Genomic DNA, 56,348 nt, shown 5'->3' with positions numbered 1-56,348 from the left:
AGGGATATATTGATTTGGCCACATCTATTTGATTTGTGGAGGGCAAATACCTGTTTATTTTAGATACAGCCATTGCTGGGGCATTCTAAAAGTTTTCTACTAAGATAAAGATGATTGCTTATGCCTGTAATCTTAGCTACTCAGGAGGCTGAGGCAGGAGGACCACTCGAGGCCAGGAGTTTGAGACCAGCCTGGGCAACAGTGAGACACTGTCTCTCAGAAAAAAAAAAGATGGTTTGTCACCTGCACACGACATTCACAAACTAAAGCCAAAATGTATTTTTAAAATTGCCTTTCTCCCTTTCTTTTTTTTTGATTTTTTGGGTTTTTTTTTGTTTTTGAGACAGAGTCTCGCCCTGTCATACAGGCTGGAGTGCAATGGTGCCTTCCTTCCTTTCTTTCTTTCTTTTTTTTTTTTTTTTGGAGACAGAGTCTCGCTCTGTCGCCCAGGCTGGAGCACAGTTGCATGATCTCGGCTCACTGCAACGTCTGCCTCCTGGGGTTAAGAAATTCTCCTACCTCAGCCTCCTGAGTAGCTGGGATTAGAGACACATACCACCATGCCTGGCTAATTTTTGTATTTTTAGTACAGACAGGGTTTCACCATTGCTGACCAGGCTAGTCTCAAACTCCTGACCTTGTGATCTGCCCTCCTTGACCTCCCAAAGTGTTGGGATTACAGGTGTGAGCCACTGTGCCCAGCCTTCCTTTCTTTTTGATAAGTGTATCTCAAAGCCATTGCCTTCTCTAGATATCTGTTTCTCTGTTCTGGAAGAGCCTATAAACTTTGCCTTCAGTTGTTTTTCTTTTCAAAAGGGAACACCAGTGGTAGATGATTAACTCTTATTTATTTTTAAAATTTAATTTGCATCTGTAGTGTTTCTGAGATTTATGGGATGAACTTTGTTTACAAGGAACAGTGTAGTTAAAAAGTTAGGGTGCCCATGTTCTCATGTAATCATCAACATGTTTGTTGTATAATCATCAACATTTTTCTGAATACAATAATGAACATTTCAAACAGTAAATGAAAATGAAACTAAGTATCAGAAGTAGCAAAACAGCCGGTGCAGTGGCTCACGCTGGTAATCCCAGCACTTTGGGAGGCTGAGGCGGGCGGATCACCTGAGGTTAGGAGCGCAAGACCAGCCTGGCCAACATGGTAAAATATCATCTTTACTAAAAATACAAAATACGGGCATGGTGGCACGTGTCTGTAATCCCAGCTACTCAGGAGGCTGAGGCAGGAGAATCGCTTGAACACAGGAGGCAGAGGTTGCAGTGAGCTGAAATTGCGCCACTGCATTCCAGCCTGGGCAACAGCTAGACTCCATCTCAAAAAAAAAAAAAAGAAGAAGTAACAAAACAGAAAAACGAACAAAACAATTTAAATGTTAAATGTTCTATTCACCAGGCTGGTAATTGTGCTAGCACTGAGAATACAGAAATTAAAGACTGGTGGGCAGCTTACATTCTAAAGAAAGCAAGGAATAGATTTCCAGACTCCATGCTAAGTGCAGTAATGACAGTAGGCACAACATGCTGTAGGAGCTCCACTTCAGGGGGCACACTGAGGGCAAGAGGGTAGAGGGTTTTAAGAATGCCAGACAAAACAATGAGTAAAGTAGGAAGGCAAATAACTACAAAATATCACAAGCACTGTGTGTAGCTGGAACCAAAAATGTGAGGCGGAGCTGGGTGAAGAGGTAGACAGGGTCAGAGCTTGGATGGCCTTGATACTATGCTGGAACCACACTTTATCTTGTTGTTAATGGGATCCTCTGAAGCATTGCAAGCAAGGAAGTGACAACGTCAGTTTTAGTTTCAGGAGGATCAGATCGTAGTTCAATATGGAAGAAATATGTGTGGCAGAAAGATATGGCCCTGAACTAGGGAAGGTATAGTAAACCTTTTATTATAAGTCTATATGTGTATAGGTAGGTAGGTAGGTAGGTAGGTAGATAGATAGATAGATAGATAGATAGATAGATAGATAGATAGATAGATAGATAGATAGAGGTATATGTGTATGTGTATGTATTCCAAATGACAACAGTATCATGACTTATTATAAAGTTAAAAGCTCATTTTTTAATATGGAAAAATACAAAGCAAAACAGTTATTTGAAATCTCACTACCAAGGAATTATACCAATGTACACTTTTTTTTTTTTAGTCTCACTCTGTCTCCCAGGCTGGAGTGCAGTGGTGTGATCCGGGACCTCCTCACTGCAACCTCCTCCTACTGGGTTCAAGCAATTTTCCTGCCTCAGCCTCCCAAGTAGCTAGGACTACAGACGCGTGCCACTATTTTTTAGTACAAACATACTAAAAATTTGGGCTGGGTGTGGTGGCTTACGCCTGTAATCTCAGCACTTTGGGAGGCTGAAGTGGGTGGATCATGAGGTCAGGAGTTCGAGACCAGCCTGGCCAAGATGGTGAAACCCCATCTCTACCAAAAATACAAATATCAGCCAGGTGTGGTGCAGGGCGCCTGTAATCCCAGCTACTCAGGAGGCTAAGGCAGGAGAATCGCTTGAGCCTGGGAGGCAGAGATTGCAGTGAGCTAAGATGGTGCCACTGCACTCCAGCCTGGTGACAGAGCAGAGCAAGACTCCATCTCAAAAAACAAAAAAAAAAAATTGTATTTCTAGTAGAGACAGGGATTCACCATGTTGGCCAGCTGATCTTGAACTCCTGACCTCAGGCGATCTACCTGCTTTGGCCTCCCAAAATGCTAGGATTTTAGGTGTGAGCCAGCTCACCTGGTCTCCATACTCTTACTAATAGTGGGTGTTATCTTATTTAAGCCTTGATCCATCTGATGACTATGTCATTGTCTCAAATTGCATTTCTGTGGATACTAATGAAGTGTTAAACATTTTTTCCAAGTTATTTGGTCTTTTATAAATCTTTTATGATGTATATATTCAAGTCCTTTGCTTATTATTGTCCTGGGATATTCTTTTTCTTAACAAATAGAATCTTCTGGCCGGGCGTGGTGGCTCACACTTGTAATCCCAGCACTTTGGGAGGCTGAGGCAGGTGGATCACTTGAGGTCAGGGGTTTGAGACCAGCCTGGCCAACTGGTGAAACCCTGTTTCTACTAAAAATACAAAATTAAGGCTGGGCACAGTGGTTCACGCCTATAATCCCAGCACTTTGGGAGGCCGAGGCGGGCAGATCACAAGGTCAGGAGTTTAAGACCAGCCTGACCAACATCAAGAAACCCCGTCTCTACTAAAAATACAAAAATTAGCTGGGCGTGGTGACGCGCACCTGTAATCCCAGCTACTCAGAGGCTGAGGCAGGAGAATCGCTTGAACCTGGGAGGCAGAGGTTGCAGTGAGCCAAGATGGCACCACTGTACTCCAGCCTGGGTGATAGAGTGAGACTCCATCTCAAAATAAATACATAAATTAATAAATAAAATAAAAATAAAAATTAGCTGGGCGTGGTGGCAGGTTCCTATAGTCCAGCTACTCAGGAGGCTGAATCAGGAGAATCAGTCAAACCTGGGAGGCGGAGGTTGCAGTGAGCCAAGATCGCACCACTGCACTCCAGCCTACATGTGCAGAGGGAGACTATGTCTCAAAAAAAAAAAAAAAAAAAAAACTATATATATAAAATCTTCCTTTACATGTTAAAGATAGTCCCAATGTTTGTTAGAAATACATCCTAGTTTGTTGTTTTGGGTTCTTTTGTCATTTACTGTTTAAACACTGCAGCCTGGATTCTTTCTCCCCCAGCACTGGTGAAAATTTTACACTAATGAATAACCAGAGCCACATTGGATATATATATTTTTTAATTTTTTGGAGACAGAGTCTTGTTCTGTCTCCCAGGCTGTGCAGTGGCACGCTCTCAGCTCACTGCAACCTCTGCCTACCAGGTTCAAGCAATTCTCATGCCTCAGTCTCCCAAGTAGCTGGGATTACAGGTGCCTGCCACCACACCTGGCTAATTTTTGTATTTTTAGTAGAGACAGGGTTTCACTGTGTTGGCCAGGCTGGTCTCGAATTCCTGACCTCGTGATCCACCTGCCTCTACCTCCCAAAGTGCTGGGATTGCATATCTTCTTGTCATGGGAGAGCTGCCAGTGGCTTGAGTGAATTTTAGTATATCCAGGCTTCTGCCATAGGCCCTCTTTCTTCTTCCCGGGATTCAAACAAAAGTCTTATTTGAGTCAAGTTAATCCTTTCTCTTTTTTTATTTTTCCCCAAATTTCTCTAAGACAAGGTTTTTCAACCCAGTCCTACTGACATTTTGGGTTGAACAATTCTTTGTTGGGGGAGGGGTGTCTCTCCTGTGCATTGTAGGATGTTTAACAGCATCCTGGTTACTAGGATGCTCTTGGAATCTTGTGACAACCAAAAGTGTCTCCATACACATGCATTTAGTTTAATTGTATTTAACACTTAACATTTGAGAGCTGACTGTGTGCCAGAAAGTATTCCAGGTGCTGTGAATTCAGGGGTCAATAGGACAGAAAGGATGCCTGTTTTCACGGTATCTACATTTTAATGGTGGTGGTTGGTGGTGGGGAGTGGAAGGAGTTAACACCATAGACAAATAAACCAACTATTGGGTTTGATCAATTCAGTTGTTCTTCTCTAAATTAGACCTTGTGTTAATATGGCTGAGATGTATGGTATGATAAGGCTCATGGGAAAAAAATTTATCTTTATGCTTTAACCATTCAGAAAGTCAATGGCAAATGAATTTTATATTCTCCTTTTCCTGTTCTTTTTACAGAAAAGGCTAGAAAGGCATGCCCTTTAACAAGTCTGTCTGTTTCAGATATTTTAGTGATCTCAGTCTGAACTGAGATGCTTTTATAAATCTTGAATACAAAACTCACACCTGGTAAGCTCTTGAGTTCTTGAAGAATCAAACTTTGAATATGTGACAATCACAAATTTAAGATTTGAAAACATTCCCTAGGTTTCCTAAGGAATATTGTTTCATTCGTAAACCAGGGAAGTCTATCTCTAATTCTTGTCCCCTCCTCTCTATCCAGTCTCACTCTTCACTCTACTACTCTACTGAAACTGTTCTTGGCAAGGTCACCAATAACTTCCTTCCACATTGCTTAAGTTGGAGATGAATGCATAGGTCTCCTCTTTTAACTTATCAGCAACATTTGGCTCAGTTGATTGAATGGGGTCTGCCCCTCCACACCTGTGGGTATTTCTCATCAGGTGGGACGAGAGACTGAGAAAATAAATAAGACATAGAGACAAAGTATAAAGAAAGAACAGTGGGCCCAGGGGACTGGCACATCCAGCATGCAAGGACCTGCACCGGCGCCAGTCTCTGAGTTCCCTCAGTATTTATTGATCGTTATTTTTACTATCTTGGCAAGGGGAGTGTAGCAGGGCAACAGGTGGGGAGAAGGTCAGCAGGGAAACATGTGAGCAAAGGAATGTGTATCATAAGTTCAAGGCAAGGTACTGTGTCCGGATGTGCAGGTAGGCTAGATTTATGTTTCTCCTTACACAAACATCTCAGTGTAGCAAAGAGTAACAGAGCAGTACTGCTGCCAGCATATCTCACCTCCGGCCACAGGGTGCTTTTCTCCTCTCTCAGAATAGAACGAATGGGAATGGTCTGCTTTACACTGAGACATTCCATTCCCAGGGATGAGCAGGAGACAGAAGCTTTTCTCTTATCTCAACTGCAAAGAGGCCACCCTCTTTCACTAGTCCTCCTCAGCACAGACCCTTTAAGGGTGTCGGGCTGGGGGATGGTAAGGCCTTTCCTTTCCCACGAGGCCATATCTCAGGCTCAGTGGGGGGAAACCTTGGACAATACCCAGGCTTTCTTGGGCAGAGGTCCCTGCGGCTTTCCGCAGTGCATTGTGTCCCTGGTTAATCGAGAATGGAGAATGGCGATGACTTTTACCAAGCATACTGCCTGCAAACATATTGTTAACAAGGCACATCCTGCACAGCCCTAAATCCATTAAACTTTGATTCAATACAGCACATGTTTCTGTGAGCACAGGGTTCGGGCTAAAGTTACAGGTTAACAGCATCTCAAAGCAGAAACAATTTTTCTTAGTACAGATCAAAATGGAGTTTCTTATGTCTTCCTTTTCTACACAGACACAGTAACAGGCTGATCTCTCTTTCTTTTCTTGACAGTTGATCACTTCTTCCTTGACTCTTTATTTCAGCTTGGCTTCCAGGACACTACATTCTCCTGGTTTTCTTCTACCTCACTAGCTTCTTCTTTTATCTGCTTTGCAAGTTCCTTTTCATTGGTATTCTCCAGGACTCAACGCCTGGGCCTCTTGGCTTCTCCATCAGCGTTCACGCTTTTGGTGTCTCACACAATCTCATGACTTTGATAGAATTTATGAGCTGATAATTTCCAAATGTGAATCTTCAGCCAGGCCTTCCTCCCTGAACTCCAGACACATGTATCCAACTGCCTCTTCTAGATCACTACTTGGGTATAGAAAAAAACACCTGAAACAGAACATGTCCCCAGCTGAGCCATCTGCCACAGTCTCTTCCACCTCTGTAATGGCAACTCCTCTTTCTCTCAAGCCCTATAGACAATCCATCAGCAAATCCTGCTGGCTTTTCCTTTAAAACATACCCAGAGTCCAAGCAATTCTTGGCACCCCGAATGCTACTTCCTCAGCCACTATAATCTTCACCTGGACTATTATAATAGTCTTTTGGGGTTTTGGTGTTTTTTTTTGAGACGGAGTCTTGCTCTGTTGCCCAGGCTGGAGTGCAGTGGCACGATCTGGGCTCACTGCAACCTCTGCCTCCCGGGTTCAAGTGATTCTCCCGCCTCAGCCTCCTGAGTAGCTGGGATTATAGGCACGTACCACCACACCCAGCTGATTTTTTGTATTTTTAGTAGAAAGGGAGTTTCACCATGTTAACCAGGCTGGTCTTGAACTCTGGACCTCAGGTGATCCACCCGCCTTGGCCTCCCAAAGTGCTGCAATTACAGGCATGAGTCACTGTGCCTGGCCCTATTATAATAGTGTTTTTCTTTTTCTTTTTCTTTTTTCTTGAGATGGAGTCTCACTCCTGTCACACAGGCTGCACAGGCTGGAGTGCAGTCATGCAATCTTGGCTCACTACAACCTCCACTGCCCAAGTTCAAGCGATTCTCCTTCCTCAGCCTCCTTGAGTAGCTGGGATTACAGGCGTGCTTTTCTCATTTTTAGTAGAGACGAGGTTTCACCATGCTCACTAGGCTGGTCTGGAACTCCCGACCTCATGATCCGCCTGCTTTGGCCTCCCAAAGTGAGCCACCGCATCCAGCCTTTTAAGTGGTTTTTCTGCGTCTTACCACCTCTCCACCCTGAACCCCCAGCCCCATGCACGTACAAAAACAAACAAACAAACAAACAAAATCTATGCTTAACACAGCAGCCAACAATATCCTTCTAAAACATACTACCCTGATGGTTTCCTTTTTCACTCGGTAAAAGCCCCAAAGCCTGGATAGTGGCCTTCAGAGACCTAGAAAATCTCTACTTCCCACCCCACCCCACCTCCTCTCTCCTACTGTCCTTTTGTGTACCCTGTGTCAGTCACACTGTGACTTTTGGATTGCCAAGCACATTCTCACCTGAGGACGTTTGTGCTTGCTGTTCCCTCTGCCTGGAATGATCAACTCCCATATATCTTTTTCAAGTCTTTGTTCAAATGTCACTTTTGGCTCATGCCTGTAATCCCAGCACTTTGGGAGGTCGAGACGGGTGGATCACTTGAGGTCAGGAGTTGGGAGACCAGCCTGGCCAACATGATGAAACCCTGTCTCTACTAAAAATACAAAAATTAGCCAGGCATGGTGGCACGTGTCTGTAATCCCAGCTATTCAGGAGGCTGAGGCAGGAGAATCGCTTGAACCTGGGAGGTGGAGGTTGCGGTGAACCAAGATCGCACAACTGTACTCCAGCCTGGGTGACAGAGTGAGAATCCGTCTCAAAAAAAAAAAAAATCCCCCCACTTCAGTCAGCCTCCTGAGTAGCTGGGATTATAGATGTGCACCACAACACCACACATAACTTTTATTGTAGTATTTTGTTATAATTGTTCTATTTTATTATTGATGTTGTTACTCTCTGTGCCTAATTTATAAATTTAACTTTATCATAGTTATGTGTGGATAGGAAAAAATATAGTGTACGTAGGGTTTAGTACTATCTGTGGCTCCAGGCATCCACCCGAGGTCTTGCAATGTTTCCCCTGCAGATAAGGGGAAAATACTGCATGTAACTTACTTGCTTACTTTGTCTCTGTCTCCTAATAGAATGTAAGTTCTATCTTTTGCTTACTACTGTATCCTTCATACATAGAACAGTGTCTGGCACAAAGTAAGCACTCAATATCTGTTGATGAATCACTACTGGAATTGTAGTAGAAAAACTATGCTCACACACGCTCAAAGCCTGTTCCTGTAATCTAGCCGTAACCTGGGCTCTGTTTTCACTTTCTGTTTATGATGTCCTGAACTGAAAGATTATTTTTTAAGGTCTCGTTTAAAAGTTTATATCTAGGATACACTAAAAAATAACAAAATAGCAGAAATAAAAGAGATAAGTCTGATCGTTTTTATAATCACTGCTATTTACTGTTGTCGAAAAGTGCTCATCAGTACAGTTGGATAAAGGAGCAGGATTAATTTGTGCATGGGATGGTTATACATTAATATCTAGAAAATTTAAGAATTAACCATTAGACATCTAGAGAATTTAAGAAAAACCATTAGCAAGGGTGGCAAATTATAAAACATGAAGATCAACGATTTTCTTACATACCAAAAAAATCAGTTTAAAATACAATTGGAAAGGTACCATTGATGATTGCATGTGACAATATATTCAGGAATATTTGTTAACCTTTTAGAGCTCTGCTCCTATTAATCCAGTCCCATATTAAATAGTTAAGACATTTCTGTTATTATAGAAGAACTAGATGTTCAGATAGAAATTTCAAATTGGGGCCGGGTATGGTGGCTCACGTCTGTAATCCCAGCACTTTGGGAGGGCACTGCTGGAGAAGCGCTTGAGCCTCGGAGTTGGAGACCAGCCTGGGAAACATATGAAGACCCTGTCTCTATTGAAAATAAATTTTGGGTTTTTTTGGAGACAGATTCTCGCTCTGTCGTCCAGGCTGGAGTACAGTGGCGCAAACTCCGCTCATTGTAATCTCTGCCTCCCAGTTTCAAGCGATTCTCCTGCCTCAGCCTCTCCAGCAGCTGGGACTACAGGTGCCTGCCACCACGCCCGGCTCATTTTTGTATTTTTAGTAGAGATGGAGTTTCACCAAGTTGGCCAGGATGGTGTTGAACTCCTGTTGAAGTGCTGAGATTACAGGCATGAGTCACCATGCCCAGCCCACATCTGTAATTTAAATGAATAAGATAAAAGTAACCTATTAGAAAACAGATGGCCAGTCATGGTGGCTCATGCCTGTAATCCCAGCACTTTGGGAGGACGAGGTATGAGGATTGCTTGAGCCCAGGAGTTTGAGACCAGCCTGGGCAACTTAGTGAGGCCCCATCTCTTTATCTTTTAAAAAATAATATTAAAATAAAATAAAATAAATGGATAAAGTTAGTAGGAAACAGCAGACATGTTCCCATTAACATCAGAAATAAAAATATTCACTCATATTATTGCTATTTCTTATTGTTCTGGAAGATCCAACAAAACATTTAGATAAGAAAAAGTATATGGAGTTATATAGATTGCATTTTCTTATCAAATAATGATTGACTACCCAGCTAACTCCAAAGAACCTAAGTAGAAAAACCATTACAGCCCGGGCACGGTGGTTCACGCCTATAATCCTAGCATTTTGGGAGACTGAGGGGGGGTGGATCACTTGAGGTCAGGATTTCAAGACAAGCCTAGCCAACATGGTGAAACCCCATCTCTATGAGAAATACAAAAATTAGCTGGGTGTGTTGGCAGGCACCTGTAATCCCAGCTACTTGGGAGGCTGAGGCAGGAGAATTGCTTGAACCTGGGAGACAGAGGTTGCAGTGAGCTGAGATTGCACCACTGCACTCCAGCCTGGGTGACAGAGCGAGACTCTGTCTCAAAAAAAAGAAAAGAAAAACTATCACAAAAATATATAAATAAGAGTATTCAGTAAGGTTCTGGGTATGAAACTAATAGGTAAAAATCAGTTCCTTTAATACAAGCAACTACCAGTTAAGAGACACAATTGAAGAAAAGGCCCCATTTACAATAATAACAAAAAAGATGAAGTACCCAGATCTTTTTGAAGAAAACTTTAAAACACCACTGAAGAATAAAAAGAAGACTTGAAATGGTATGCTGTGTCCTTGGATAGAAAGTCTTGACGTCACAAACATGGCAATTCTCTCTCAATCTATGTATGAGAGGATTAATACTACAAGGTATTAAGTGTATTATAATAACGTAATAATTAAAACAGTGTGCTACTGCCCATGAATAATTAGATCAATGAAACAAAATAGTAAATTTAGAAATAGACCAAAGTGTATATGAGAATTTAGTATATGAAAGATGTTTCAGTCCGGGCATGGTGGCTCACGCCTGTAATCTCAGCACTGGGAGGCTGAGGTGGACGGATCACAAGGTCAGGAGTTCGAGACTAGCCTGGCCAATATGGTGAAACCCCGTCTCTATTAAAAATACAAAAATGAGCCGGGCGTGGTGGCACGTGCCTGTCGTCCCAGCTAGTCTGGAGGCTGAGGCAGGAGAATCGCTTGAACCCGGGAGGCAGAGAGGTTACTGGGAGTCAAGATTGTGCCACTGCACTCCAGCCTAGGCGACAGAATGAGATTCTGTCTCCAAAAAAAAAAAAAAAAAAAAAAGTGTTTTTATTGGTCTTTTTTTTTGGAGACAGAGTTTGCTCTTGTTGCCCTGGCAGGAGTACAATGGTGTGATCTCAGCTCACCACAACCTCCGCCTCCCGGGTTCAAGCGATTCTCCTGCCTCAGCCTCCCGACTAGCTGGAATTACAGGTACATGCCACCACGCCCAGCTCATTTTGTATTTTTAGTAGAGACGGGGTTTCTGCGTGTTGGTCAGGCTGGTCTTGAACTCCCTACCTCTGGAGATCTGCCTGCTTCAGCTTCCCAAGTAGCTGGGATTACAGGTGTGTGCTACCACACCTGGCTCATTTTGTATTTTCAGTAGAGATGGGGTTTCGCCATGCTGGTCAGGCTGATCTCGAACTCCCCACCTCAGGTGATCCGCCTGCCTCAGCCTCCAAAAATGCTGGGATTACAGGCATGAGCCACCGCACCTGGCCAAAAGATGTTCTTTCAATTCACTGCAGAAAAGTTAGCTCATTCAATGTTTATTTTTTTAATTTATAAAGAAAAGAGGTTTAATTGGCTCATGGGTTCTGCAGGCTGTACAAGCATGATGCAGGCATCTACTCCACTTCTGGGGAGGCCTGTGGGGGCCTTTTCTCACAGTGAAAGTCAAAGCGGGAGCAGGCCTGTCACTTGGCAAAAGCAGGAGCAAGATAGGGGAAGGTGCCACACTTTACAAAAACCAGATCTTGTGAGAACTGAGTCACTATTGTGAAGACAGCACCAAGCCATGAAGGATCCCCCACTATGACCCAAACACCTCCCACCACCAGGCCCTAGATTCACCACTGGGGATTATATCTACATATATTTTAAGATGGAGTCTCTCTGTGTCACCCAGGCTGGAGTGCAGTGGCATGATCTTGGCTCAGTGCAACCTCTGCCTTCCAGGTTCAAGCGATTCCCTTGCCTCAGCCTCCCCAGTAGCTGGGATTACAGGCATGTGCCACCATGCCCGGCTAATTTTTGTATTTTTAGTAGAGATGGGGTTTCACCATGTTGGCCAGGCTGATCTCGAACTCCTGACCTCAGGTGATCCGCCCATCTCGTTCCCCTGAATTGCTGGGATTACAGGCATGAGCCCCCTCGGTGCTCCTGAGGACTATATTTCAACATGAGATTTGGGCAGGGACAACATCCAAACCATATCATCCTGCCCCAGGTGCCCTGCCAAGAAAAGGATAAATGTTATGAAGACAACGAGGGAAAGCATCAAGAACTTATGTTATATCCCTGCCTCATAATTCATATCTACTAAATCCTAGCTGATTCAAATATTTTATTGTTAAAAATGGGGGCCAGACTGTGCTCCGTGGCTCACACCTGTAATCCCAGCACTTTGGGAGGCCGAGGCGGGAGAATCACCTGAGGTCAGGAATTCAAGACCAGCCTGGCCAACATGGTGAAACCCTGTCTCTACTAAAAATACAAAAATTAGCTGGGCGTGGTGCATGTGCGTGTAATCCCAGCTACTTGGGAGGCTGAGGCAGGAGAATCACTTGAACCCAGAAGTCGGAAGTTGCAGTGAGCTGAGATCGCACCACTGCATTCCAGCCTGGCAACAGTGACACTCTCTCTCTCTCAAAAAAAAAAAGGGGCCACGTGCAGTGGTTCATGCCCATAATCCCAACCCTTTGGGAGGCCAAGGCAAGAGGCTCCCTTGAGCTCAGGAGTTCAAGACCAGCCTGGGCAACATAGCAAGACCCCACCTCTAAAATTTTTTTTTTTTTTTTTTTTTTTGGAGACGGAGTCTCGCTCTGTCGCCCAGGCTGGAGTGCAGTGGCGCGATCTCGGCTCACTGCAAGCTCCGCCTCCCGGGTTCACGCCATTCTCCTGCCTCAGCCTCCCGAGTAGCTGGGACTACAGGCGCCCACAACCGCGCCCGGCTAATTTTTTGTATTTTTAGTAGAAACGGGGTTTCACCGTGGTCTCGATCTCCTGACCTTGTGATCCGCCCGCCTCGGCCTCCCAAAGTGCTGGGATTACAGGCGTGAGCCACCGCGCCCGGCCAAAATTTTTTTTTTTTAATAAAGGTCAGGTGCAGTGGCTCACGCCCTGTAATCTCAGCACTTTGAGAGGTGGAGGTGGAAGGATCACTTGAGCCCAGGAATTCAAGACCAGCCTGGAATACATAGTGAAACCCTGTTTCTACAAAAACATAGAAAAAAAATTAGCCGTGTGTGGTGGCCCATGCCTGTAGTCCCAGCTACTCAGGAGGCACAGTTGGGAGATTTACTTGAGCTCGGGAGGCTGAGGATTCAATGAGCTGTGGTTGCACTACTGCACTCCAGCCTGGGTGAGAGAGCAAAACCCTATCTCAAAAAAAAAAAAAAAGAGAGAGAAAAGCCAAGCATGGTGGCTCAGGCCTGTAATCCCAGCACTTTGGGAGGCCAAGACGGGTGGATCACCTGAGGTCAGGAGTTCAAGATGAGCCTGGCCAACCTGGTGAAACTCCATCTCTACTAAAAATACAAAAACTAGCTGGGCATAGTGGCATGCACCTGTAATCCCAGCTACTGGGGATGCTGAGGCAGGAGAATCTTGGAGGTTGCAGTGAGCCAAGATCGTGCCACTGCACTCCAGCCTGGGCGACAGAGTGGGACTCCATCTCAAAAACAAATTTTTTTTTACCCAGACAAGGGTCACAGACCAAGGGTAGAATTCTCTAACACAAGATCCTACAAATCATAAGATCTAAGATCCTACAAATCATAAGAAAAAGAGGCCAGGCACAGTGGCTCATGCCTGTAATCCCAGCACTTTGGGAGGCCAAGGCGGGCAAATCACGAGGTCAGGAGTTAGAGACCAACCTGGCCAACATGCTGAAACCGCGTCTCTATTAAAAATACAAAAATTAGCCGGGCGTAGTGGTGCGTGCCTGTAATCCCAGTTACTCAGGAGGCCGAGGCAGGAGAATCGCTTGAACCCGGGAGGCGGAGGTTGCGGAGAGCCGAGATCGCACCATTGCACTCCAGCCTGGGCAACAAGAGCCAAACACTGTCTCAAAAAAAAAAAAAAAAGAAAAGAAAAGAGAAAAGAAAAAGAATGACTGCCTCCAAAAGGGCCAAGTGTATGAACAGTTAACACTAAAGGAAACAGGAATGGTTTCTAAGCCTATGAAAAGATGATAAACTTCCGTTATAATAAGAGAACTCCTCAGTGACTGACACTGAGTTAGCAAAGCGGATAGAGGAAAGAAGTTAACACTTGATGTGGGCAAGTCTGTAGAGAAACCAGCATTCTCCTGTATCCTACCGAGACGTGTTGGTAACCTCTGTGGAGGGCAGGGCAGACTTCCAAATATCTGTTAGAATGCTCTTTGAGGAAGACGCGCTCGTAGGTGCCGTGGATCGCCGACCCGCAAGCTCCTGCTCCTGACTCACCGCTGTTCGCTCTTGCAGAGGAACGAGTCGGTCAGGAAGCCGCACCGCAGCCATGGCTGTTAAGGATACCGGAAAAACACCCGTGGAGCCGGAAGTGGCAATTCACCGAATTCGAATCACTCTAAGGAGCCGCAACACAAAATCCCTGGAAAACATGTGTGCTGACTTGATCAGAGGCGCAAAGGAAAAGAATCTCAAAGTGAAAGGACCAGTTCGAATGCCTACCAAGACCTTGAGAATCACTACTAGAAAAACTCCTGTGGTGAACGTTCTAAGACATGAGATGTTTCCAGATGAGAATCCACAAGCGACTCATTGACTTGCACAGTTCTTCCAAGGTTGTTATGCAGATTACTTCCATCAGTATTGAGCCAGGAGTTGAGGTGGAAGTCACCACTGCAGATGCTTAAGTCAACTATTTTAATAAATTGATTACCAGTTGTTTAAAAAAATAAAAATTAAATTAAAAAAAAAAAAGAATCACAGATGCATATGTCCTTTGACCCTGTTACTCTACTTCAGATATTTATCCTGGCAATATAGTCCCACCTATGCTACATCATTAATTCAATGATTATTTGTTATAGCCAGAATGAAAGTACAGATTCAATCTTCATCAGTAGAGGATTGGTTAAATAACACCATCAAAAAGTATGAGGCAGCTTTCTTTACTGAGAAGGAAATAATCTCCAAATAATTTTTGAATAAAAAGAGCCAGGTGCCAACTGATAGCATGCTACTATTTGCATAAAAAGAGAGGAGAAAAGATGTGTACGTTCTCTTTATATATGCATGGACTGTCTCTAAAACTATAAAACTTGATAACTTTGGTTGCTTCTGGGAAGGGGAACTGGGTGGCTAGGGGCCAAGGTTTTTCAAAATATCCTTTTCTACCTTTTGAGTTTCAAAACTTGATTCTTATACATATTCAAATATTAATTGAATTTAAGATTTAAAAAGCAAAGCAAAGAAAAATAAGCAAAGGATAAATACATGCAGTTTGTAGATGAAACACAATGTCCAAATTATGTGAAAAGATGTCCCACCTCATTATTCATCAGGAAAATTCAAGTTAAATGGTATTTTCGTGACTCATAGTAGCAAGAGTAAAGAGATTCATTTTATCCAGGCTTGGCAGGAGTGTGTATAGACACTTCATATGGCAATCATGGCCATGTAATGGGAACTGCATTTTTTTTTTTTTCTTTTTAAGATAGCATCTGGCTCTGTCGCCCTGAGTGGAGTACAGTGGTGCTGAAATCTCGACTCACTGCAAACTGCGCCTCCCGGGTTCAAGCGATTTTCATGTCTTAGCCTCCCGAGTAGCTGGGATTACAGGCACCCACTATCATGCTGGGCTAATTTTAGTATTTTTAGTAGAGACGGGGTTTCACCATGTTGGCCAGGCTAGTCTCAAACTCCTGACCTCAGGTGATCCACCTGCCTCAGCCTCCCAAAGTGCTGGGATTTCAGGCATGAGCAACCTTGCCCGGCCATATTACATCCTCCTTAATATACTTTATTTATTTATTTATTTCGAGACGGAGTCTCGCTGTGTCTCCCAGGCTGGAGTGCAGTGGCACGATCTCGGCTCACTGCAAGCTCCGCCTCTCAGGTTCACGCCATTCTCCCCCCTCAGCCTCCGAGTAGCTGGGACTACAGGCGCCCGTCACCACGACCGGCTAGGTTTTTTTTTTGTTTTTTTTTTTTGTATTTTTAGTAGAGATGGGGTTTCACCACGTTAGCCAGGATGGTCTCGATCTCCTGACCTCGTGATCCACCCCCCTCAGCTTCCCAAAGTGCTGGGATTACAGGCTTGAGCCACCGCGCCCGGCCCAATATACTTTCTTTATTTGGCTTCCAGGTCAGCACAATCTCTTGGTTTCTTCCCACCTTATTGGTGACTTCTTCTCAGTCTCCTTTGCTGTTTCCTCTTTTTCAATACCCATTTTAATGTTTATATTCAGTAAAATTCACTGTTGGTATACAGTTCTACGATTTTTGAAAAATAAAATTGAATAACCAATATCACAATAGTAACAGGTTGAGACTTTGGGGATGTTGAGATGAGGTGAAAGTATTTTGCATATGGGACAGATGTTCATGTTTGGGACCAGAAGATGGACTGTAGTAGACAAAATCATGTCCCGGCCCCAAAGATGTTTGTGTCTTAATCCCAGGAACCTGTGAATATTTTAATTTACATAGCAAGAGAATTTGCAGTGTGATTAAATTAGGAATCAAGAGAGATGGTGAGATTTTCTTTAATTAGCTCTGTGGGCCCACAGTAATCTAAAATGTCCTTTTTCTGTTTATTTTATTTTATTTTATTTTATTTATTTATTTTAGACATGAGGTCTCACTGTGTTGTCCAGACTGGTCTGGAACTCCTGGCCTCAAGTGATCCTCCAGTCTTGTCCTCTCAAAGTGCCGGGATTACAGGCATGAGCTACCATGCCCATCCAAAAGCATGCTTCTAAAAAGCATGAAGATACGAGAAAATATTGGAGACCATTTTTACAACCGTGGTATAGGAAATGACTTCCTGTATGACCTGAAACCAGATCCACAATATGGATAATGTTTTGTAGTAATTTACACCAAGAAAAAATTTTTAACCGAAAAAAATTGTGTGTATAAGGATTAAAAATAGAGATCATGAGGCCATACATGGTGGCTCACGCCTGTAATCACAGCACTTTGGGAAGCCGAGCAGGGTGGATCACCTGAGGTCAGGAGTTTGAGACCAGCCTGGCCAACATGGTGAAACCCTGTCTCTCCTAAAATACAAAAAACTTAGCTGGGCGTGGCCAGGCGCGGTGGCTCAAGCCTGTAATCCCAGCACTTTGGGAGGCCGAGACGGGCGGATCACGAGGTCAGGAGATCGAGACCATCCTGGCTAAAACGGTGAAACCCCATCTCTACTTAAAAAATACAAAAAACTAGCCGGGTGAGGCAGCGGGCGCCTGTAGTCCCAGCTACTCGGGAGGCTGAGGCAGGAGAATGGCGTGAACGCGGGAGGCAGAGCTTGCAGTGAGCTGAGATCCGGCCACTGCACTCCAGCCTGGGCAGCAGAGCAAGACTCCGTCTCAAAAAAAAAAAAAAAAAAAAAAAATTAGCTGGGCGTGGTGGCACACACCTGTAACCCCAGCTCCTCAGGAGGCTGAGGCAGGAGAATTGCTTGAACCCAGGAGGCAGAGGTTGCAGTGAGACAAGATCATGCTATTGCACTAGAGCCTGGGCAACAAGAGCGAAACTCTGTCTCAAAAACAAAAAAGAGGTCATGAGATGGGAAATCCCTCAACTTCTCATAAGGAATTTATGAGACCTATATTTTATCCCATCCACTCCTCCTTACCTTTTTAAATTTTTTATGATTTATGTTTTTACAATTCCACTGGAACCTTTTTTATTTTTTATTTTTTTGAGATGGAGTCTTGCTTTGTCACCCAGGCTGGAGTGCAGTGGTTCAACTTCCACCTCGTGGGTTCAAGTGATTCTCCTGCCTCAGCCTCTCGAGTAGCTGGGACTACACGCTACACGCCCATGCCACCACGCCTAGCTTTTTTTTTTTTTTTTTTTAAGACGGAGTTTCGCTCTTGTTGCCCAGGCTGGAATGCAGTGGCGTGATCTCGGCTCACTGCAACCTCCGCCTCCCAGGTTAAAGTGATTCTCCTGCTTCAGACTCCCAAGTAGCTGGGATTACAGGCATGCGCCAACATACTCAGCTAATTTTTTGTACTTTTGGTAGAGACAGGGTTTCACCATGTTGGCTGGGCTGGTCTCGAACTCCTGACCTCGTGATCTGCCCACCTCGGCCTCCCAAAGTGTTGGGATTACAAGCGTGAACCACCATGCCTGGCCTAATTTTTGTATTTTTAGTAGAGACAGGCCTTCACCATGTTGGCCTAGCTGGTCTTGATCTCATGTCCTCAGGTGATCCACCTGCCTTGGCCTCCCAAAGTGCTGGGATTACAGGCGTAAGCCACGGCCCTCAGCCAGGAACCTTTTTTTAAAATCAAGGAATTACCTCTCTATGTGTCAAAGTTTGAACATTCCTCTTGTGATCTGTACACCATCCTCTTTGCTTCTGGAACTTTAAAGTTGTAGTTTTCACTTTTTTTGTTGTTTTGTTTTGAGAGAGTGTCTCACTGTGATGCTCAGGCTGGAGTGCAGTGGTGCGATCTTGGCTCACTGCAATCTCCGCCTCCCGGATTCAAGTCATTCTCCTGCCCCTGTAGCCTCTTGAGTAGCTACAGGTGTGCGCCACTACGCCCAGCTGATTTTTGTGTTTTTAGTAGAGACACGGTTTCACCAGATTAGCCAGGCTGGTCTTGAACTCCTGACCTTAAGTGATCTGCCCGCCTCGGCCTCCCAAAGTGCTGGGATCACAGGCATGAGCCACAACGCCCAGCCTAGTTTCTATGCAATTACTGCTGACTTCTAAATTTATATATCCAGCTAAGACTAATATTTGGAATTTGAGTGATACAGCCAATGAGACAGGAAAATCGGATTGTATCAGTTCCCTGGTTCAAGCTTCTCGTTGGCTTCCCATTCTTCTTAAGGTCCCAAAATGTACTAACAAGTTTATGATCTACTTTCTTCCTATCATTCAAATTCTAATATTGGCCTTATTACAGATTAGTTCATATAAAAAGAACTTACTTTTTATAAACTAGTTTATGTAGGCCAAAGAAATCTCTATAGATATATACCAAAAATGTGTGCATATGTATGGATAGGTGAGGTTACACTAATAATTTTTATTTATATGCCTATTATTTGATTTTTAGTAAGCATGTAAAATTACTAGCATAATAATCAAAAATAGGCTGGGCGCAGTGGCTCAAGCCTGTAATCCCAGCACTTTGGGAGGCCGAGACGGGTGGATCACGAGGTCAAGAGATCGAGACCATCCTGGCTAAAAAGGTGAAACCCCGTCTCTACTTAAAAAATACAAAAAACTAGCCGGGTGAGGCGGCGGGCGCCTGTAGTCCCAGCTACTTGGGAGGCTGAGGCAGGAGAATGGTGTAAACCCAGGAGGCGGAGCTTGCAGTGAGCTGAGATCCGGCCACTGCACTCCAGCCTGGGCGACAGAGCGAGACTCCGTCTCAAAAAAAAAAAAAAAAAAAAAATTAAAAATAGTTACCCAATTGGAAACCAAAAGTGAAATGTGGCCAGGCACAGTGGCTCATGCCTGTAATCCCAGCACTTTGGGGGCGGGTAGTTCGCTTGAGCTCAGGAGTTCGAGACTACCCTGGACAGCCTGGATAGAGACCATCTCTACTAAAAACCCCCAAAAATTGCCAGGTGTGATGGTGCAGGCCTGTGGTTCCAGCTATTTGGGAGGCCGAGGTGGGAGGATCGCTTGAGACCGGTGTGGTAGAGGGGCTCAGAGGTTGCAGTGAGCCGAGATCACACCACTGCACTTCAGCCTGGGTGACAGAGCAAGACCCTGTCTCCAAAAAAAAAAAAAGTGAAGTGTAATCCTGAAAAGTTTATAACATAATTTATATAGAAAACTAGGTATTAAACAATGGAAGAGGCTGGCCCAGGCATGGTGGCTCATGCCTGTAATCCCAGAACTTTGGGAGGCTGAGGTGGGCTGATCACCTAAGGTCAGGAATTTGAGACCACCCTGGCCAACATGTGAAACCCCGTCTCTACTAAAAATACAAAAATTAGCTGGGTTGGTGGCAGATGCCTGTAATCCCAGTTACTAGTGAGGCTGAGGCAGGAGAAATTGAACTCAGGAGGCGGAGGTTGCGGTGAGCTGAGATCATACCATTGAACTCCAGCCTGGATGACAAGAGCAGTCTCAAAAAAAATAAATAAAAAAGAGGCACCATGTTTTTCTTACACTATCTTATTAAAAGTATACATGATATTCATATATATGATACCTATATCATATATACATATGTGTGTATATCATATATACACATGTATATATGATATACATATACACACACACACACACACATATATGTATATATATACCTGGTTGCCTAGTGGTTAGAAAAGATTTTTATATGGCTGGGTGCAGTGGCTCACGCCAGTAATCCCAGAGACTGAAGTGGGTGCGTCATGAGGTCAGGAATTCAAGACCTCAGCCTGGCCAAGATGGTGAAGCCCCATCTCTACTAAAAATACAAAAATTAGCCAGGCGTGGTGTCAGGCACCTGTAATCCCAGCTACTTGGGAGGCTGAGGCAGAGGTTACAGTGAGAAGAGATCGCACCACTGCACTCCAGCCTGGGTGACAGAGTGAGACTCTGTCTCAAAAAAATATATATATATTTTATATATATAATATATATATTTTATATTTTATATATATATATATATATATATATATAGCCAATACAGATCCCACTTGAAAACAAATACTCAAAAGTCATCCAGTTTGCACTTGGTCCAATTCTGAGGAAATGGACAGTTACTAATATTTATAGCTCAACAGCTAGTTTCTCAAATCTTAAGAAATTTAAAACTAGTTAAAATACACAATTTCACTGAGTTTTAGACAGGAGAGTAGGGATAAACATGTTCATTCAACTGTAAGTGTGTCCAGTCAAACTTCAGGTAGAAATGGCAGAGTCATACCAGAAACCTTAGCTCAGAACATAGGGATAAAGGGAAACATTTTTGCTTGTTCTTTTTATTTGAAGTACAAAGAATAGTACATAAAGTGAAACGTCCATCACCTAGACTTGACAATTATCGACATTTTGTTACATTTGCTTCGTTTACTCTTTTTTTTTTTTTTTTGGCTGGAGCTCTTTAATAAAAATCATAGAAATGCAATTTCACCCCTAAATATTTTGCTCTGGATAAGAGCGTTTCCTCAATCACAATGCTGTCACACCTAGCAGAATTAACAGCTCCCTGTTATCACCTAACACCCTGCCATACTCACATTTCCCCTGCTGAGTCAGAAATATCTTTTTCGGTCTGGGCATAGTGGCTCGTGCCTATATTCCTAACACTCTGGGAGGCTGAGGCAGAAGGGTCACTTGAGGCCGGGAGTTCAAAATGAGCTTGGTCAATGTAGTGAGACCCAATCTCTACTAAAAAATAAAATAAAATAAAAATAAATAAAAATTGCCTGGATGGGTTGGGCATGGTGGCTCATGCTGTAATCCCAGCACTTTGGGAGGTGGAGGAGAGAGGATCATTTGAGGCTAGGAGTTTGAACCCAGGCTAGGCAACAAAGACCCTGCCAGAAAATTAAAAAATTAAAAGTTAACTGGGTGGCAGGTCCCTGTAATCCCAGCTACTTGGAAGGCTGAGTCAGGAGAATCGCTTGAACCCGGGAGGCAGAAGTTGCAGTGAGCTGAGATCGCGTCATTGCACTCCAGCCTGGGTGACAGGAGCGAAATTCCGTCTCAAAAAAAAAAAAAAAAGTTAACTGGGCATGGTGGCACGCATGCCTGGGGTCCCAGTTACTCGGGAGGCTGAGGTGGTAGGATTGCTTGAGCCTGGGAGGTTGAGGCTGCAGTGAACATGATCCTGTCACTGTGCTCCAGCCTGAGTAACAGAGCAAGACCCTATTTCAAAAAAAAAAAAAAAAAAAAAAAAAAAAATCAGAGGCTGAGGTGAGAAGATCCCTTGAGCCCAGGAGTTCAAGGTTACGGCAAGCTATGATTGTGCCACTGCACTCTAGCCTGGGCAACAGGGTGAGACCTCATCTCTGAAAAAATTGAAAAATAAATAAAATAAAGTAGATAAGGGCTGGGCACAGTGGCTTACATCTGTAATCCCATCATTTTGGGAGGCTGAGGCAAGGGGAACCACTTGAGCTCAGGAGTTCAAGACCAACCTGGGCAATATAGTGAGTCCCATCTCTATTTAAAAAATAATATATATATAAAAATTAACTTTGGCGCATATACACACACATATATAACTTCACCTTCATAACTTTCATGCAAAATAAAGTATTATGTCCATTTTATGCCCGAGTTTAAGCCCACTACCAGACATTAATGGAACCTAGATAGAAACCCAGATCCTTCTGGTTAAGTTAGTGTAGCATCCTTAGAGTCTATACCTGGACCTGGACCTGTGGACATCTCCTTTTCCATAGTCAGAGGGAAAAATACCTTATTACTTTCTGTGTATGTTATAAAGCATTCCATTGACAAACCATTTAAGGGGCTGGTTTGTCAGTGATTGAAGGCACCCTTTTTTTTTTTTTTTTGAGACGGAGTCTCGCGCTGTCACCCAGGCTGGAGTGCAGTGGCCGGATCTCAGCTCACTGCAAGCTCCGCCTCCCAGGTTCACGCCATTCTCCTGCCTCAGCCTCCCGAGTAGCTGGGACTACAGGCGTCCGCCACCTCGCCCGGCTAGTTTTTTGTATTTTTTTTTTTAGTAGAGACGGGGTTTCACCATGTTAACCAGGATGGTCTCGATCTCCTGACCTCGTGATCCGCCCGTCTCGGCCTCCCAAAGTGCTGGGATTACAGGCTTGAGCCACCGCGCCCGGCCCCCCCTTTTTTTTTTTGAGTCTTGCTTTGTCGCCCAGGCTGGAGTGCAGTGGCGCGATCTCGGCTCACTGCAAGCTCCACCTCCCGGGTTCATGCCATTCTCCTGTCTCAGCGCCCCCAGTAGCTGGGACTACAGGCACCCACCACCATGCCTGACTAATTTTTTTTTTTTTTTTTTTTTTTTGGATTTTTAGTAGAGACAGGGTTTCACTGTGTTAGCCAGGATGGTCTCAATCTCCTGACCTCATGATCCGCCCGCCTCTGCCTCCCAAAGTGCTGGGATTACAGGTGTGAGCCACTGCGCCCAGCCACTCCGGATATCTCTTTACCACTTGCTGAGTCATCTTAACTAGGATACTTTGTCTTGAAACTGTTTTCTTAATTTTAAACTTTTTTTTTTTTTAAACAACTCAGTGCCTACATCTCAGGGTTGTTTTAAAAATACTGCAACTCCTGAGACATAGTTAGGGCTCAATAAATGTTAGCTATCTTTGTAAGAAAACATTCTGAGTAAATATAGGTATACCATCCTGCCAGTGATTCATCTTTTAGTCTCTGACATGGTATCTAACAGTAATGTCTGTTACTAACAAGATTTTCCAGGTCTCTCCAGTGTCGTCATAAGTCGTTGTATTCCAAAGTACTATGCACAATAGCAAAGAATACAGGAAGAAATGAAAATTATGGGAGCAGAAACCTAATGTAGTGAGTGCCACCAGTAGGTGGCTTCTGGGGATAACAGAAAAAACTGTCAAAGCCTCACATGTTAAAGGCTAAAAATGCTTACCCTCTCCCTGTGTTGCCCACTCCACCCCTTTAAATTGTGCCCTGTGGTTTAACTAAGGGTTACAACCTGCTCCCTGCTTAGTATGTGTCAGGAATAGCACAATCCAACCTTTATACAGAGGAGACAAAATTGGTAAGTTTGTTCTGGTTCATCCTTTGCAAGCTCCATCTTCACTTTCTGAAAAACAGAAATAATCACCCTTATACTCAGTAACGTGCCAGGTCCATGCACATGATAGGTAACCCCCACGACATTCCTGGGAGGCAGCCATTCTTAGCCCTGTTTTATAGACAGTTGTTAGAACAACATAAAGTTTTCTTCTTGGGAACTGTGAAAGAAAAAAACTAGAGGGATTATATTCCTAGATATATTAATACAATAGCCTCTGCATCTTCCATTAAAAAAAAAAATCGACAACTAGTAAAATAGTTCAGCCTAACAGGTGGGTTTTCATTCACAAACTGTCCCTGTACAGATTCTGAGAGGTTGTGAATCTGGTCCTACATAGAAATAAGGCCGAAGAGGTCCAGTAAAAGTGTCAGTGAAAGTACAGATGTGAGATTTCTCAGCCATGTTATAGAATGAGATCTCACCCATCTCATAGTCCAGGAAAATGCCAATGGCCCTGGCTTTCACCTCTGACAATAGAGGGGTTGGAAAAGCCCCTGGTGCATGATAGCCGTCATCTTGCAGCTCAATTCTCCAACATTCCTGCGGGGCTGATGAGGGTCTCCTGGCCTTTGTGGGAAGAGAATCTTTGCAAATGCCAATAGCCCATTCCGACTTATCCCCCACTTCAATCTCCCAGAAATGCCTGCCAGAATGAAAATATGGAAAACCCAGAACAACTGGCTTGACTGTAAATCTTTTTGGGAAACTAGGAACCTTTTGTTTTCTCTTTGTAAATCTCACACATTTTTTATCTTCAGATACAATCAGGTTGGGGTGTGCTGTTTCAGGGTCTAGAACTATATCTACTTTAAATTTCTTTATAATTCTCTGCAGAGCAGAATACTGGGGAGGAAAACTGCAGCCATCTCTCTTTAAATGAATTGAAAAGATCGATGGGCTACTCTCATTTTCAGACTCGTAGAAAATTTTAATTTGTGACAGCAATTCCAGTTCAGACAGCTCGCTGAGCTCTACTACCTTACTTAACTGGCTTTTGAGTGTGGCATTGTAGTTTGAAAATGCTGTTATGTTTGCACTGAGTTTCTGTTGATTGTCCTTCTCTTCTTCAGCTAATCTGGAGAGAACTGCCTGTTGTTCACAGTCTAAAAACTGGTTGAGGTGCTCAAATTCAGAGGATAATTCCTGCCTTTGATTTTCCACCATCTCTCTCAGTTCTAAGGGCTTTTTGCTTTGAGTGTTTATTAATTTTTGGAGGTCTGCCAATTGCTTTTTCAGGGGCTGGACGTAACTGCAGAATCTTTTCCTATAATGAATGGCAGCTTTCTCTATCGGCCTCACATGGTGGCCCTGGTGGTCAGGCGGCTGAGTGCACAGGGGACACAACACCACCAGGTCCTCCTGGCAGAAAACGCTCAGGGGCTGGTTGTGTTTCTCGCACAAGGTGGTCTCTTCCTGCCTCCTTTTATTGCCCTTGGTGCTCTGGAGTAGCTTGGCAATTTCAATCATCCTTCCCAGCTGAGTGTTGCTCCTGAAGTGCCCCTCTTGACATTGGTGACGACAGACAGGGCAAGGGAACAATTCCTGTAGATCCAGCCAGGACTGTTGGATGCAGGAACGACAGAAGTTGTGCCCACATTCGATGGTGACGGGGTCACGCAGGTAATCCAGACAGATGGAGCACTTGGCTTCTGCTTGGAATCCGGTCAGAGCTGCTGCCACTGCCATTGGACTGTCAGTGAAGGTCTGGACCACGGTGGGCGTTCTTCAAGAGGTTGAGCTCGTGGGTACTCTTCAGTGAGAAGCAGATATGCTCTCAGATCTCACTGTCCTTCCTGGAGACAGCTGATGACCTCGCTACAGTCCCACTGGTTTCTCACATTGGTGGCAGCCCTTGAAGTTCTTTGAATCTTTGGATCCTTTAATTCCAACTGCCAAAAGGAGTCCCACACACAGTCTGCTGGCAGTCACAGTCACAACTCTTCCAGTCTTTGGCTGCTCAGAGAAAATGATGCCAAGCTAAGCAGCTGTTGCCTCAAATCATTGGTTGCTGTGGGTGAGAAGATATTCCTTTCTTAAGAACAAAACAAGATGAAACAAACCTGAATTTACTTCAGGTGGTCCTGACCTCTACCACGTTCTAGCCAAACACAAGTTATCCTCCCCTAGCCCCAGTCTTTTATTTCCGTGCCTTTATTATTGTGCGCCAGCTATTCCACATACTTGATACCACAGTCCCCACATCCCATCTACTCACCAGTCATCCTAACTGGGGTTGTGGGAACAGCTTAGGCCCCGAGGCATAGAGACCACCCAAATTAAAATACAGCCTCGGTTACCTATATCTGTAACTTGGAGAAATTTGCTTTACATCCCAAATTCTTGGAATTAGGTAAATAATGACAATCTCCCTTTAAACTTTTGTCTTGATAAGGTATTTCTAGCCTGGGCAACGTAGAGTGAGTCCGTCTCTACAAAAAAAAAAAAATTAAAAAAAAATTAGTTGGGCGTGATGGTGCACACCTGTAGTCCCAACTACTTGGGAGTCTGAGGCAGGAGGAATCATTGAGCCATGGAGGTCAAGGCTCCAGTGAGCTCCAGTGAGCTGTCATTGTGGCACTGCACTCCAGCCTGGGTGACAGAGTGAGACTTTGTCTCTAATTAGGAAAAACCAAAAAAAGTCTCTGATGGCTTAAGATCACATCTACCAAATTTACCTTGCTCTTACATCCTTGCTTCTCTACAGTTGAATAGGCCACAGAAGACCTATGTATTTGTGAAATAAAACCCAATGAGATAACACACTGAATATAAACAAAATTTGGAAAAATACTTACAGTGTTTACTGTTAAAATGTCATTATGTCTAAATGCCAAATACCATGCTCCCCAAAGGCACATAGGAGAAACAGTTATGTAGATATTCCAACACCGTAGACTGTGAAGTAGAAACAAAGGCTGAGCTTGGTGGCTCACGCCTGTAATCCCAGCACTTTGGGAGGCCGAGGTGGGAGGGTTACTTGAGTTCAGGAGTTCGACACCAGCCTGGCCAACATGGTGAAACCCCATCTCTACTAAAAATACAAAAAAAAATTAGCCTGGCATGGTGGCACATGCCTGTAATCTCAGCTAGTTGGGAGGCTGAGACACGAGAATCGCTTGAACCCAGGAGGCGGCGGTTGCAGTGAGCTGAGATTGCACCACTGCACTCCAGCCTGGGTGACAGAGCCAGAGGCTATCTCAAAAGCAAACAAACAAAAAACAAAAAAAGACTTTAAAAGTTTTTCCTTTGCCATTGTAATTTGACAATGCTAATCCTATAAAAATGCATATGACTTGGCCGGGCGCGGTGGCTCAAGCCTGTAATCCCAGCACTTTGGGAGGCCGAGACGGGTGGATCACGAGGTCAGGAGATCGAGACCATCCTGGCTAACACAGTGAAACCCCATCTCTACTAAAACATACAAAAAAAACTAGCCGGGCGAAGTGGCGGGCGCCTGTAGTCCCAGCTACTCGGGAGGCTGAGGCAGGAGAATGGCGTGAGCTTGCAGTGAGCTGAGATCCGGCCACTGCACTCCAGCCTGGGTGACAGAGCAAGACTCCGTCTCAAAAAAAAAAAAAAAAAAAAAAAAAAAAAAAAATGCATATGACTTGAACAAATATTCAAACATATATACAAAGATTGTTGTTGTTGTTGAGACAGGGTCTCTTCTGGTCCTTCAGTGGCATGATCATGGCTCACTCAAGTCTAATTTCTTGTTATTTTTTCTAGAGGTCTCGCCACATCACTCAGTCTGATCTCAAATTCCTGAATTCAAGCAATCCTCCTGTCTCACCCTCCCAAAATGCGAGGATTACAGGTGTTTGAGCCACTGCACCAGGCTGAAAATGTTATCTTCCGTACTAGTTTAAACTTCAAAAAAGAGGAAGCATTGGAAAATGTCTAGTCAGCATTGGCAGAATAAACTATATTACATGTGTGTAACATACATTCTATACAAGGCAGTATCAAGCAGATTTTAAAGAAAAATAATAGCACCAAATATATTGATGCACACAATATATCCTAGGATTAAAAAAAAGCAGGCATCTTCCTACTCCTTCCACCTGCTTTTCACTCTGTTCGCAGCTATCATCTCTTCCCCTTGGACCAAGGGGCCACCACATTCAGAATTTTGTGTTTTAGAAAATGGATTGGCCTAGGGCGGTGGCTCATGCCTATAATCCTAGCACTTTGGGAGGCCAAGGCGGGCAGATGACCAAGGTCAGGAGTTTGAGACCAGCCTGCCCCAAATGGTGAAACCCCTTCTCTACTAAAAATACAAAAAAATTAGCCAGACATGGTGGCGGGTGCCTATAATCCCAGCTACTTGGGAGGCTGAGGCAGGAGAATGGCTTGAACCCGGGAGGTGGAGGTTGCGGTGAGTCGAGATCGCACCACTGCACACCAGCCTGGGTGACAGAGCAAGACTCTGTCTCAGAAAAAAAAAAAAAAAAAAAAAAAGAGAGAGAGAAAGAAAGAAAAAGAAAATAGACATTGTACATAGATTGTTTATTATGTGAGCATGCCCAGAAAGGTTTCGGAAACACTCTCTTATCAAACCCTGTGGTCCACGGCCTCAGTAATAAAAACACACTTTTATCAGACAGTATAGTCCATGGCCTCAGAAATTACTCCCAGGATCCAGTGAAGGGACAGTGCTGAAGACAGACCTTTCTTTAGAATATGCAGGGATCCCTCAACTCAAGTCTGCTGAGTTCTCCCTCACTGCACGGTCTGAGGAATCACCTCCTTTTTTAAAAACAATCATTTTTATTAACTTATTTATTTTTAATAGAGATGGGGTCTTGCCGTATTGCCCAGGCTGGTCGTGAACTCCTGGCCTCTCAAAGTGTTGGGATTATAGGTGTAAGCCACCTCACCAAGCTGAAAAAATATATATTTTAAAGAGATGGGTTCTCCCAGTCTGGCCAACATGGTGGAACCCCATCTCTACTAAAAATACAAAAATTACCTGGGTGTTGATGGGTGTGGATAGCTGATGTCTGTAATCCCAGCTACTCCAGAGGCTGAGGTGGGAGAGTCGCTTGAACCCAGGAGGCAGAGGTTGCAATGAGCTGAGATCGCACCACTGCACTCCAGCCTGAGCAATACAGTGAGACTCAAAAAAAAAAAAAAAAAAAAAAGGGAGAGAGAGAGAGAGACAGGGTCTCAATATGTTACTCAGGCTTGTGTGGAACTCCTGGGCTCACGTGATCTACCTGCATCGGCCTCCCAAAGTGCTGAGATTACAGGCATGAACCACCACGCCCGGCACACTACTTGATCAAGTATAAATTTCTGGAGTGTATGTGTACTTCTCTTGCCCAGAGGCATCCCTGGACAGCTGATCCAGAGTCCTGCCAAGCTCAGGTCCTGCCACTATTTGCTTTCCTTAGCTCCTCCTCTTTGTTCAGATCTCAGGCTTCCCCTCTGGTCTCATTTTCCAACGTCGAGGTTCAGTATCAAACACCTCTCCTTTGTAAAATGTAGTTATCGCCAGGCAAGGTGGCTCAGGCCTGTACTCCCAGCACTTTGGGAGGCCAAGGTGGGTGGATCACCTGAGGTGGGAAGTTGGAGACCAGCCTGATCAACATGGAGAAACCCCGTCTCTACTAAAAATAAAAACTAGCCAGGCATGGTGGTGTATGCCTGTAATCCCAGCTACCTGGGAGGCTGAGGCAGGAAAATCGCTTGAACCTGAGACGCGGAGGTTGCGGTGAGTCAGGATCGTGCCACTGCACCCCAGCCTGGACAACAAGAGCGAAACTCCATTGCCAAAAAAAAAAAAAAAAAAAGTAGTTATCTTAGCAGGTGCAGTGGTTCACGCTTGTAATACTAGTGCTTTGGGAAGCAGAGCTGGGAGGATCGCTTGAGCCCAAGGAATTCAAGACCAGCTCTGGGCAATAGAGTGAGACCCCGTTTCTACCAAAAAAAAAAAAAAAAAAAATTTTTTTTTTTAATGGTTGAGTTTGATTCCTGGTGTTCCCTTATTAACTGTGTGGCCTTGGGGGAGCTATTTAACCCCTCCTAGCCTAAGTCTGTCCTTTGTAAGCAAGCACAGTGGTTAAATAAAGGAAGATCAAGCCCATAAACAGCCTGATGGGGACCTCAGGGCCTCGTATCAGGACTCTAATCCCCCCACCCCACCCCCCCAACTCTATACACAAACCATCCCTCACTGTTACATCCTGGAAGGTAATTCCACACTCGCCATCAGACTAGCATTTCCGGGAATGTTCCCAGACAGGCATCAGTCATCTCATTTTCTGACTCCTTAGGACAGGGTGGGCTCTGGGCTTAACTTTTTTTAGTAAGCATTATGGTGACTTAGGACAAAACTAATAAATAAATCAGGAACAATAATAAATAAATGGCATGCATTTTAAAATAAGCTTATGCCGCAGGCGCGGTGGCTCAAGCCTGTAATCCCAGCACTTTGGGAGGCCGAGACGGGCGGATCACGAGGTCAGGAGATCGAGACCATCCTGGGTAACATAGTGAAACCCCGTCTCTACTAAAAATACAAAAACTTAGCCGGGCGAGGTGGCGGGCGCCTGTAGTCCCAGCTACTCGGGAGGCTGAGGCAGGAGAATGGCGTGAACCCGGGAGGCGGAGCTTGCAGTGAGCTGAGATCCCGCCACTGCACTCCAGCCTGGGTGACACAGCGAGACTCCGTCTCAAAAAAAAAAAAAAAAAAAAAAAAAAGATAGTCCCGTTGCACTCCAGCCTGGGCGACAAGGCAAGACTCTGTCTCAAAAAAAATAAATAAATAAAATAAAAATACAAAAATTAGCCTGGCTGGTGAAGAGCGCCTGTAATCCCAGCTACTCGGAAGGCAGAGGCAGGAGAATCGCTTAAACCCAGGAGGCAGAGGTTGCAGTTAGCCGAGATCACCCCAGTGTACTTCAACCTGGGTTGCACAGCGTGATGGCGGCTCAAAAAAATAAATAAAAATAAAAACATAAAATAATCTGATGCCGAGTTTGGGTTCCCTTGTGAGGTGCAAACTCCTTCTAGGCACAGAGCAGGTACTCAATAGGCCACGGGTTTCACTACACTCCAGCTTCCAGCACCCACAAAGTGTCACCTCCCAACTTACCTGGAGCAGGGGGAGCTCTGCGGTGGTCCTTTATCCGTCCAAGAGGCCATACACTAGATACTAACTAAACACACATGGAAAGTGCAGCTGTGAGGACTCCACCCAGCTAAGACCAGCTTCCACCTGGAAGTGGGAGGGGTAAGGGCAAGAGAGGGTGGGGGAGGCTTCCTCCCTGTAAGCACTTAAGTGTCCTTGGCCTTGATCTGAGAACTTGGGAGTCTTTTTTGTAATAACTGAATAGGGCAGGTTTGCGTTTGCTCATGCAAATAACCAGAGCCCGCCTTATTTAGATGAGTGAAGAGAAACAGAAGTTGAGAAAGACTAAAGGAGATTTCAACCCAGAGCCTGCAACTGGGCTACCTGCTGAAAGATATTCCTTACAGAAGATTAACAGCAAGGATGTCGGCCAGGCACGGTGACTCGCGCCTGTCTGTAATCCCAGCACTCTGGGAGGCAGAGGCGGGTGGATCACTTGAGCTCAAGAGTTCGAGACCAGCCTGGGCAACATGGTGAAACCCCATCTCTACCAAAAGTACAAAAAGTAGCCGCGGGTGGTGGGGCAGGCACCTGTAGGCCCGGCTACTTGGGGGGGCTGAGGTGGGATGGTCGCTTGAGCCTGGGAGGTTGAGACTGCAGCAAGCCAAGATCGTGTCACTTCGCTCCAGCCTGGGTCTCAGAGTTGAAGACTTTGTCTCGAAAAAGAGTGAGAGTACTCACATAAAGCATGCACTGGCCCGCAGGTGCACCCTTATTGTATAAGGAAATGTTTGCAAAATAACCAAAGTCTTTTTTTTTTTTTTTGCCAGACTGTCTTTCCCAGACAGAGTCTGGCTCTGTTACCCAAGCTGGAGTGCAGTGGCAGTAAAGGAGGAGACCAACCCTCATAGCGTCTTATGCCCAATTTCTTCCTCCAAAGAAAGAAGTAAAAACTAAAAGGCAGAAATGAAATCCACAGGCAGACAGCCCAGTGCCGCACCCTGGGCCTGGTAGTTCAAGATCGACCCCTGACCTAATCGGTTATCTATAGATTACAGACATTGTATAGAAAAGCACTGTGAAAATTCCTATCCTGTTTTGGTCCGATCTAATTACCGGTGCATGCAGCCTGCAGTCACATACCTCCTGCTTGCTCAGTCAATCACGACCCTCTCACGCACACCCCTTAGAGTTGTGAGCCCTTAAAAGGGACAGGAATTACTCACTCAGAGAACTCGGCTCTTGAGACAGGAGTCTTGCCGACACTCCCAGCTGAATAAAACGCTTCCTTTAACTCAGCGTCTGAGGGGTTTTGTCTGCGACTTGTCCTACTACTACGGCAGGATCTCAGCTCACCGCAACCTCCGCCTCCTGGGTTCAAGCAATTCTCCTGCCTCAGCCTCCAGAGTACTTGGGATTACAGGCATAAGCCACCACACCGAGCTAATTTTTGTATTTTTGGTAGAAACGGGGTTTCACCATGTTGGCCAGGTTGGTCTCGAACTCCTGACCTCAAGTGATCCACCTGTCTCAGCCTCCCCAAGTGCTGGGATTACAGGTGTGAGCCACTGCGCCCCCCCTAAAGTTATATATTTGTCTACTACATATAAAAAGTAATTCTTATTTTGTGGGGGCGGGACAGAGTCTTGCTCGTCACTCAGGCTGGAGTCCAGTGATCACAGTTCACTGTGCCCTCAACTTTCTAGGCGCAAGCGATCCTCTCACCTCAGCCTCCAGAGTAGCTGGGACTACAAGCACATATAGGATTTAAAAAAGTAATTCTAAAGTGATTCTTACCTCGGCACAGTGGCTTATGCCTTTTATCCCAGTTCTTTGGGAAGCAGAGGGGGGAGGATCCCTTTAGCGCAGGAGTTGGCGACTGCAGTGAAGTGTGATCACAGCACTGCATCCATCCTGGGAGACAGCGCAATACCCCGTCTCTAAAACAAACTAAAGTGATTTTTAAATTGGAGTATAGACAACAACATTGGGTAATGGCTGCATGGAGATTCATTATCTATACTCTCTACTTTGTAGAAGTTTAAAAATGTTTATAATAATATTCTTAAAAGATTTAACTGAGAAACAGAAAGGTTTTGTAGGCAAAAACATTGCATTGTGTTCAATATATATATTAAACATATCAATTTATGGCCAGGTGCAGTGGCTTACACCTGTAATCCCAGCACTTTGGGCAGCCTCGGCGGGCAGATCACTTGAGGTCAGGGGTTTGAGACAAGCCTGGACAACATGGTGAAGCTCCGTCTCTATGAGAAATCCAAAAAATTAGCTGGGTGTGGCGGCTGGCACCTGTAATCCCAGCTATTCGGGAGTCTGAGGCACGGAGAATTGCTTGAACCTGGGAGGTGGAGGTTGCAGTGAGCTGAGATGGTGCTACTGCACTCCAGCCTGGGTGACAGAGTGAGGCTCTGTCTCAAAAACAACAAAACAAAACAAAACAGGAATCTTGATTTCTCCTCAACTCTGAAGCCAGAAACCTGACCCTCTCGCAGTCTTGTCCACCTCAATCAATGGAACGTGGAACCTTTGTTCACCTAGTATTTGAAGCAGAAAATCAAGAAGGCATCTCTGATTTCCCTCATACTCTTGCTCCCTACAAATCCACCATCAAGTCCTGCTGTCCTGCCCCACACTGTGTCCCTGAGCTCTGACACACCCTCCTTGAGGACACCTGGGAACCCTCACCTGGTTAGCTGACCCTGGCTGTCCTCCCTCATCCTCCACCCCTCAGAATACAGTGCTGTCACCTGGGATGCTAATTTGGGGGCTGTGTCTGGCTTCATGTGTGTCCTGTGAAGGCAGAAGACAGATTGATGACAGATCGGCAAGAAGCCATGAGTCCTAAGGGGACGGCAGAGAGTCATCTGTCCCAGAAACCAAAGAGAGCAAGGGGCAGCTGTCAGGGGCCTGCAGCAGGGGCCTGCTCCTAGGGGATAGGGACAACTGTAAAGGGACTGATAAAAATGCGTGGGAGGCAGGGCGTGGTGGCTCCCGCCGGCAATCCCAGCACTTTGGGAGGCCGAGACGGGCGGATCACGAGGTCAGGAGATCGAGACCATCCTGGCTAACACGGTGAAACCCCGTCTCTACTAAAAAATGCAAAAAAACTAGCCAGGCAAGGTGGCGGGCGCCTGTAGTCCCAGCTACTTGGGAGGCTGAGGCAGGAGAATGGCATGAACCCGGGAGGCGGAGCTTGCAGTGAACCGAGATCAGGCCACTGCACTCCAGCCTGGGCGACAGAGTGAGACTCCGTCTCAAAAAAAAAAAAAAATGCGCGGGAGCATTTCAGTGGAGTATCGGGGCAAAGGCCAGAGTGGCTCTAATGGGAGACGAGAGATAAACACTCATTATAATTCCTAAAGGTAATCAGCCCAGAGCCCGAAGTCAAAGTAAAAGAATAGATTATTTGGGTTAATTTACATTTCTGAGGTAAGTGATCCTTTCTCAATTCTGTCCCTCCCACCTATTAGCTGATTCCATTTGGTTTTGGCCCCACCCTACGATTATAAAGGAAATAATCAAAATACAGCAGTTTTTCTGCCAAAGGGGTTTTAATGCCAAAATGAGTGAGAGTGTAGCAGGAGGAGCCGCAGACAAAACCTCTCAGACACCGAGTTGTAGAAGGAAGGGCTTTATTCAGCTGGGAGCATTGGCCAGCTACTGCCTTAAAATCCGAGCTCCCTGAGTGCACAATTTCTGTCCCTTTTAATCTGAGGGCTCACAACATTAAAGATTTCACATGAAAGGGTCGTGATTGATTTGAGCAAGCAGGGGGTACGTGAGAGGGGCTGCATGCACCGGTGGTCAGAACAGGGCAGGGAGTTTCACAATGTTCTTCTATACAATGTCTGGAATCTATGAATAACATCAGTTTCTAAGTTATGAGTTGATTTTTAACTACTGGGTTTAGGCCAGGCAAGCTCAGGCCTGGTTTCGGGCCTGGCGCCGGGCTACCTGTCTTTGGTTTTACTTTCTTGTCTTTTCTTAAAGCAGGTACTGAGTATAAAACAATATAAAACAATATGAGAGGGTCTCTGTCTTTCCTTAAGAGTTCTGTCTTAAAAATGAAACTGAGTGGCCAGGCACGTGGCCAACGCCTGTAATCCCAGCACTTTAGGAGGCTGAGGCGGGCAGATTGCCTGAGCTCAGGAGTTGGAGACTAGCCTGGGCCACACGGTGAAACCCCATTTCTACTAAAAATACAGAAAATCAGCCGGGCGTGGTAGTGCATGCCCATAATCCCAGCTACTCGGGAGGCTGAGACAGGAGAATCCTGGGAGGCGGAGGTTGCAGTGAGCCGAGATCATGCTACTGCACTCCAGCCTGGGCGACAGAGCAAGACTCTGTCTCAAAAACAAACAAAAAGGTGAAACTGAATGTTTTCAATCCTCTAAACTATAGTAGAGTTTTAAAATAGTTTAAATGTTTTTTTTTGTTTGTTTGTTTGTTTTTTTGAGACGGAGTCTCGCTCTGTCACCCAGGCTGGAGTGCAGTGGCCGGACCTCAGCTCACTGCAAGCTCCGCCTCCCGGGTTTACGCCATTCTCCTGCCTCAGCCTCCCGAGTAGCTGGGACTACAAGCGCCCGCCACCTCGCCCGGCTAGTTTTTTTTTGTATTTTTTAGTAGAGACGGGGTTTCACGGTGTTCGCCAGGATGGTCTCGATCTCCTGACCTCGTGATCCGCCCGTCTCGGCCTCCCAAAGTGCTGGGATTACAGGCTTGAGCCACCGCGCCCGGCAGTTTAAATGTTTAATATTTTCTGGGAAAAGAACAGAGATGAAGACCATCAGAGGATTGTAGAGTGCTGTGTGCTGGTTGCCTCTTCACATACTCCCTGAGTGCTCTCAGACACACCCCGGGGACGTACACTGCCTTTTATCTGTTGAGGGGACCCAAGCCTATATCTCATCAATAGATTACTAATATCTTTCCCGATTCTAAATTATTTCAGTCATGCTCTGCCATTTATTAGCTCCACAACCCTGAGTAAGTAATTTATAATCTCCTTGAATTTTATTTTTTTCACCTGTAATATGAGGACATGCGTGCATATATACTTGATCACAGTTACCCCCTGGCATTGCTTATTAGTATTAAGAAAAGAACACATTAATCTGTAAATCTTGTTTGGAGCCTGAATTAAACAAACTAACTCTAAAACACACAAATTTTGAGGCAGCCTGCAGAATTTGAAAGGAGAAAAGATATTTGATGATACTGAAATTACATTTAATTTTTAAAGAGTGATTATGATATTACTGTTACTTTTTTTTTTTTTTTTTTTGAGACGGAGTCTCGCTCTGTCACCCAGGCTGGAGTGCAGTGGCCGGATCTCAGCTCACTGCAAGCTCCGCCTCCCGGGTTCACGCCATTCTCCTGCCTCAGCCTCCCGAGTAGCTGGGACTACAGGCGCCTGCCACCTCGCCCGGCTAAGTTTTTGTATTTTTAGTAGAGACGGGGTTTCACTGTGTTACCCAGGATGGTCTCGATCTCCTGACCTCGTGATCCGCCCGTCTCGGCCTCCCAAAGTGCTGGGATTACAGGCTTGAGCCACCGCGCCCGGCCTACTTTTTTTTTTTTTAATTTGAGATGGGGTCTCAACATACTGCCCAGGCTGGTCTTGAACTCCTGCCTCAAGTGATCCTCCTGTTACTGGAGTGGGTCTCGATCCGGATCCCAAGAGAGAGTTCTTGGATCTCGTGCAAGAAAGAATTCAGGGCGAGTCCGTAAAGTAAAGTAAAAGCAAGTTCATTAAGAAAGTAAAGGAATAAAAGAATGGCTACTCCATAGAGCACCCTAAGGGCTGCTGGTTGCCCATTTTTATGATTATTTCTTGATGATATGCTAAACAAGGGGTGGATTATTCATGTCTCCCCTTTTTAGACCATATAGGGTAACTTTCTGATGTTGCCATGGAATTTGTAAACTGCACTAATGGGAGTGTAGCAGTGAGGACAACCAGAGGTCACTCTCCTCGCCATCTCGGTTTTGGTGGGTTTTGGCCGGGTTATTTACTGCAAACTATTTTATCAGGAAGGTCTTTATGGCCTGTATCTTGTGCCGACCTCCTATCTCATCCAATGTCTTAGAACGAGTAAGCATCTGGGAATGTAGTCCCGTAGATATCAGCCTTATTTTACTCAGCCCCTACTCAAGATGGAGTTGCTCTGGTTCAGACACCTCTGACACTCCCACCTCAACCTCCCAAAGTGCTGGGATTACAGGCATGAGCCACCACATCTGGCCTATTACTGTTATTTTATTTTATTTCATTTTTTGAGACAGGGTCTCAGTTTTGTCAACAAGGCTGGATGTGGTGGTGCAAACACCGTTCACTGCAGCCTCGACTTCCCAGGCTCAAGTGATCCTCCCATTTCAGCCCCCAAAGCAGCTGGGACTACAGGCTATATTACCGTTATTTTAAAAAAGACTCTTTATCCTTTAGAGATATATGCTGAAGTATCTTTGGATCAAATGACATGATGTCTTCAAATGATATGATTAACTATAAAAGAGTCTAAGTATAGGAGGTCAGGACCAGCATGGGCAGATAAAACAAGATTGGCCACATGTACATGACTGCTGAAAATAAGGGATTCAAGAGATCTTTGCTATTCTTTTTACTTGTGCATATGATTGAAATATCTTTTTATAAAATTGGGTTTATGTACTTGGTTTTATAGACAAGACTTCGCTCTGTCACCCAGGCTGGAGTGCAGTGGTGCAATCATGACTTACTGCAGTCTCTACCTCCTGGGCTCAAGTGATCCTCCTGCCTCAGCCACTCGAGTAGCTGGGACTACAGGTGCACACCACCATACCAGGCTGTTTTTGTTTTTGTTTTTGTTTTTTCATTTTTTGTAGAGACAAAGGTCTCAGTATACTGCCCAGGCTGGTCTTGAAGTCCTGGTCTCAAGTGAACCTCCTGCCTCAGCCTCCCAATGCTCTGGGATTATAGGCATGAGTCACTCTGCCTGGCTTTGACATTTCTTATAATTAAAAAAAAAAGCAAGTACAGGAAAAAAGAATATATGTAAATATATGGAATATATGGAATTAATATCTATATTATTTTTACACAAACATCATAGTATAAAAATATCTAAACATACAGAATAGGAAATCATATTACTATCACCCAAAAATACAGTTCGCCCTCAGTATCTGCCAAGTTCTGCATCCCGGGATTCTTCTCTTTTCTTTTTTCTACACCATCTGGAAATCAAAGTCTGTATCCCAGGATTCAACCAATCACTAATGGAATATTTTCCATCAGGTGAGGCAGAAGCCTCCATATTGAGGCAAACTGTAAGGGATCTGAGAATCCATCTGAATTTTGTTATCCAAGGGAGTCCTGGAGCCAATCCTCTGCAGATACCGAAGGATGATTGTAATCATATTCTAAAGTTTGTATATTGAGACTTTTTTTTGTTTTTTTAGAGAGAGGGAGTGTCACTCTGTCGCCCAGGCTAGGGTGCAGTGGTGCTATCATGGCTCACTACAGCCTCAAGCTCTTGGGCTCAAGCAATCCTCCCTCTTCAGCCTCCCAAGGAACTGGTACTACAGGCATGGACCACCATTCTGGCTAATTTTTTTTATCGTAGAGACAGTCTTGCTAAGTTGTCCAGACTGGTCTTGAACTCCTGGGCTTAAGACATCCTCCAGCCTCAGCAGCAGTATATTTTTTCAAAAAGTATATTGTAAACCTTTTTCTAGAGAATATATTTAGTACTCTTTCTCTCTCTTTATATATATATACTCTATTTATATATATATATACACTCTATATATACTCTATATACTTTATATATATATATTCTCTATATATATACTCTATTTAGTACCTCTTAGGGTCATACAGCATCATGTAAGTACAGTATAATTTATTAAATCACTCTCAATATCTAGGCTGTTTTAAAATTTTGACATTAAATATAAGGCTATGGGAAAATTCCTTGCAATTTCGGCAAGGATTCCTTTTCTCTTTTCTTTCCTTTTCTTTTCGTTTCTTTTTAGTAGAGACGAGGTTTCTCCATGTTGGTCAGGCTGGTCTTGAACTCCTGAGCTCAGGCAATCTGCCTACCTCAGCTTCTAGGATTACAGGCGTGAGCCACCGAGCCTGGTGTGAGCTAGTCTCAACACTGCACTCCAGCCTGTGCAACAGAGACCTGTCTCTAAGTTTTGTTTTTGTTTTTGTTTTTGTTTTGAGACGGAGTCTCGCTCTGTCCCCCAGGCTGGAGTGCAGTGGCCGGATCTCAGCTCACTGCAAGCTCCGCCTCCCAGGTTTACGCCATTCTCCTGCCTCAGCCTCCCGAGTAGCTGGGACTACAGGCGCCCGCCACCTCGCCCGGCTAGTTTTTTGTATTTTTTAGTAGAGACGGAGTTTCACCGGGTTAGGCAGGATGGTCTTGATCTCCTGACCTCGTGATCCGCCCGTCTCAGCCTCCCAAAGTGCTGGGATTACAGACTTGAGCCACCGCGCCCTGCCTAAGTTTTACATATAAATAGAATTTACATATAAGGAAAAGACTTCCAAGGCAGCCTTGTTCACCTATGGTCCATTATGCACAACATTCACTATACTCAGCAGCCCGAAAACCAAACAGACCTAAGGATAAAAAATGCAAATCAATGTTTGGAAGATCTTGAATGTTTGTGTCCAAAGAAATCTGTGTTATTTAATACCAAAATATCCCATTAGCTCTCTACATTCTTCCTGTCTTTCCAAAAAGGCAGGGAGGTGATGGGTGTTTTCCTTGTGTCCTGAATCCTTGTCAGTTAGAGGGTTAAATGATTTATCTCAACCAGGTTACACTGGTAGGAAGTAAGCAGTAAGTCTGGATTCCAACTCACCTAACATCTACTTGAATCCAAATAGTTTGCTTTTATTACAGCTCCAGTCTGCCTAAGTAGAGTGATTTGGGGTGCCCAGGGTGTGGAAGGGAGGAAAAGAGAAAATGGGGCTTGGAGGGATGGGTGGTCATTAAGTGTGGGAGGGAAAAAAAAATGCAGTTAACTTGATAGGAAGAGGGGCCTTTGGGGGGAGGGGAATCAGCAGGGGGCCGGACATGCCATCTTCTCACCTACAGAAATGAAATAGGGCCAGCTAGGCAGCCAGTCTTCCCATTACCTCTGAGTGTTCTATTTATGTCGTTTCCCCTCCAGGGTCAAAGATCTTTCCTTTAAAACACAGCACTTTCTTCAGTGCCCTCGGCTGTGTCTTGTGGCATTCCTTTCATTATTTTCAATTGTTTATAAGCAATTACAGTACAAGATACTATGCTAACTAAGGCTTTGGTCAAACGGTTGGATAGCTTCAGTCTCTGCTTTCGCTGAGGGGGGCGTTTATAAATCTAGTCATAGGACAGACACTGCAAGAGTCATTTTACTAGGTGTCCTGAGTGGGTTTTTTTGCTGTTGTTTGTTTGTTTTGAGACAGGGTTTCACTGTGTCGCCTCACCTGGGCGGTGGAATGCGGTGGCACAATTAGGGATCATTGCAGTCTCTTACAAATCCCAGTCTCAAGTGATCCCCAAACTTCAGCCTACCAAGTAGCTGAGACTACACGCATGGGCCACCATGCCCGGCTAATTTTTTCCATGTTTTTGTAGAGGCAGGGGTCTCACTGTGTTGCCCAAGATGATCTCTCAAACTCCTGGGCTCAAGCGATTTTCCTGGCCTCCTAAAGTGTTGAGATTATAGGCATGAACCACTGCGCCCAGCAGTCCTGGATGCCGCAGAACAGTGGCCTACAGGAGCAGATGACAGGCTTACCTCCCCTAGTGCGACCCGGCCTATGAAGGCTTCCTGGGGAAATGGCTAAGATCAAGCTAAGGCCTCAGTCTAAATCAGGGGTAACCAATCTTTTGGCTTCTCTGGGCCACATTGGAAGAATTGTCTTGGACCACACATAAAATACATTAACACTAACAAACAGCTGATGACCTTAAAAAAAAAATGCAAAAATGGGCCGGACACGGTGGCTCACACCTGTAATCCCAGCACTTTGGGCAGAGGCAGGCAGATCACAAGGTCACGCATTGGAGACCACCCTGACCAACATGGTTAAACCCCGTCTCTACTAAAAATACAAAAATTAGCCGGGTGTGGTGGCCAGCATGCCTGTAATCCCAGCCACTCAGGAGGCTGAGGTAGGAGAATTGCTTGAACCCGGAGGCAGAGGTTGCAGTAAGCCCAGATACGGAGGTCCTGGAGGTTGCAGTGAGCCGAGACCGCGCCACTGAACTCCAGCCTGGGCGACAGAGCAAGACTCTAAATAAATAAATAAATGCAAAAAAATCTCATGTTTTAAGAAAGTTTATGAATTTATGTTGGGCTGCACTCACAGCTGTTTTAGGATGCATGCAGCCTGCAGGTTGTGGGTTAGACAAGCTTGGTCTAAGTAGTGATCATCTGGGTGAAGGAGACTATACTTGTACAGCACGTATAACGGTAACTTTGTGCCGTTTTACCAACATCTCCCCACTCTCCCGCCTCCCAGGCCCTGTTGACTACCATTCTACTCCCTGCTTCTATGTATTCAATCTTTTAAGATTTCACATATATGTGAGATCACGCCATAGTTTTATTTATTTATTTTTTGTTTTGCTTTTGAGACGGAGTCTCGCTCTGTCACCCAGGCTGGAATGCAGTGGCGCGGTCTCGGCTCACTGCAACCTCTGCCTCCTGGGTTCAAGCGATTCTACTCCCTCAGCCTCCCAAGTAGCTGAGACGACAGGCACACAACGCCACGCCTGGTTAATTTTTTTTTTTTTTTTTTTTTTTTTTTTTTTTTTTTGAGACGGAGGCTCGCTCTGTTGCCAGGCTGGAGTGCAGTGGTGCGATCTCCACTCACTGCAAGCTCCGCCTCCCAGGTTCACGCCATTCTCCTGCCTCAGCCTCCCGAGTAGCTGGGATTACAGGCGCCCGCCACCGCGCCCGGCTAATTTTTGTATTTTTAGTGGAGACGGGGTTTCATCATGTTGGCGAGGATAGTCTCGATCTCTTGACCTCATGATCCACCCTCCTCAGCCTCCCCAAGTGCAAGGATTACAGGCGTGAGGCACCACGCCCAGCTGCCATAGCTTTATTTCTGTGTCTGGTTTATTTCATTCAGCATAATGTCCTCCAGGTCCGCCCATGTTGTCACAAATGCCAAGATCTCCTTTTCTTTTTTCTTTTTGGCTGTAAATTTATTCATTGCAAAATAATCTTCTCCAGTTTTACCGAGGTAGCTGACCACGTCCATGACCAAATCTGCCTGTAAACTGGAATTCAGTTGCTGACCAGCCCCAGCCTCAGCTTTCTTGTTGGCACTAGGGGGCACAGCACTCCGTCGGTTGGTATCTCTGTCGGCTTCCCCTCTTGTGAGTCTTGCAGGTCACTCACCCTACAGACCTTCAGGCCAAGGCCTGCCAGTCTCCAGACAGCTGCGGCGTCGAGTGGCAGGCCCAATCTCTCGGGGGTAGATGAAGGTAATCATGGAGATACTGGAGGTAATCATGGAGATACTTTACCTCAGTGGTAAGGTAACAGTAGAAATGTCTCCAGGCACTGGGCCTGGTGGCTCATGCCTGTAATCCCAACATTTTGGGAGGCTGAGGTGGGTGGATCATCTAAGATTGGGAGTTCGAGATCAGCCTGACCAACATGGAGAAACTCCGTCTCTACTAAAAATACAAAATTAGCCGGGGGTGGTGGTCAATGTCTGTAATCCCAGCTACTCAGGAGACTGAGGCAGGAGAATCACTTGAACCTGGGAGGTGGAGGTTGTGGTGAGCCGAGATCGCACCACTGCACTCCAGCCTGGGGACAGAGTGAGACTCCATCTCAAAATAAATAAATAAATAAAATCAAAATAAATACATAATCAAATAATCCCATATTTCCATCAATCAGCATTCAACATTCATTAGGATTTCACTAATTCCTGTTTTCTCCTCCTTTTAATTGCTGTCATTGAGGGGGAAGTACCCACTCCAACAAATATGGGTATAATCTTAGATAACCTTTATTATATTTAACAAAACAAGCAATGCTTCCTCCTTGGTATTATTTTATTCTTAATATGTATTGAAAATTCCCCAAGTGCCTTATAAAATGTCTTTTTGGCCAGGTGCCATGGCTTACGCCTGTAATCCCAGCATTTTAGGAGGCAGAGGTGGGTGGATCACCTGAGGTCGGGAGTTCAAGACCAGCCTGGACAACATGGTGAAACCCCATCTCTACTAAAAATACAAAAATTAGCTGGGTGTGGTGGCACGTGCCTGTCATCCCAGCTACTTGGGAGGCTGAGGCAGTAGAATCACTTGAGCCTGGGAGGCAGAGGTTGCAGTGAGCCTAGATTGTGCCATTGCACTCCAGCCTGGGTGACAGAGCAAGACTCCATCTCAAAAAAAATTAAAATAAAATAAAATGTCTTTTTTTTTTTTTTTGAGACAGAGTTTCGCTCTTTTTGCATGAACCACCGTGCCCGGCCAATAAAATGTCTTTTTAAAGTTGGTTTGTTCAAATCTGGATTGAAAGAAGTTTTATGTTTTACATTTAGAAATTTTATTGGTTTCAACTAAAAAAATATCATTGCCTTGTTGAGTAGAGTAGGTAACTGTCCTGTATTATTTCACACATTTCTGTGTCATTTCCTGTGTCACTTAACTTATTCCTTGACCCCCATATTTTCTGTAAACTGAGAGTTAGTTATAAAGGCTTGCTAAATTCAGATTTAACTTTTTTCTTGACAAGAATAATTCATAGATGATGTAGTGTACAGTTGACTCTTGAACAACATGGGTACAAGCTGAGCAGATCCACTTATACAGATTTTATTCTGCCTCTGCTACCTGAGACCAACTTCTCCTTTTCTTCCTCAGCCTACTCAACCTGAAGATGACGAGGATGTAGAGCTTTATGATCTACTTCCACTTAATGAATAGTAAATATATTTTTCCTATGATTTTTTCCTTTTTTCTTTTTTGAGACAGGGTTTCTTTCTGTCACCCAGGCTGGAGTGCAGTAGCACAATTATAGTTCACCGCAGCCTCGGCCTCCTGGACTTAAGTGATCCTCCTGCCTCAGCCTCCCAAGTAGCCAGGACAACAGGTACTCACCACCATGCCTGGCTAAATTTTAACATTTTTTGTAGAGGTAGCATCCCACTATGTTGTTCAGGTTGGTCTCAAACTCCTGGGCTCAAGTGACCTCCCATAGTGCTGGGATTACAGGTGTAAGTCTCTGTGTCCAGCCTTCAGCATTTTTTTTTTTTTTTAATTTTTTGCCTTACTGAGCTGTAAACATCCACTTTTAATAAGGATTTAACTTTCTCATATCAGAAACAGGGCTTGGTTGCCCTTAATATTGTTACCAGTTCTCTAGTTCTGTTCCTCAACGTATTTGATCCAGGTATCTGCCTTATACAACAGCCTCCTGGTGACCATCTCCCTAATAAGACATGTAGATAAAACCTACTTGACTCACCCCACTGGCCTGCGCACCCCACAGGGGACTGTATACATTTGCTGCAAGGACTACCTCTCATACAGTGTGACCCCACAAAACTCATGCCTGCTTACCTCAAATCCACCAACTAGAATGCCCCTTGGGAAATGCACTGGACCCCAGTAAAGGCCTTGGCCCATTGGTCTCTCTCTCTCTCTGGCTCCTCAACCGCTAGGTGAGCAGCACTGCCCCTGCAGCCTTCTCATCAGCCCTCAACAGTACTGTCTTCTCTCATGGACCTGTAATAAAACTGTTTCTGTTATTTAATGTGTTTTTGTTGCGTTACCTCCTCTATGTCAAACTCTACTAACACATGGGCTTAACTTTTCTCCTGGTCAGGGCTCTCCTACAGAGTGGCTGTCTTGGCATGAATAAGCTGGAAATAGGTCCGACAAGAGCCACAGGGTGTTTGTCAGTATAAACAAGTTTCCTGTGAGAGGGACTCCTGGTCACAGATTGGATACTCAGGCATTAGGCCATGCCACTAGGATAAAGAAATATCCCATCAAAGGCACCCTGTAAATATCCACTACCAAATCCCCTGGAGTTGGGGCAGGGCAGGGCTGGAGGGTATAGCCACTCTCTGGAGAAACCCCAAGATCAAATAAGAGAGAAATATACTACCTCTCTGACCTTACTCCAGTATTTTTCTTTACTCACTACTTGTCACCGGCTTCCTTGCTATTATTACAGCTTGACAGTCCCTTCCCCATACACTTTCTCAAGCCATGCACTCTGAAATGAAATTTGATGAGGATCTATTTCCAAGCCTATTCCCTCAACTCAAATGTTTGCTCAGATTCCACGTTCTCCAAGATACCTGACCACCCACCTCACATAGCTAACTCTCCCGCATGCACAGCACTCTCATACAGGTGATATTGACCTGCTTTTCCCTATCACCACAGTATCTGATCAGCATCTAACACACTACAGCAATTCTTTGTGTTTACTATTTTATTGTTTCCTTTCTCCCCTCCAGGAAGTCTGCTGCTTAAGGATGGAAACCTTTGTTTTGCTCATCTAATACAATTCCAAATTGCAGGCAGATGTTCAGCATCCCTAATCAAAACACATAAAATCAAAATGCTCCATAATCTGAAACACTGAGTGCTGCCATGACACCCAAGTGGAAAATTCCACACCCTACACTTTTGCTTTCTGAGGGTTCAACGTACACAAACTTTGTTCCATGTAATTACCTGCAGGCTGTGTGTATAAAATGAATTTTTTCTTTCAAATTGTGTCCCATCCCCAAGATATCTCATCGTGCATAAGCAAATATTCCAAAATCCCCCCCAAAATCTGAAAGCTGAAACACTTCTGGTTGCAAGCATTTTGGAAAAGGGATACTACACTAAGCTTTGATTAGTCAGTAAAATAAACAAAGTCCAAACACTAGGGCTACAAAAGATCTTAAAGGATTATGAAAAACAGTGGTATCCAAGCATCAAGAATCAGACTGATATCAGACTTGTCAAAACCATCAAGTTTTAAAAATTAAAATGATTCCAAATATTCTCTTTAACTGCCACCCAAATGTGGGAAAAGTCATTTGCAAATTTGTAGTCTGACAAACTTTACAATGCTGCAACATTTGGGTTGATGATACCCCAAAATGAAAAGATAAAGAGGAAAACAGAGGCTTAAACCAAGAAAGAAGCTAAGAGTAGAGGTCAATTCCTAGAATGGTAGTGCCTGGAAGTAGTCACGAGTGTAGTTGGTGTAGCTTGGCCGGTGATACACAGAAAGAGAAAAAGAGCTGTTAGAGATTACTTATGCATTGTGCACAGGTAAGTGTATGTGGGGAAAGTATTTAAACAAAGTGAAATCTTCATTAACCACAAAAATAAGTCAGTTGTTTCAACTGACACACACAAAAGAACAGAAACAAATTATGAGAAATATGGAGGTAAACAGAAGAATCCACTAAAAAGAAAGGTATGTGACAAGTATGATATTCATATAATGTATGCAACTTTAAATAATTGTCTTAACTAAAAAAAAAATTATAGGCAATTTGAAAACATTTTATTAGACATGTTAAGTAACATAATTCTAAAATATTTTATCTTAGAAATCAAAGCACTTGACAATTGATATTCATAGACTAAATATATGAAAGTGGCATTATGAACATCTTTTTATAGTTGCCAAAAATTTAGGAGAAAAATCAACTCTGGTTTTCAGTGGTAAAACTTAAAGATTCCAGAAATGAGATTAAATTTACTGGCTAAGTTACCTACAAAAACTGAAACAGACTCATTTACCAATTCCTTCTTTCAGAATCTGATACTGAGCAGATTTTAAGAGGTTCAGAATCTGTTCCAGTATAGAAATAAGGCCAAAGGGCTTCTGTGAAAGAATCATTAAAAGTATAGAGAACAGACCTATCATTCATATTATAAAAGGAAAGATCGCCCAATTCATAGTCCAGAAAAATACCAATCTTACTGGGTTTTACTACTGGCAGAAGCCGGGTTGTCTTAGGACCTGATGCAACATAACCACTCTTCATGTATCGCCCAATTGCCCAGAATCCACCCAGAACTGATGGCTGATCCTGCCAGTTCCTAAGAAGACAGGCTTGACACACACCCAATATCCATTTAGGTTTGTTTCCCACTTCTACCTCCCAGTAATGTCGCCCAGAACTCAATCGCTGAGAGCCTAGGACAGCAGGGCAGACATAAAATCTCTTTGGGTTATAACAAATGTTTGGTTTTGTTCTTCCATATCGCACAGCTTTTCTATCCTCAGAGACAATAAGTTGAGGATGTGCTGTGTCAAGATCTAGGATCACATCTACTTGAAATGGCTTGATAATTCTGTCCAAGCCAGAATATTGAGGAGGAAGACTGAAACCATATTTTGTTAATCTAAATGAAAAGAGTTCAGGACGTTTTAGATTTTGATAACTGTGGTGCACACTCTTAACACGTGTCAGTAATTCCAGGTTTGACTGCACAGACTTGCCCTCTACCTCCCTCAGTAGATGTTTTAACGTGGAAACATAATCTGAAAATTTTACAAGGTTTTCATTTAGTTTTTCTAAAATATTCATCTCTTCATCTTGTATCTGCCTAAGAATAGTCTCTTGCTCGTTCTGTAAAAACAATCTAATTTGCTCAAACTCAGAATTTATTTCTTCCCTCTTATATTCTACCTTCTTTTTCAACTCCACTGATTTGCTGCCTTGCAGAATTATCACTTTTTCAACTCGTTCTATATTATTCTTCAAGGGCTCAATGCTACCTTCTAGAATTTCTCTGTGATAAGAGGCAGCTTTCTTAACAGGGCAAATGTAGTGCTTCTGGTGTTTAGTGGAGAAACTGCACTGTGTACATAAGATCTCTAGATCCTTCAAACAGAAGAGGGTCAGGAACTGATTGTGTTTTTCACACATGGCATTCTCTTTCTGTCTCTTTCTCTTGCTCCTCCTAATATGGAGTTGTTTAGCAATTTCAGTCAAATTACGGAGCTGGGGGTTCCTCCTGAAGCTCTTGTATGGAAAGCAAAAACGGCAGACAGGACAGGGAAAGGTATCATCTAGATCCTTCCAGGATACATTGAGGCAGGAGCGACAGAAGTTGTGCCCACAGTTGATGGTCACTGGGTCTTTCAAGTACTCCAGACAGATGGGACAGCTAGACTCCTCTTGGAGGTTCACCAGAGCCGTCACGAGTTCCATTGAGCTGCGAACAAAGGTAGTGCGTAAGGTAAGCTCCCTCTGGTCAGTGTGAAGGAACTGTGAAAAGGAAGTTGGGCTGAACTTGTCCGGCCTCCGTAGAACGCAAACCCACTGAGAAGTGGATACCCCTCCCAGACCTTGTAGATTGATCAGGTTTAGGTTTCACTGGCCTGGCATGCTGATGGCACCCACTGGAGTCTTGTTTAGTCCCCTGCTCGTTCACTTGGAGGATAATAATTCAAAGCTTACAGCTCTATTATAGATCAGCCCATCTGAATCTACCTGTAATGATTTTCTTCTTCAATAAACTAGCCACAGGTTATAATACGCAGTCATTCCTGTGGATGAGAAAAGATTTTTGATTTCAAAATCTCCTGGATTTGGAATCACAATATAATAATTTGTTCAGGCAAGAATCATCACTAACTATAAAAACTACCGGGTAGGCCGGGCGCGGTGGCTCAAGCCTGTAATCCCAGCACTTTGGGAGGCCGAGGTGGGCGGATCACAAGGTCAGGAGATCGAGACCACAGTGAAACCCCGTCTCTACTAAAAATACAAAAAATTAGCCGGGCGCGGTGGCGGGCGCCTGTAGTCCCAGCTACTCAGGAGGCTGAGGCAGGAGAATGGCGTGAACCCAGGAGGCGGAGCTTGCAGTGAGCCGAGATCGCGCCACTGCACTCCAGCCTGGGCAACAGCGTGAGACTCCGTCTCAAAAAAACAAAAACAAAAACAAAACAAAACAAAAAAAAACTACCGGGTAAAATGTTATGGGGGAATGATATTCACATTCTCAAAATTTTACTCTAGGATTATATTTTAATTACAAAGAGAAAAATAAGTACCTTTATAATGTAGAGAATACCACCTTATCCAATGATGGGGCAAACTGATGACCTGCAACGGGGAGCAAAGCATTACCATCTGTGGAGAACTTGTGCAGAATATATATATAAAATACATAAGATTCTATTATATGTAACTGTGTATTACATATAAAATTCTATTGTATATAACATACAATTGTTATTATTTTTTGAGATGGAGTTTCGCTGTCACCCAGGCTGGAGTGCAATGGCACAATCTTGGCTCATTGCAACCTCTGCCTGCTAGGTTCAAGTGATTCTCCTGCCTCAGGCTCCCAAGTAGCTGGGATTAAGGGGCCCGCCACCACGCCTGGCTAATTTTTGTAGTTTTGTTAGAGACGGGGTTTCACGCTGGCCTCGAACTCCTGACCTCATGTGATCTGCCTGCCTCAGCCTCCCAAAGTGCTGGAATTACAGGTGTGAGCCACTGCACCTGACCTATAAAATTATATATAAAAATGTATGTATGTATATATAATAGTGAAGAAATCCAAATCATACAAGATTCAACATGAAAATGGTTCTTAACAGCACAAATGACAACAGTGCTGGGAAAAAAAGCAGGTTTTTTTTTTTTTTTTTTTTTTTTGAGACAGGATCTTGCTGTGTCTCCCAAGCCAGAGTGCAGTGGTATGACCATGGTTCTCTGCAGCCTCAGCCTGCAGAGTAACCGTGACCACAGGCTTGTGCCACCAGGCCCAGCTAATTTTTAAAATATTTTGTAGAGATGGGGGTCTCTCTATGTTGGCCAGGGTGGTTTTGAACAATCCTCCCACCTTGGCCTCCCAAAGTGCTGGGAGTATAGGTGTCAGCCCCTATGCCCAGCCTGTTTCCTTACATATGAGGAAAAACAAACGAACAAAAAAAGCAATTCATTCTCTTAGCTTAGATTCTAGACTGAGAAAAAAAAAAGTTGTAATAAAGTGGACAGTATAGGACAAAGTGAAAAAATGGAGGATGTACTCTTTATTAGATATTAGTAATACATCAAAGTTAAGCTTCCTGAATTTCCTAAGTGCACCATAGCTACAAAAGAAAATGTCCTCATTCTTAGGAAACACATGCTTAAATATTTACTGGTGAAGGGATCATGAACCTTATAAACACTTCTCTTTTCCTTCAGGTCACCTCACAACTCCTATCTGCTGCTCATCAATCTGACTGCCTCCCACCCCACCCTCTAGTCTCTCATTATCCCATCTCTTTACTTTCATAGAACTCAATCATACTTGAGATTGTTTTCTTCAGGTATTTGTTTCTCTTTTGGCCTTAGCTGGTGAATGAGATAGACTGGAAGTGGGTACTCAGTCTACCTTATTCATAGGGAGGTAGTACAAAATCAGTAAAGACCTTCAAGAAAGTGAATCATGAACAAGTGGATACATGAATGAAAAAAATCCGGCCGGGCGCGGTGGCTCAAGCCTGTAATCCCAGCACTTTGGGAGGCCGAGACGGGCGGATCACGAGGTCGGGAGATCGAGACCATCCTGGCTAACCCAGTGAAACCCCGTCTCTACTAAAAAATACAAAAAACTAGCCGGGCGAGGTGGCGGGCGCCTGTAGTCCCAGCTACTGGGGAGGCTGAGGCAGGAGAATGGCGTAAACCCGGGAGGCGGAGCTTGCAGTGAGCTGAGATCCGGCCACTGCACTCCAGCCTGGGCGGCAGAGCGAGACTCCGTCTCAAAAAAAAAAAAAAAAAAAAAGAAAAAAATCCAAAAATAATACAAAAAGAGAATAATGTCAATGTTATAAAACATAAAATTTAGGTTGGGAGACTGTTCAAAATTAAAAGAGAGCCCCACTGCACTCAGCCCATTTCAGAATTATTCTAGTATGAATAGAATCATTCATCTTAGATTTAATGAAACAGGAGCTGGGCGCATTAGCTCACACCTGTAATCCCAGCATTTTGGGAGGCCAAGGCAGGCGGATCACTGGAGGTCAGGAGTTCAAGATCAGTCTGGCCAACATGGTGAAACCCCATTTCTACTAAAAATACAAAAATTAATTGGGCGTGGTGGTGCTTGTCTGTAGTCCCAGCTACTTGGGAGGCTGAGGTGGGAGAATCACTTGAATCTAGGAGGTGCGGTTGCAGTGAGCCGAGATCACAGCACTGCACTCCAGCCTGGGTGACAGAGCATGTCTCAAAAAAAAAAGAATGAAAAGAATTAATGAAACAGGTTATATGTAGTTGTCACAAATTTTAAGATCTACTCCTCACCCATTTCATTCCAACACACTTCAGCAGAACACACAGCTACATCAGGCTTAGGGTCCTGAAGGAACTGTGAAAAGGAAGTTGGGCTGAACTTGTCCTGCCTTCCTATATACACCTGCAAGTAATCCCAGTCTATAGGTAAATTCACTCCTTTTCCCTTTGACTCCGAATTACTTACCAGATCTTCTGGCCACTGCCATCCATGTGAGTGCTCTTAAATAGCTGTGCTAGGTCAGTGTGCGGATGGTAGAAACGGACTGGTGAAAGTGCATTCTCTAACATACACTGACTCACAGCTGTATCTTCCTCTGATCTAGTAGGGTTCAGAATCTAACCATTCTATGTAAATGTCTCATCTTTGCAAACACTATTTCCTTTACCTAGAGGATCCTTTCCTCACCTTTTCCTCAAGACTGATCTCTCATATTTGGAAACAGCTCGAAAGTCTCCTTCTCTGGTAAGGTTTACTATGTGTCAGGAACAGTGCTTCCCACAAAATAACTGATCTCCTTAATTAAACCCTCACAACAAAGCAGGAGATCTGTTATAGGCCCTGAGTGTACTTCTCTGGTCTCCTGAATAGGCCAAAAATTTCACTATGACCACTCTATCTAGGATATTTCTTATGGTTGTGTTTGCAGGAAGTATCCTTGAAAGAAGACATAAAGTGTCAATTTGGGACAAAGAACAGGTTTGCTAAAAAAATAGGTTCCCAAGCTCAGGGTTCACTGGCTATGATGGAAACCTACATTGTGTATGACATCTACCATGGTCCCTCTGCACCACCTCTGTGGGACTTGGGAGGCATGGGGAACCAACACCAGCATGATGCACATGCTGCCAGCTGTGCCAGGAGTAATGAAGTTCTTTGTCTCCAATCCAAGAGTGTTATATCTTCTAAAAGTATCCATTAAATATTAACAGGATAACTTAATAGCTTGTGAGTAAGGTAAAACCCCAAACCCTGAGAGTTTGGTTATTATCTTCAATTATAAGCATGGAATGTAAATGTAATGATTTGGCCAGGCGTGGTGGTTCATGCCTGTAATCCCATCACTTTGGGATGCCAAGGCAGGTGGATCACCTGAGGTCATGAGTTCGAGACCAGCCTGGCCAACATGGTGAAACCCCATCTCTACTAAAAAATATAAAAACTAGCTGGGCATGGTGGCACGTGCCTGTAGTCCCAGCTACTCAGGAGACTGAGGCAGGATAATTGCTTGAACCCAGGAGGCAGAGGTTGCAGTGAGCCAAGATACTGCCACTGCACTCCAGCCCTGGGAACAGAGCGAGACTTAGCAAAACAAACAAAAAAAGTATAATGATTTGATAGGCTTATCCAAAGTCCTAATACTAACTGATGTGACTACTGGTGTGATACTAAGTCACTAAGCACACTGCTTTTTTTTTGTTTTGTTTTGTTTTGTTTTGTTTTTTTGTGAGACAGAGTTTTGCTCTCGTTGCCCAGGCTGGAGTGCAATGGCGCAGTCTCGGCTCACTGCAACCTCTGCCTCCTGGGTTCAAGCAATTCTCCTGCCTCAGCCTCAAGTAGCTGGGACTACAGGCACACACCACCATGCCCAGCTAATTTTTGTATTTTTAGTAGAGATGGGTCTCACCATGTTGGCCAGGCTGATCTCGAACTCCTGACCTCAGGTGATCCACCCACTTCAGCCTCCCAAAGTGCTGGGAACTGGGATTACAGGCGTGAGCCACCGTGCCCGGTCTCTCTCTCTCTCTTTTTTTTTTTTTTTGAGACAGAGTTTCACTGTTGTCTCCCAGGCTGGAGTGCAATAGCATGATCTCAGCTCACTGCAACCTCTGCCTCCCAGGTTCAAGCAATTCCCCTGCCTTAGCCTCCCCAGTACCTGGGATTACAGGTGCCTGCCACCATGCCCGGCTAATTTTTGTATTTTTAGTAGAGACGGGGTTTCGCCATGTTGGCCAGGCTGGTCTTGAACTCCTGACCTCAAGTGATCTGCCTGCCTCAGTCTCTCAAAGTGAGACAGATGAGAAAGTCTCTACAGATGTGAGCCACCATGCCCGGCCTAAGCACATCATCTTTTTTTCATATTCACATTAGTGCATAGCCTTGAAAACCTTTATTAAAGTGCTTCATATAGCATTCTGTTTAACCCACCCAGATGGATATCCACAAATTGTTACTATATCAAATAGTCTAACGATGGGAAAATTAAGATTTTTAAACTTTTTTTTTTTTTTTTTTTTGAGGCGGAGTTTCGCTCTGTCTCCCAGGCTGGAGTGCAGTGGCCGGATCTCAGCTCACTGCAAGCTCCGCCTCCCGGGTTTACGCCATTCTCCTGCCTCAGCCTCCCGAGTAGCTGGGACTACAGGCGCCCGCCACCTCGCCCGGCTAGTTTTTTTTGTATTTTTTAGTAGAGACGGGGTTTCACCATGTTAGCCAGGATGGTCTCGATCTCCTGACCTAGTGATCCGCCCGTCTCGGCCTCCCAAAGTGCTGGGATTACAGGCTTGAGCCACCGCGCCCAGCCGATTTTTAAACTTTTTTTAAAAAAAACTCTTAAGATGATGTAAACAGATATCACACAAATTATTAGGTAGCAGTCTCTAATGGGATGGGTGTTTCACTCCAACATTCACTTACCTAGATCTGTATGTCATTGATCAACTAACTTAATTTCTCTGAGTCTGTTTCTATTTCAGAAAGCTGAAAGCATTAAATGAAAAAACCGTGTAAGGATAGTACAGTGCCTGACCCAGAACAGATGCTCACCGAGTGGCACTGTGCAGAAGAACGAGCACGGCAGGCCTAAGGCTGCCACCCTTAGAAGGCTGCTTGCAAGGCTGCTACTTGGCTCATGCCTGACAACTTTGATTTCCAGAATTTATAAGGAACTTATGAGGAAATGGGTCCTGCCATTCCCTTGTAAGAATGGCTCACTATTAGCGTAATCCCAGCACTTTGGGAGGCCAAGACGGGCAGATCACCTGAGGTCAGGAGTTCAAGACCAGCCTGAACAACGTGATGAAAACCCGTCTCTACTAAAAATACAAAAACTAGCCGGGTGTGGTGGTTGTGCATGCCTGTACTCCCAGCTACTAGGGAGGCTGAGGCAGGAGAATCACTTGAACCCAGGAGGTGGAAGTTGCAGTGAGCCGAGATCGCAGCATTGCACTCCGGTCTGGGCAACAGGAGCAAAACTCTGTCTAAAAAAAAAAAAAAAAGAAGAAAAAGAAAAAAGAATGGCTTACTACACCTACACCTACAGTGTTTATACAAACAATGAGGTTTATGATGAATAGCTGCTTTCCTTCTGAGAAACTAGAATTTTGATATAAGCTAGGTGGAAAAGCCTGCATGATCTCTTCTCAGTGAAAATTCTGGAAAGACGGCCGGGCGCGGTGGCTCAAGCCTGTAATCCCAGCACTTTGGGAGGCCGAGACGGGCGGATCACGAGGTCAGGAGATCGAGACCATCCTGGCTAACACAATGAAACCCCGTCTCTACTAAAAAATACAAAAAACTAGCCGGGCGAAGTGGCGGGCGCCTGTAGTCCCAGCTACTCGGGAGGCTGAGGCAGGAAAATGGCGTGAACCCGGGAGGCGGAGCTTGCAGTGAGCTGAGATCCGGCCACTGCACTCCAGCCTGGGCAAGAGAGCCAGACTCCACCTCAAAAAAAAAAAAAAAAAAAAGAAAATTCTGGAAAGACAAATCTTTAATGAGTATCCTTGGTAGACAACAGTTCACTCATTTATCACTTTGTCTCCAGAGAAATTAAGCAGGTCCTGTGTGACATCACGTAGAGACGACTCTTGGAAGCTTATGCTCTGTTTCTTCCAGACTTCATCCCACACAGCCTTTTCCTTTGCTGGTTTTGCTTTGTATCCTTTCACTATAATAAACCATAATTGTTGGCCAGGCATGGTGGTTCCCATCTGTAATTCCAGCACTTTGGGAGGCTGAGGCAAGAGGATCAATTGAGGCCAGACATTCAAGACCAGTCTGGGCAACAGAGCAAGACCTCATCTCTACAAAATTTTATAAAAATCAGCCAGGCATGATGGCATGTGCCTATAGTCCCGGCACTCGGAAGGCTGGGGTGAGAGGCTGTCTTGAGCCCAGGAATTCAAGGCTTCAGTGAGTCATGACTATGCAGTTGTACTCCAATCTGGATGACAGAGCGAGATGTCATCTCAAAATAATTAGGTTATAACCTCAAATAATACTATGCTGAGTCCTGAGGTCATTTTAGCAAATCACCAAACCCGGGGTTGGTCTTGGGGATACTAACACAAGTATTATTACAAAATCTTATAAAATTTCCAAGTGAAAAGAACATTTAGAAATCTAGTCAAACTGCCTCCATTTATGTCATTAACTGTTGTAGTATATATATTATAGTGTTATTTAGGTCTAAAACTACTGTATCTCTCATTTTTCCTAATTAGAAAAGGTGTTAACTGCTTATAGCAGTAGTTGGGCCAAAAGTATCATGTACATTCCAATTTTGAAGGGACAGTAAGGTATTATTACATCTTAAAAATTATAATATTTTTCAATAATAAGAAATTAAAATAAAATAATGTGTCCTTTAACTCTTCCCACCTTCCAGTTTAACATTTTCATAAATAACAATGTCATTGCATAGGCTCCTAATCCTTATTTCAACACACCATGTTTAATGGATGCTTTGGGGTTGGGTAAATTTGAAGAGGCAGTTTTAAGCATTCTGAACAAAGCTGTACAGCCAATACGTTGCAAAATATGACTGGAATTTTTTAAATTATAAGAAAGAACCACATTGCTATAAAAAAGGATATTTCATGATCGGGTGCAGTGGCTCATGCCTGTAATCCTAGAACTTTGGGAGGCTGAGGGGGGGTGGATCATGAGGTCAGGAGTTCAAGACCAGCCTGACCAACATGGTGAAACCCTGTCTCTACTAAGAATACAAAAATTATCCAGGTGTAGTGGCATGCACCTGTAATCCCAGCTCCTCGGGAAGCTGAGGCAGGAGAATTGCTTGAACCCAGGAGGTGGTAGTTGCAGTGAGCCAAGATCACGCCACTGCACTCTGTCTTGGGCGACAGAGTGAGAATCTGTCTTTTTTTTTTTTTTTTTTTTTAAAGTGTATTTCATTTAAAATAAAAAAGTGCAGGGAACATTCCTGCATAGATGCGGGAACTCAATGGTCTGTCCTTCCCCACACACTCCAGCTTCCCCCAACCCATCTTCCAGACTCAGGCAATGAAGTTTATAAAGAACAGCATTGTAAGCCACCCTTCCCAGTCCGAATTATAAACATTAGCCTACTATAGT

General features: G+C 44.3%; 2 protein-coding genes and 1 pseudogene across 2 annotated transcripts; 1 reads left to right on the top strand and 2 right to left on the bottom strand.

Moving 5' to 3' along the window:
- Nucleotides 1–14,152: 14,152 nt before the first annotated feature.
- Nucleotides 14,153–14,774, top strand: LOC106998562 (small ribosomal subunit protein uS10 pseudogene; annotated as a pseudogene).
- Nucleotides 14,775–22,917: 8,143 nt separating this feature from the next.
- Nucleotides 22,918–26,133, bottom strand: TRIM75 (tripartite motif containing 75). The gene has a single exon (XM_001117920.4). The coding sequence runs from the start codon at nucleotides 25,365–25,367 to the stop codon at nucleotides 23,961–23,963; it is 1,407 nt and encodes a 468-aa protein (XP_001117920.2). The 5' UTR covers nucleotides 25,368–26,133; the 3' UTR covers nucleotides 22,918–23,960.
- A 20,153-nt stretch (nucleotides 26,134–46,286) lies between these two features.
- On the bottom strand, nucleotides 46,287–48,608 carry TRIM60 (tripartite motif containing 60). The gene has a single exon (XM_028848863.2). The coding sequence runs from the start codon at nucleotides 47,960–47,962 to the stop codon at nucleotides 46,538–46,540; it is 1,425 nt and encodes a 474-aa protein (XP_028704696.1). The 5' UTR covers nucleotides 47,963–48,608; the 3' UTR covers nucleotides 46,287–46,537.
- Between the last annotated feature and the right edge of the window lie 7,740 nt (nucleotides 48,609–56,348).

Source organism: Macaca mulatta, chromosome 5 (assembly GCF_049350105.2).
Source record: "Macaca mulatta isolate MMU2019108-1 chromosome 5, T2T-MMU8v2.0, whole genome shotgun sequence".
Lineage (NCBI taxonomy): Eukaryota > Metazoa > Chordata > Mammalia > Primates > Cercopithecidae > Macaca > Macaca mulatta.
This window is presented reverse-complemented; position numbering and strand designations above follow the sequence as displayed.

What these genes read in the sequence shown, in the direction of transcription:
- TRIM75 (XM_001117920.4), bottom strand. Translation starts at nt 25,367, where the DNA reads ATGGCAGTGGCAGCAGCTCTGACCGGATTCCAAGCAGAAGCCAAGTGC.
- TRIM60 (XM_028848863.2), bottom strand. Translation starts at nt 47,962, where the DNA reads ATGGAACTCGTGACGGCTCTGGTGAACCTCCAAGAGGAGTCTAGCTGT.